Raw genomic sequence first — 72089 nt, 5'->3', positions numbered from 1 at the left:
TGGCTCTGAGGTCCCATCTGTGAATTATTGATGTTGGACTAAATGATGCCTACCAAGCTTACCAATCTGTTACCAATCTGTGATTGTCACCTAGTTACTTAAACCGGAAATCGTAGTCTTCTCATTCTTAGCCCTCACATCCAATCCATACCCCTGATAGATAAACTCTTCTACTCAAATATCACTGGACTCTGTTCACTTTTTCCAGGGCCATACTAATCTAAGCTGCTTCTCTCATTTCTGAAAAATAAAATGTCCTATTATCTCCCTCTCTTCCACTCTTCACAAGAAGTCAGACTGATGTTAAAATAAAAATTCAGTCATGCATCACTCGTATTTAAACAACTCTTTGTTGGCTTCTCACTGACTTTAGTTTAAGGATCCAAGACCTAAACATCTCCTAAGAAACCTGTCATAATTTGGCTCCTTCTTTGCCTCTTGTCTCTTATGACTCTTGCTTTTAAATTCTCCATGCTCTCACACTCTTTATTTCCTCCATACATTCCATGGACCATATTTCTTTCCTTTTCTACAAATCTTTCATAGATACTCTTTCTTCTGCCTGAAACTCTCTTGCCTTCCCTTATGTCTTTAGGTCTCATTTCTAGACACTCAAACTAGATTAGGTCTCCATAATATTTATTCATATTCATCATTATACTTCTATTTTGTCAAGGATCATTATATTTCTGTGCATTCTGAGCATTTTCCTCACAAAGTGTTAAAATGTATAGGGTCAGGAATCCTATCTATCTTGTTTATCACTGAATCCTAGATTACAGAACAGATCCTATTATTTAGTAATTACCCAGTTTTTATTGGTCAGTTGGACTCAATGTCTTCTAAATTAGTGTTTTCTTTAAGTCACTGAATAAGGTCACCAATAGTCCAACAGTGAGGTCAAAGAGAAAAGAATCACTTAACATGCCCCACTGGTTTCTTATCCAGTTACAGTCTTCTTTACTAACCAAACCCTGAATTAATACAGGGTAGCAATGTGTACCTAATTCATAGTTCATCATCTTCCGGCTTTGCTTCTAACGAAGAGTGGCTCTTAAGTTCTGGCTGTTAAGACATTCCACAGAGGGTTCCCCTTCCTAAATTAATCCTTTACCTTGCCTTTCGCTTTACTCTGCCTTTAGCACTTCCCATTTTTCGAGACTGAGTGAGAATGTAATGATTGGAAGTAAAGCTGCCATCTTACCAGGATGAAAACTACATAGTAATTATGATAGAGCAGGAAAATAGGATGAGCTAATTCATTGCTAAACATCCTCCAGGCATGGCAGCAGTCGTGAGGCACTGTCTTCTAGATTTCCTGCTACAAAAGAGTAAGCTACAACTCAGTGGCTCATTTGGGTAAGCATCTAACTCTTGATTTCAGCTCAGGTCATGATCTCAGGGTTGTGATATCAAGCTCATCAGTAGTCAGGGAGGCTGCTTAAGATTCTCTCTCTCTCTCTCTCTCTCTGGCCCTCCCTCCAAAAACAAAAAAACAAAACGAATGGATAAACAAAAATCCCAGCAGCAGCAGCTCCTTACTTATTTTCTCTGTAGAAGCTTAAACTTGCCTCTGAACACATTTCCACCTTATCGAGGCACTCACTTTGAGGAGATTACTGAGTATGTAAAAAGCAACAAACATGTTAAACTTTTCAACATTTGAGCCCAGCTCTGCCTCTTTCCAGTTGTGAGAACCTCATTAGTTTCATTAGTTTATCTGTTCAATGAGAATGATGATATCATTTTTCAGGGTAAATATGAGTATCAAAAGCCAACAGCTGTAAAGATTTTAGCTCATGGTCTGATGTAGTAGTTGCTCGGTGAAACAAGAAATTTCACTGCCTTTTGAGGGAAAAAAAAAATGTATACAAGTTTTGTAGCCAAATAGAGCTTCTACCAATTACCAACTCTGTAAGTCCATTAGATATTTTGGAGACTCATGTCGTGGTTATAAAGTGAGGAGAATATTATCTACCCTAGAGAGGTTTATGAGGATGAGAGAAAAACATTTTCAGTAATAAGAATTTAATGAGTGGCAGTTACCATTTAATACAAATAGAAATGCACAATAATACATCATCCTAGACTGTAGCAACTAGATTAAGAAATTTGAATCTATACAGCACCTTTTCTATAGCAAATTTTTAAAATTTGATAACCTATTTAGTTTTCCTCGATAGCATTAATTCTAACATGGAGGTTGGAGAGGAACCCCTTTGAAAGTTTCAAGAACTCTGTGAGCCTTACCTACAGAAAAAAAGCACATATTCAGAAACTCTTTCTTTCAGTTTTAAGGAATTATGGATTTTCTTAAGTTTCTGTGGGTCTCAAGAGTGCATTACTCACCCTAATCAAGCGTTCATGACTTCTAAGGGGCCATCTTCATATGCTAATTCCAAAACTAAAGCTGTCCTGTGAAATCAACTCTGGAACATACATCTTTATCTCAGTGCTTTATCTGCACATCTACTCCAATACTTAGTTAGCACATTATTTGAGAAGGAGCCCTTTCAGCAAATTTGCATTTAGAAATTCGCTTTGTACAGATGCATGATTGGAAGTGTTGTTTCGTTTAAACTTTATTAAAGGGAAAAAAGAACAGAAGACATCTAGACAATAAGGGGAACTAAAAATCAATAAGCTCTAATGCAGCTATCTACAACGTGATCCAGTGTTCCACTTGACAAAAGGGCGAATAAAATTCTGAGTGATAACTCCTCAAGAAAGAATTATGTTTCTGCCAAAATATTGCTGATATTACACATGGGACTGCCAGTAGTTGTAGTTTATAAAGAATCTAGTGGTACTTTGTGGTTAGGACATAAGGTAGTGCTGGAGAAAAATGTTATTTCAAATTCTGCAAGTCATAGGATTTCACTATGACCTTGACCAAGTTATACAACCTTTGCTTATTTCCTCCCTCCCCTGCCAAAAAAAAGAGAAATGTTTTTAATCTGCTCTATCCTGACCTAATACTTAATAGACAATAAATATGTGATGTGTCAGGTACATGTTAAGGATTTAGGTTTTATAAAAGTTATATTGCGGGGCATCTGGGTGGCTCAGTGGTTGAAGCCTCTGCCTTCTGCTCAGGTCATGATCCCGGAGTCCTGGGATCGAACCCCACATCCGGCTCTCTGCTCCCCGGGGAGCCTGCTTCCTCCTCTCTCTCTCTGCCTGCCTCTGCCTACTTGTGATCTCTGTCTGTCAAATAAATAAATAAAAATTAAAAAAAAAAGTTATATTGCATCAACTCACTATAGTAACAAAGTCCCAGGAAAGAGGCAAAATTCAGATGAGTCATCTGGTTTAATTCAATAGACTTGTCCTGTCTAGTTGGTGTCAAGTCCCAACCCCGCCCAACTATGTCGATCTCCCTGAGCTGTCTTTCCATCTTCTCATTATCTTTGCCTTGTGGATGGTGTTTATTATGATTTACATGGTCACCAGAACTAAGAAAAGACAAATAGCTTCTTTGTCATAGTCCTATGTGTCTCAGCCGTTCCTACCTGTTTTGACGTATTTTTGCATTTACTCAATGTGTAGGAGTCACTCAGCTAGTTTCTCTCAACAGCAATAGCAGAATTTAGTAAAGGACATCATTTTCTAAGAAAAAGCAAAACTATTCTTTTGGGATTCAGGCTTTCTAGGAAATCTTTGTTTAGTCATGAGTTAAAAGTGAGTTGAGAGTGGAGTCTTTTAGGTTTTCCATATAATGTATCATGTCATCTGCAAAGAGAGTTTGATTTCTTCTTTGCCAATTTGAATACCTTTTATTTCTTTATGTTGTCTGATTGCTGTTGCTAGGACTTCAGTACTATGTTGAACAACAGTGGTGAGAGTGGGCATCCTTGTCATGTTCCTGATCTCAAAGGGAAGGCTGTTAGCTTTTCCCCATTTGAGAATGATATTCGTTGTGGGTTTTTCATAGATGGATTTTATGAAGTTGAGGAATGTTCCCTCTATCCCTATATTTTGAAGCACTTTAATCAGGAACAGATGCTGTATTGTGTCAGATGCTTTTTCTGCACCAATTGAGAGGACCATGTAGTTCTTCTCTCTTCTCTTATTGATGTGTTCAATGACACTGATTGATTTGTGCATGTTGAACCACTATTGCTTTCCAGGGATAAATCCCACTACTAGAACTCATACAGCATTGCTATTTAGTAATGTGGCAGGATACAAAATCAGTGTACAGAAATCAGTTGCTTTCTTATACACTAACAATGAAAATGTAGAAAGGGAAATTAGAGAATCGATTCCATTTACTATAGCACCAAGAACCATAAGATACCTGGGAATAAACCTAACCAAAGAGGTAAAGGATCCGTACTTGAGGAACTACAGAACACTCATGAAAGAAATTGAAGTAGACACAAGAAGATGGAAAAGCACTCCATGCTCATGGATCGGAAGAGTAAACATTGTTAAAATGTCTATACTGCCTAGAGCAATCTGTACTTTCAATGCCATCACGATCAAAATTTCACGGGCATTTTTCAAAGAGCTGCAACAAATAATCCTAAAATTTGTATGGAACCAGAAGAGACCCCAAATTGCTAAGGAAATGTTGAAAAAGAAAAACAAAACTGGGGGCATCATGTTGCCTGATTTCAAGCTTTACTACAAAGCTGTGATCAACAAGGCAGCATGGTACTGGCACAAAAATAGACACATAGACCAGTGGAACAGAGTAGAGAGCCCAGATATGGACCCTCAACTCTATGGTCAAATAACCTTCAACAAAGCAGGAAAAAATATACAGTGGAAACAAGGCAGTCTCTTCAATAAATGGTGCTGAGAAAATTGGACAGCTATGTATTAGAAGGATGAAACTTGACCATTCTCTTACACCATACAAAGATAAACTCGAAGTGGATAAAAAAACATGAGGCAAGAATCTATCAAAATCATAGAGGAGAATATAGGCAGTAACCTCCTAGACATCAGCCACAGCAACCTCTTTCAAGACATGTCTCCAAAGGCAAAGGATATAAAAGCAAAAATGAACTTTTTGGACTTCCTCAAAATCAAAAGCTTCTGCACAGCAAAGGAAACAGTCAACAAAACAAAGAGGCGACCCACAGAATGGGAGGAGATATTCGCAAATGACACTAGAGATAGAGGGCTGATATCCAAGATCTATAAAGAATTCCTCAAACTCAACACCCAAAAAACAGATAATCACATCAAAAAATGGGCAGAATACATGAACAGACACTTTTCCAAAGAAAACATACAAATGGCTAACAGACACATGAAAAAATGTTCATCATCATTAGCCATCAGGGAGATTCAAATCAAAACCACACTGAGATACCACCTTACACCAGTTAGAATGGCTCCAATTAACAAGACAGTAAACAATGTATGCTGGAAAGGATGTGGAGAAAGGGGAACCCTCTCACACTGTTGGTGGAAATGCAAGTTGGTGCAGCCACTTTGAAAAACTGTGGAGATTCCTTAAGAAATTTAAAATAGAGCTACCCTATGACCCTGCAATTTCACTACTGGGTATTTACCCCAAATATAGAGATGTAGTGAAAAGAAGGGCCATCTGTACCCCAATGTTCATAGCAGCAATGGCTACAGTCGCCAAACTGTGGAAAGAGCCAACATGCCCTTTAGCAGACAAATGGATAAAGAAGACATGGTCCATATATACAATGGAATATTATGCCTCCATCAGAAAGGATAAATACCCAACTTTTGTATCCACATAGATGGAACTGAAAGAGATTGCGCTGAGTCAAATAAGTCAAACAGAAAGAGTCAGTTATCATATGGTTTCACTTATTTGTGGAGCATAAGGAATGACATGGAGGACATTAGAAGAAGGAGAGGAGAAGGGTGTTGGGGGAAATCGGAAGGGGAGATGAAACATGAGAGACTGTAGACTCTGAGAAACATACTGCGACTTTTGGAGAGGAGGGGGTTGAGGGGTTAGGTGAGCCTGGTGATGGGTATTATGGAGGGCGTGTATTGCATGGAGCACTGGGTGTGGTACATAAACAATGAATCTTGGAACACTGAAAACATAAAATAAAGTTTAAAAAAAATGAATTGAGAGACATAAAAGACAAAATGGAAATTCTTCCTAGATAAACCAGTGAAAATATTGAAACAAACTTAATAGGAACACAGAAGAAAAAAATAATAGAAGAAAACTCTCCTAAGCTGAAGAAAGACCTTAATTTGAAAAATATAAATTATTTTTATAAAATCCACTCTCAATTATACACTTGAGGTCACAGTGAAAGTTGAAGAATGCAAAATGGGGGGTCATCTGGGTGGCTCAGTCAGTTAAACATCTGCCTTTGGCTCAGGTCATGATCCCAGGCTCCTGGGATAGAGTCCCACATCTGGCTCCTTGCTCAGCATGGAGTCTGCTTCTCTTCTCCCTCTGCCTGTCCTTCCCCCTTCTTGTGTTTTCTCTCTCTCTCTCTCTCTCCGACAAATACATAAATAAAATCTTTAAAAAAATAAAACAAATAAAAATGGAAAATATGATGTCATGTGAAAAATGCAAAGTGAATAAAAGTGTATATAGAGAACCATTATCTAAGCAGGGTGGTGGGGAGATAGTACATACATGCACTTGCATATATACACATATACATATATGTTATACACACAGATATATATAAACACATACTGATTTTACTTTTAAAAATGGAAGAATAATAATTTTCTTAATGTTTATCTGTGATAGGAGGAAGCAGCTAATTTCTTTTTTTTTTAAGATTTTATTTATTTATTTGACAGAGATCACAAGTAGGCAGAGAGGCATGCAGAGAGAGAGTGGGGAGCAGGCTCCCTGCTGAGCAGAGAGCCCAACGGAGGGCTTGATCCCAGGACCATGGGATCATGACCTGAGCCAAAGGCAGAGGCTTTAACCCACTGAGCCATCCCAACGCCGCACAACTAATTTCAACAGGGAGAGAAACCAACCTCTTTTGTTGATCTTAGCTTACACCATTTACCATCATTTTAAAAAATTAAATATCTTTTTATTTATTTTTTTTAAAGATTTTATTTTATTTATTTGACAGAGATCACAAGTAGGCAGAGAGGCAGGAAGAGAGGGAGGTGGAAGCAGGCTCCCCCGCTGAGCAGAGAACCAGATGCAGAGCTCGATCCCAGGACCCTGAGATCATGACCCGAGCTGATGGCAGAGGCTTAACCCACTGAGCCACCCAGGCGCCTCTTAAATATCTTTTTAAATACCTAAAAATAAAATGGAATTTAAACAAATAAACCTAATTGTCTAACCATTTGGTGGCATAACTACACAGAGATGAGTAGTTCCAAATGACTAGTTCACACACTGGATTATGTATCTCTAGTAGGATATAAACAAAGGACAAAAATAATTGAGAAAAATATTCAAGTGGTCATATTCTTGGGGATGATGTTATTGTTATTCTGGGATTTTTATGTGTGTGTTTTTGGATAAATCAAGTGAATAATTATATTGTCACAAATTTTTGGCTTTGGATAAAGAAGATAGATGAGATTGTTACTAAAATTGATGAGATTAAAGAAAAACCTTCTGGTCCTGAATTTGAATAGAAAGTGTCAGTATAAACTGAAAATGATTTTTTAAGATTTCTTGACTTACTTTAAAAACATGTTAACAGCTTTATTTAGCTAGAATTGACGTACAAAGAACTGCACATATTTAATGTACAATTTGGTGAGTATAAACGTATACAAACACCCCTGTTACCATCGCACCATCAAGGGACTAGATGTATCCAATACCTCCCAAAGTTTTTTTGTGTCATTTTGGGTTTTGTTATTCTTAGTTTATTTGTTTTATGATAAGACTACTTGATGCAATCCACCCTATTGGTACAAAGTTTCCGTTATGCTAGATGAGTAAATTCTGCAGATCTGTTGTAAAACATAGTGCCTCTAGTTAGCATTATGGTATTGTATGCTTCAAGGGATTATTTTCTTTTAATGATACAAACCTATTTCCAGATCTGTTTACCAGAAAGGCCTAGAAGACATAACTGGTGTAGTAGCAATGGCATCCTAGCATCAAACTGCAATCTTTAAATGACTATTTCTCTTTAAAAGAAACCAGGGCTCCTTAGAGAAATGACTGATACCAAGTCTCATGCAAAACGTGCATATAAGAAACCTGCACTTTCTGGTCATACTACATATCAGTGATGCTGTCAGACACTACCAGGGTCAGGTCAAAAAGACAGAGGAGCCAACTTGAAGAGATTCTTGCAAGCCATATAAGGGATAATTGAGCATCAATAAGAAAATAAATTCAATCTGTTAAAAACATCAAACATGTTTAGATCTATGGATTCTTGATACCTCACACACATGTACATAAGCTCAGACTTGTCACTTTTGAAGAGTGTTAAGATACCAAGTGTGCAACTGCCTTGATGCTCCACCTCACATTCCCATGGACACACCTCTGGGTAAAGCTTCAGGAGTACTGACAGGAAGGTCCTGTGTGGGCTTATGTCTCACATTATGTTGACAGCAGCTGAAAAGCATGTGGCATTGCTTTCTTGCCTCTTGTTCATGCACAGCTCAGAAACTTGAGGGAGGTCACCTTCCTTAGGACAGCCCTCCACCAATGGGGATTGAGAACTAATAGATTAATGCAAGTACTACTGCCTTCTGTTTTTCTGACAACCCTGAAAAGTGTTCTGCATTTTCTAGTTGTCCTCAACAGTGACATGATAGGGTGCCTTGCCTGTCTGTTGTCTTTCCACCTTTTTCATACATACATGCCACTCAACACCTGCTCCAAGGATTTGATTCCAGAATAAACCACCTATACAAAAGTCTTGGCCCCAGGCTCTGCTTTCCCATGAAAGAAATCCAAAATAGCTGTCTCATTCACTAGATATTTTGAAAGCTGGTAAATAAAAGTAAATAAGTATTTACTTCATCATGTATACTCTAGACCTAAAGGTTAATCAGACAGTTGGTAAAGGAAAGTTTCTCTTTATAGAATTATTCCAATTAATAAAGGAAAGGCTAATTGAATTTTAATACCACAATTCTGCAAGTACTAATGATTAATGGATTGGAATGAGCACCGATGGCTGATAGCACCAAAAAAGGAGCAACAAAAAAAATGTTAAAATGATATTTGATGGAAGTATACACCACCACAGTAAAGAGATCTTGTCACTCAAACAACTCAGTCTGACCAGGAGCTCTAGATCTAATTACCAATTTGCAGAAAATATAAAAGACAGAAGAATATATTTAAGTGACACTGTGACACCCCAGAAATGTAATCAACAGAACCTAAAATGTAGGAAACTCTACAGAACTAATGAGCTACTTTGCTTAGTAAAAATTTGTAAGAAAAAACATAGAAACTAATAGCTCAAGAGATTTAGTAGACACATTAAACCAATAAATGCAATTTATTTGGATACTAATACAAACTGTTTTTTTAAAGGTATGAGACAGGTGAATATGATTATATATTTAATAATATTGAACAATTACTGTTTATCTTTAGATGTAATAATGATACTACATCATATTTAATAAAGAGTTAACCTTTAGAAATACATATTAAAATATTTATAGATGCTGTGATTGGATTTGCTTCAAAATAATCGGGCATGGGAGTGGATGAGCGGATGGGGATATAAGTAAAATACGATTAGTTGTGTAATGGTAATTGTTGAAACTCAGTGGAAGATAATTCAAGTTTTTTACACCTATCTCTATACTTTTATATACATTTGGAAATTTCCATACTAAACATTAAAACTGCATGAATGCATGTGTGAATGTGTGTGTATACACATACATACCAACACCTGTTTAAAATATAAGAAGAAATTTCTAGGACACAAAAGTGTTAAATTTCATATATTTTCTTAGGCTTTAACCAATTAAATAGACAACTAATGATTGATAAATGAATAATATAATTATAAATACTATGAATAATATTAACTTATCTGATATCTAACTTTGACCACATAAAGACTGTATTTTCCTTCCTAACCAAAGCATGGTAGTTATAATAATTAACCAGCCATACAATAAGCCATAAAGGTAACCTTAATTTCAGAAGCAAAATATGCAAAACACATCCTATAATCGCAAAGCAATAAAATTTAAATGTATTATGAATAGTTGCATAAAAAATTTAAAACACGATTCCGAATTATTCTTGGATCAGTCTGTTATAGGTCATTTAGAATATGTCATTAATGGATACTTCATAAAAAAAATAGTGTGGAATGTGGCCAAAGCAACAGTATTTAGAATAGAACCTATGGCCTTAAATTCATAGATTGATACAGAAGAAAAAACTAATTATGTGAACTTAACTTTCTTTTCTTCTTTTTGTGAATAATAGAATATATCCTTAATTTTAAACATTTCATTAGGAAATCTTACATATGAATAAAGGTTAAATCAGAATCTTAAAGTTAGATTTGGCAGAACAATATAATGAAAATGATAAATCAAGAAATTAATGCTAATTTAAATTTGAAAAATTTATGGATGTAATTTATTACAGAAATGGGTGAGAATCATGAGATGACTGATGTAATTTCAATAGAGACTAAAATGTCACTGTGTAAAATTGAATATCTCAAAAACAATTCAGTAATTTTATAATCCAATGATACTCCCATGAAAGAATTTTTAAAAAATTCTCTTTCAAGCAATAGACAAAACCAGACTTTAATGGTGAAGCATTTTAAATATCTTATTAAGGTTACAAATCATAGCAAAGATGCTATTAGTAATATCGTATGAATATTTACCAGTTTAATATGCAATTTAAAAAGACAATTATGTATCAATTCAAGATAGATTGTAGATCTCAGTGTGAAAGATTATACAATAATTTTTTTAAAAAAGCAGAGGAGAATATCTTCATGACTTTTAGTACATGTAGTAGTCACAGTTCTCCAGAGAAGCAGAGCCAACAGGCAATATGGATATATTTATGGATATGTTTATAGATATACATATGTATGAAAAACATAAAATCATGGTAAATGAGAAAAAACAAAAGGAAATTACATGTCTGATCTCTGTGGAGAAAAACTTTTGTTAAGCATAAAAATAAGTTCTAAAAGAACTTTGATATGTCTACACAAAAAAAGTGTCCTGTAAAACTTCAATATCAAAAGCAACATAAAAGAAAACAACAGAATCATAACTTGAGAGAAAATATTTGCAATATGTATGGGACAAATAGTTTATCTTCTAACTCCATACGGAGCTCCAACATTAAATGAGAAAATGGGCATAACATAGGAACATAATTCAAAGAAGGAGAAATGTAAACAGATGTTAAACTTGAAACCATGGTCAACTTTACTAATAATCAAAAAGCGCTAAATTTAAAACTCTGTCTAGGAAAATGTCACAAAGGCCAATGTCACAGAAACTACTGCCTGTGTTCTTTTCTAATATTTTTAGAGTTTCAGGTCTCACGTTTACATCTTTAATCCACTTTGAGTTTATCTCTGTGTATGGTGTTAGAAAGTGGTCTAGCTTCACTCTTTGACATGTGACTGTCCAATTTTTCCAGTGCCAGTTACCAAAGAGACTGTCTTTTCCCCATTGCATATTCTTGACTCCTTCGTGATAGATTAATTGACCAAGTAATTGTAGACTTCTTTCTGGAGTCTCTCTTCTGTTCCATTGTTCTCTGTGTCTACTTTTTGTGGCGGTACCATATTGTTTTGCAGTATGCTACAGCTTTGTAGTGTATCTTGATTATCTGGCTTTATACTTCTTTCTCAGGATTTCTTTGGCCTTGAGGTCTTCTGTGGTTCCTTAAAAATTTTAGGATTATTTGTTCTAGTCCTGTAAGAATGCTGTTGGTATTTTTCTAGGTATGTCTCTTCAGGCAAGAAAAAAGCAAAATTAAATTACTGGGATTACATCAAAATAAAAAGCTTTTTTTGCACAGTGAAGGAAACCATTGATAAAGCAAAAAGACAACCACTGAATGGGAGAAGGCATTTGCAAATGATGTACCCAATAAGGAGTTAATATCCAAAATATATCAAGAATTTATACAACTCAACACCAATAAAAAAACAAACAAACAATTAATTCAATTAAGCAATGCACAGAGGACATGAAAGGACATTTTTCTAAAGAAGACGTACAGAGGACCAACAGACACATAAAAGGATGCTCAACATCGCTTATCTTCTGGAAAATGTAAATCAAGACCACAGTGAAATATCGCCTTACACATGTGAAGAATGGCTAAAATCAAAATGACAAGAAATAACAAGTGTTGGTAAGGATGTAAAGAAAAAGAGACACTCATGCTTTCCTGGTGAGAATGTAAGTTGGTACAGCCACCATAGAAAACAGTATGGAGGTACCTCAAAAAGTTAAAAATAGATCCAGTAATTCCACTACTGGGTATTTACCCAAAGAAAATGAAAACATTAATTTGAAAAGATATATGAACTCCTGTGTTTACAGCAGCATTACATGCAATAGTTGGGTTATGGAAGTAGCCAAAGTGTCCATCAATAGATAAGGAAGATTTCAATGGATGGATAAGGAAGATGTGGTCGATACACCTATGGGAATATTATGCAACCATAAGAAAGGATGAGGTCCTGCCATTTAAAACAACATGGACAGACCTAGAGGGTATTACGCCAAGTGATGTAAGTCATACTGAGAAAGACAAATATCATATGATTCCACTCATAAGTGAAATCTAAAAAAAAAAAAAAAGAAAAGAAAACAAATGAATAATAAACAAAAAACAGAATGAGACCTATAAATACAGAGAACAGACAGATTATTGCTGGTAGGGTTGGGGGAAGTGAAGGGTGGGGCAAAATAGATCAAGGGGAGTGGGAGATACCTGCCTTCAGTCAGCATGAGTAAGTCATAGGCGTAAAAGTACCAGCTTAAGGAATACAGTCAATGATATTATAAAAGAGTAAAATGGTACAGATGGTAGGTACACTTACGATGAATATAGCATAATGTATAAACTTATTAAATCACAAAGTTATACACCTGAAACTCATGTAACATCCTATGTCAGTTATACTCAGATTTTAAAAAATTATAAGTAAATAGTTTTAAAAGATCAGGGTCCCTGGCTTGTTCAAGTGGTAGACTCAATCTAGGGATTGTGAGTTTGAGCCCCATGTTGGGTACAGAGATTACCTAAAAAATAATACATCTTTAAAAAAAAGATGAGATCTTCAGGAGGGTGGGTAGAATGGGCAGTTTTATGTACTTTCTGTAGAGTGTAATTTGTTAATGAGTATCAAGTATATACCAACTATGAAGATGACAGTGACTTTACTGAAATTTTATTTGTAATACCTGAGTTTTGGAAATACTATCACTTTTTAATAATAAAAAATAAGAAATTGAAATATAAAGTGTCCAAGTATGCACCCATTAAAAATAAGTTTTGAAATAATATGCAACAGTATGACGACCTATTCTCATTGTACTATGAGTGAAAAAAGAAAATTATAAATCTCTGCATATATGACCTTTTCTGTCTTTTGTAAAAAGTTAAAACAAAATCCAAAAATTATTGACACATAGAGATAGAAAAATATATTGAAAAGATATATACTAAAATGCTAAGTTTCATTGTTGGAAGTACATAATGTTAACCTTCTTTGTCTTTAATTTTATGACAGCTATTAATTTTGGAAATAGAAACAAGTTGAAAATTAGAAAAGTAAGTGAAAATTCTGGTCATTTGAAAATTAGGAAATAGAATGAAAATTTATAAAGGCAAGAATATGGAAATCATAAAGATAAAATATGAATAAATGAATATAAAAGCAGATGAAGCAAAATTTCCTCAGATTAATAAATTCAAGAACTAATTCCTAGAAATATTTAAAAAATAGGTATATATAATTGAATACAACTGAAAGAAACCCAATAAGAAGAGGAAAAGTCTAGATACAGATTCTTTTTAATAATTTTTTTAAAATATTTTATTTATTTATTTGACAGAGAGATCACAAGTAGGCAGAGAGGCAGGTAGAAGGGGAGGGGGAAGCAGGCTCTCCGCTGAGCAGAGAGTCCGATATGGGACTTGATCCCAGGACCCTGAGATCATGACCTGAGCCAAAGGCAGAGACCCAACCCACTCAGCCTCCCAGGTGCCCCTAGATACGGATATTTTAAAGTAGAATAGTACCTGAAACATAAAATCCTGTGTTTGATGAATGTGTTGAAAGAGAACTATATACAGCACATGCTTATATGCTTGAATAGCTCTATTTAAATGTACATTTTTGAAAGAAAAACATAAATGTCAAATTTGACTCACAAGGAAGTTGAAAAACAGAGGAAAATAACAATAACATAAATGGTGAAAGATTTCTAAAATTACTTCCAAAAAATACTCAGTCCAGATATTTGAATCAATTACTTCTTTCAAAAAGCAAAAACTTTTCATGATAAAATTCGTATGATACTCAAGTTCCTAGAAAGTCTTGAACGCTTCCTAATGCATTTTTATTAAGTTAGCCATAACCTTGACACCCAAACCTGACAGATAAAGCACCCTACACAGCTGTGTGAGAGAATAGCTATCTCTTTTATTTTTGTTAAGAATGTTCTCTGTCTACCTGAACCCAGGACACCAACTCCCTGCCCAATTCCACTGTGTCTTTTGGGGTCCCAGCAGGTAACAGATGGCACAGCCAAGAACTTAGAACTTAGAGGAGGCCTTCTTGCTTGCTGGCTTCTTTCTTTCTTTCTTTCTTTCTTTCTTTCTTTCTTTCTTTCTTTCTTTCTTTCTTTCCTTTCTTTCTTTTATTAACATAGAATGTATTATTAGCCCCAGGGGTACAGATCTGTGAATCGTCAGGTTCACACACTTCACAGCACTCACCATAGCACATACGCTCCCAATGTCCATAACCCAACCACCCTCTCCCTACCTCCCTCCCCCCAACCCCCCTCAGTTTGTTTTGTGAGATTAAGAGTCTCTTATGGTTTGTCTCCCTCTCAATCCCATCTTGTTTCATTTTTTTCCTTCCCTATCCCCCAAACCCCCCACTTTTCCTCTCAACTTCTTCATATCAGGGAGATTGGAGGAGGATTTCTAATGAAGGAGATGTTTGCAGAGGTGTGACAGGGATAAGGAAAGAACATGTGATTTGGGGGTTCATAGGAGCTAGTGGTATTTGGAAGCATTTATGGCTCACTGTCCTGGAAATGGACAAATGAGGGAGAGGTGTTGGAGCTCTGTTAAGAGCTGAGGTCATGGAAGAGGGGCTGATTGGCAGAAACTATAATTTCGGAGAGATGTAGTCACAGGCAGAGCCCCAGCAACTCCAAAGAGGAGATGGAGGAGGAAAACCACTACACTGATTTCTTTGCCTTCTCCTGTCTTCCAAACTTTAGTGAGTGCTTTTCATTGGCTGACTCCACAAGAAGACTGAAGGCCAAGGAGCCCAGGTGATCATGTTGGGCACAGAGCAGGGAGGATGAGGGCCAAGAATCAGTGAGGGAGTGCTGTCAAATACAGCCACGGGACATTCCCCCGACCCCTTCCACCGCTTTCTTTAAGAACGGTGGTGAGGAGAAATCATCGAGGGACCTGGCATGCTAAGTGTTTAGGATCAAAGCCTGAACATCTTCCTTGCTCTGAGACATTCTTAGAAATGTTCCCCCAACTTTTTTTCACCCAACCTTAGCCACTGTTCCCGACCTTCTTGCTTCCGGCAACTGTGCCGCCTCTGAAATACTGGTTTCAAGCATTCCACACACTCTGACTTGGGTTTATAATCTCTCTACCCAAAGATGACTCAGCCAACAATTCTCCCAACTAAGAAGCGCTGCAACACATACTCATCCCATCCCTACCCCCAACATGCTCCCTCGCAAACAGATTTACTATTCACCACTGTTTTTCTGTCCTTGCTTGCCTGTTTTTTCAGGTTAGGTTCTATGATCCCAGGGTTTTAATCCTTCTCTTAGAAACACCTTCAACTATCCGGCTTCTTGCTTCCTTTGGAGCTCACTGGCAAAAACTGTAGAGCAAATAAGTATGTTCACTACTTGCAAGTTAACAAGTTAACCTGCCATGAATTCATGGTGCTGGCCAAAGACACAGCCTCCTGGATCAGAGGGAAAGAAATTTTGTTCCTCAGCAATAGTGGTAGCCAGATTCTCAGCAATTTCCCTCCGGTTTCCTGAGCCCCAGTTCCCACAGGGTGACACCAAGAGGGGTGGAGGACACCTGCACATTCAGTGGGCTGCTCTACAGGAGAGAGCCCTAATCTTAGGGAACCCGAATCAGGTGTAGTTGGCAGGAAACAGGCCCATGATATTCAAGACATTATCTTTGTAATACTGGAGAGTAAGCATGCCAGCCAGCCTTTTACTCTGGAGGGAGAGAGTCTGTTATTTCTATTTTCTGAGCCCTTTTACTACACAAACATCCCTGGAAAGTTGTTTCCAGGGACAAATTATTCCAGGACAAATTATAGTCCGTGTTTCCACTCACAATCTGGGTAGAAATGCAATAGGGCTATGGAGGACCCCCCCCCCCTCACCAAATCATCTGTGCCTGTATCCAACCAGTCCAAGAAACTGCTAGAGAAGTCAGCCAGTTAAATTGAGGGTATCTTTCTCTTGGATGACAACTCTCTTCTTTTTTACTGGATTATGACCATCAGCCTACAAAATGTTCCATTTTTCACTTTCAAAATAAAACCCCAGCTTCCCTCTGTCTATCACTTAATCTCTCTGCTTTTATTCAGAGCAAAACTTCTTCAAACCGATTGATTCTACTCATTCTTTCTGCTTCTTTACCTTTGCTTTATTCTGTTGGTCTCTCTGCCCAATATTCCTTTTTTTTTCCCTTGAAGATCGATCGATCTATCTATCTATCTATCTATCTACCTACCTATGTATTTGTTTAAGAGACAGAGCTAGTGGGGATGGGTGCAGAGGAAGAGGGAGAGAGCATCTCAAGCAGACTCCATGCTGAGCTCAGAGCCCAACTTGGGACTCAATCCCACAACCCTGAGATGTGACCTGAATGAAGTCAAGAGTAGGATGTTTAACCAATGGAGCCACCCAGGTGTCCCTCTCTGTCCAATATTCTTAAATTATTTTTCTCAAATAAAGCATGTTGCCAAATCACAGACTTTCTCTTACTTCATCTGAACCAACCTAAACATTTTCAAAATAACCAGCACCCTTGGAGTGCCTGGGTGGTGGCTCAGTTGGTTAAGTGTCTGCCTTTGGCATCATGATCTCAGGGTCCTGGGATCGAGCCCCAGGTCAGGCTTTCTGCTCAATGGGGATCCTGCTTCTCCCGCTCCCTCTGCACCCCTCCCCCTGCTGCTCAGCTCTCTCTCACAAATAAATAAATAAAATCTTTTTTTTTTTTTTTTTAAGAGTGACCAACATCCTTTCTTCCTGAAAATTCTCCTAACCTGGCTTCTGTGAGATGAGCACTCTAAGAGACTTGCCTCTCTGAATGTTCCTTTTTATTTTTATTTTATTTTATTTATCTCATTATTTCTCTGAATGTTCCCTTTCAATGTCCTTTACTGGAACTTCCTTCTTTGTACACAGGGCTGGGGAGTCACACACAGGGTGCCTGTCCCCCTTAGAAGGGTCTCAGACTTGGTTTAAAGCTCTGTTGTCACCATCTTGAAATTTTTCATACTTTTTGAACAAAGGGGTCTCCATTTCTGCTTTGCACTGAACCCCACAAACGACAAGGCAACATTCTGAAATATCCACTCTGAAATATGGTAGGGCTTCAAGGCTGTCTTCTCCCTCCACATTCACTTCCGAGGTAATTTTATCTAGTTCGATGGTTTTAAATACCGTCTTTATGCTGGCCACCCCCATAAGTTTTATTCCAGCACAAAATTCTCCCCTGAGTTGCTCATGTATGTCACGTATCTCTCTTGGATGAGTAATGCCCATTTTTTTATGTCCAAACAAAAGTTCTTGATTTCCCCTTCTCTGCAAAACTTCCCTCTTCGGGTTGCCCTACCTGTGAATGACACTACTATTCACCAAATTACTGAAGCCCCAAACCTAGTCATCCTCCTTCAAGTGTCCCTTTTCTCAGCCCCCATAGAATCCAGAGTCAAGTCCCGTTAGTTCTACCTCTAATCTGTGTCTTGAGTCTGTTTACAACCCACGTACCCACTGCTCCCATTGTGTGGTCGATGTCATGGCCGTTTGTCCTCAGACAACTAGAATAGCTTTCTTTCTTGGATTCTTTTCTCCATTTTTCTTTCCAATTTATTCTCCCTAGAAAGGCAAGATTTTTTTTTGTTTGCTTGTTTATTTTCTTAAATCTTGTGTTTTAACACAATGCAGAATTACAGACAAATAGCAAAAGTAGTATAGAAAATTCTATATATCCAAGATGTCCCAAATGGTAACATTTGACCACATTTATTTTCCACGTTTATATCAATCTCTCTCATGAGAGAGATGCATATATACAAAATATGTATATATAAAATTCTCTGCTGTTAGTTTTTCCAAGTATCATTTGAAAGGTCACGGGTATGATACCCATTTACCCCTAAACACAGCAATATGGATTTCCTTAAAACAAGAATATGCTCTCAGTTAAAATCAAGAAATTCACTTTGATACCATACTATTATTATCTCATCTACAGGCCTAACCAAATTTGGCCAATTGTTCTAGTAATAACTTATAAAAAAACTTTCTTTTCTTATTTAGGAACTAGGCTAAAAATCATTTTGCATTCAGTTTCATGTTTCTTTATTTTCGTTACTCCAGAACACTTTGTCCTGCCAAAAAATAAGAAAGTTCTCAAAGAATAATGGAGACATGTCAAAGGACCCAGATGCCAGCTTAAAGAGGTCCTATCAGTCAAATCTGGGAAAACGAGAGCATTAAAATAACTCATTTTAATAGCAGATTATAACCAGTGAAATAAAGTAAGAATCCATGAGCCCATACTGCTAAAAACAAACAAACAAACAACAACAACAACAAAACAACAAACCAATAAATAAATTTGCACATAAGGCCCTTCTGGCCTGGTCCCCACTGGGTGTCTCCAGTCGATCTTGGGTAACACTCTCCTCAGTCTCTTGACTACTGCCATACTCAACTAATTTCAGTTTCCCTCCTGTCCTGCAGTTTCACACACCCTCCCTTTGCACACACCAGTCTCTTTAATTTCCTTCTCTGTGCTCCCTCCCATTTGCAGCTAACTACCAAATGTCATTTCTTCCAGAAACCCTTCCTCACTTTTCCCTGACTCATACTACAAATCTCCTTACAACATGACTTAAATCCTCTTCTCTGTACTATAGTACTATTTTCCCTGTGTTTTAATTCACTTTGTTATTTTTCCAAGCACTAGAATGTAAGCTTTTTTTCTGGATAGACTTTATTTTTAGATTTAAAGAAAAATTGAGCAGAAAGTATATTTTTTGTAAACTCCCTCTCTTCTCCCTCACCCTCAGTTTCATCTATACTTTAAAAAAAAAGATTTTATTTATTTATTTGAAAGAGAGCACAAGTAGGCAAAGAGGCAGGCAGAGAGAGAGAGAGAGGGAAGCAGGCCCCCTGCTGAGCAGGGAGCCTGATCTGGGGCTCGATCCCAGGACTCTGGGATCATGACCTGAGCTGAAGGCAGAGGCTTAACACACTGAGCCACCCAGGTGCCAGTCTATAATTTTTTTTTAAGATTTTTTTTTTTTTATTTATACGACAGAGAGTGAATGAGCACAAGCAGGGGGAGCAGCAGGAAGAGGCAGAGGGAGCAGCAAGGTCCCTATTCCAGGCTCCCCACTGAGCAGGGAGCCCGATGTGGGGCCCAATCCCAGGATCCTGGGATCATGACTCAAGCTAAGGGCAGATGCTTAATGACCCAGGTGCCCTGTCTCACCTATTCTAAACATTTTGCATTCATGTGGTACATTTATTACAACTGATGAACCAACATTGATACGTTATTTTTCCCAAAGTCCATGGTTCAAGTTAGGATTCATTTTTTGTGGTGTAACAGTTCTATGGCTTTCCCAGCTGGAAGAGTCTTAAAGATGATGATTCCCAGAGCCATCATAGTGCTTGGTATATTGTAGTTCATAAAAATACTTGCTGAATGAATGAATACAAACAAACCAAAATCTAGAGTAAAGGAAAATCCATATTCAATGGACGTGTGTCATTCTGGGCTTACTCAAATCTCTTTGATTACCTGCTCCACATTTTGAAAGCTCCCCCACACTGTGAATCTCTATATAATACGAACCTAATTTTCCCCCCTTACAAGCCTCTAAGGTGCAAATGTGTGATACATGTTCAACTAATAAATATGCTTGTGTAAAACTTCAGCTCAGAACTAAGCTATGGAAGACATAGATGAGGTTCTAAATATTTGCTCTGATGGTTTAAGTGGCAGGAGAGGCATTGAGGGTATGGGATGGGTTGTAGCAATAGTCCCCATAGCAAGCAGGTACTCTGGTGTCCTGAGAAGTGATCTTTAGCCTATATACTGCTCCTCCTACTGTTCCAATGACTCTGAGATTTTCTGCAGCCTTTAGTAAATCTCTTTCTCTTTCAGCCAGTTGAAGTGGATTCTGTTGTCTGCAACAGGGAAAGAACATACATCATGAAGGAGGACTATGATGTATAAAATGTTTGTTTAGATAAAGAAGACAGTACACCTGATTTTGTCCTAAATGGTGGGTAGTATTTGAGTTTGATAAAATGCAGAAAAAGCAGTCCAGGTGAAGCAAGGACACATAAGCAGGAACGTGCAAAATGCATGTGGGACCATGAGTAGTCTCATTTGGCCAGAGTAGGACAGAGGAGAAAAAGCTGGAGAAGAAAATCACAAGATGGGTTTGGACCAGATTTGTAAGGTATTGAGGTATTGAGAATAAGAACTTCAGTCTGAAATACATTAATCAATTAGCTCACCGTGTGTGACCTGGAAGCCAGCAATTTCTCAATTGCTTAGGATTACTCTTCCATATCACATAAAGGAGGATGTAAAGCTTAGCCATTCCTGGTTTTTCTGTTATAAATATCTCTCTACCTGACCATATAACAGAGAACCATAAACTCAGAATCACCAGGCCAAACTCAGCCTGCCACCATCTTTTATTAGGGAATCTGTTCAGTTTATTTCTAATTAACTTGAGTATGACTGTCCTTCAGAGGGATTTGAGCTCTCCAGTGTGGCATAGGTGCACCCTTCCCTACTGTTGTGTACCTGGCCGTGTCATATACTTAATTTGGAATTGCAATGATAGCTCCAATTCTGGAATTACTTGCCTTAATTAATGTCATTTAAACATTTGTGACAGAATAAATCCTGCATGTCAGTTTACCTTTGCTCAGGCAAAAATTATATGCACAAAATCTAGCACAGAGCAGTCACCCCACACATACTTTTTGAAAGAATGAATTGATTTGACTTTTGAATAGTCTTTGGGTCTGGATGAACTTCTTTAGAGGTGGTCAGATTTGCATAGGAGCTATCAGAGCCTGGTCTGCTGATGGTTGAGATGTTTCTAATATGGTTGGTGGATATCCCATCCAGACATCCCGATCTTTGAAACTTACACCATTACCTTTTGTATTGAAGAGTCCTCCCATGAAGTGAGGAAGATAATGTGTAATGTGCCCAAATGTTCCCTCTTTGCCTGAAAAGTGGTATTACATATTATCTTACTGAATTTTAGCAAGAACCCTATTTAGTATGTACTAATGCATCCATTTTATACTGGATGAAACTGAAGTTCAGAGATACTGAGGGGTTTTCTCAACTCACACAATCACTAAGCAGACATATCAGACTTTAAACACCAATCTTTTGTTTTATCCCCAAGGATAGTTTGGCTCCTCTTGTTTTCTGATAATTAGGAATAGATGTATTCAGCTGTTTACAAGAGGATGCATACAAAGTGTTACCTGACCTGTTGAGATGGACTCAAGCGTGAGAGGAAGAGTAGATCCATCCAGCCATTCACCCTCTGTCTCCCCCTTCTGTGTGTCTGTCACACAGACAAGGGAGCTGAGAATCTGTCTCTCAACTTCTACTTCTCTCAGCCTTCATGTCTGCCAACTTCTTTCCTATTTTCAGATTCCATAGGTATTTCTAAGCACTTGCTTCTGTCCTACAGAAATTTAGATACCGAATATTATGTGGAGGGTCAAGAGAGAGAGCCCAGAAGTAGTTTCTTCCAGACTTTATCCCTTCTAGAACTCTCTCTGGGCCTCTCATAGAAGAGAGCTGATGTAAAAAGAAAATATGGAAAAAACACAGAAATGTCTTCACTACTTGGTTTTGAATAACCTATGGGGATTAGTATTCAACCATATTCTAGAATAAGCCAGTGTTGCAATAGTTAATGGAAAGCCTGAATCACATACACATGTAAAATGTGAATTCAGTCTCACAGTTGTCCCCATCACTCGGGTTTTCTTTTTAGAACAATGATGTGTCCCATTAAGAAAATCCCTTTCATCCACAGGAAAGCAGGAACTCAGAATATGTCTGTTTAAAAAATATCCTGGACCAATATTACTATGTTAATGCATATGTCTTGATTATAGTAATATACATTAACTTAAACTCAGTCAGCATTTCTGCTCTCAAAGAATTGACTTGAATCCATCAGCCTGTTTTAATCTTTTAACCATATAATTTCTCCTAAATTGGGTCACAGGTGGCTGCCTAAATACATCTTCAGGTCAAATGAATGTTCTTTTAGGCTATTCTTAAATGCAATATATTCTTAAAATATATTGCATTAAAATAAATATATTCTTAGATATATTGTTTCCACATCTTTAAACTACTACTTCAAGATACAGAATAAAAACAGTAAACGCTGGGAACTGGATTCTTTTTTTTTTTTTCAAAGATTTCATTTATTTGACACAGAGAGAGATCACAAGTAGGCAGAGAGGCAGGCAGAGAGAGAGGGGGAAGCAGGCTCCCCGCTGAGCAGAGAGCCCGAAGTGGGGCTCAATCCCAGGACCCTGAGATCATGACCTGGGCCAAAGGCAGAGGCTTAACCCACTGGGGAACTGGATTCTTAAAAGAACTTGAAAGTCCATGCTGGGTTACTTTAGATAACCTGCTGGGACTAGAGAAGAGGATGCAGAGACCTGCTGGCCACATAGCCTCGTTCATGACTAGTCACGTTAAGGTGATGGGCTTATAGATGGGGCCATTTCAGAAATCTTGTCTGTGAAATTGGGCAGAGTATTTACCAGAATCTCATAGAATATTCTTGAAGAGGAGCTAAAGACTGAATCTGAAGGAAAAAATACATGGTTGATAGAACAACTGTGCTCCAGAAGGGAACACTGGAGACTTTTTTTTTTTTTCTATCTCTCAACTCACCTGCGTCTCACATAGACCGTGTTTTACCAGCAAAATTTCCTACTAAATCCTAAAGGGCAGATTTACACCTCATCATCATTGTTTTACTTCATCGTACATGAAGAAACAAAATTTGATCCTTCAGAAACTAAATGTCTATGAAGCAGGCTGATCTGTCAAAATATCTCTGGTTTATTTTGTTTTTTCACCAGAACAGTCTGTGTGGGCCATGCGTATATCAACAGGACCTTGCTTCTGCCCTGCTACAGACGGGTGCTCTTGAACACACACCTCAAGCGCACAGAATGAACCCTGCTTTACGTCTCCCCAGAGCTTCACAAAAAGAATCATCCTTCAAACAGGCTGATCCATCTCGCAAAGACCACTTTTTTATCTTTTGTTTAGAAATTAAGTAAACTCTGTGCCCAGCGTGGGGCTTGAACTGCTCACCCTGAGGTTAAGAGTCCCATGCCCCTCTGAGGGGCCCCAAAGACAACTTTTTAAACCGCCCTTTCCCGAGTGCCTCCTGCAGACCAGGCACTGGGGTCAGTACTGCACAAACAGGCTTTCGTTTTATCTTCCCACCGTCCAGGGAGTTACGTATTATGTCTTCTAAAATGTTGAAAGCGTGGCACAGGCAGATTTCAATTGTATGAACCGAGGGGCAGAGTTGAGTAGCTGGACACGGTGAGTGACCCACCGTGTACGTTTAAGCATGAAACTGCTGCAGCCCGGGAAGCCGTGGGACGCCTCGAAGATTCCCCTGGGGCAAGTCAAGAACAGCCGCTGACAGGGCAGCACCACAGGCAGGTGCGTTAGAGAGCCTTCCAGATGAGTCACCCCGTGTTAGATCAGACTCTTTTTGGGATTTGTGATGTTGGTCAAGCTCCAAAGGCCATGAGCAGCCGGCTCCAGATCATCTGTGCAGAACCGGCCCAGAAACTCTGACTCCAGTTTTTTGATGCTCGGGCCATCGCTTGTCTCCAGGCTACGCGGGCAAGACGAGTGTGAGGCAGCGGGTATGAAGCCCAACGGGGATGATTCTTTAGAGGACAGCTGCGAGCTTGTTGCCAGACTTTGCCGCCACTGCCTTGTTCAAGCCCTGCCAAGCTGACTTCAAAGGAACCAGTTCAAAATCTTGTCATAGTTGTCGGAAAAATCAAAGCCTAAAGGTAAGACGCTGGCCAGGGACACCCAGCCTACAGAAGTGAAGTGGGCTTTCTGGAGCTGTCTGCACTCTCCCAACAGTGGGACTGCTCTGGATTTGAACTCCTGGAGCTCCTGAGGAGTGTGCTGATGCCAGCTAAGGCACAGAGCCAACAATCTCTGAAGCAATTGCCCACATCGAGGGGACTGCTGGGGGGGATCTCTAGAGCAGGGAGGAGACCACCTCCAGATACCCCCCAAAACACCAATCAATAAAGCATGGTGAGGTGTTGGGGTGCCTGGGGGGCTCAGTCGACTAAGCATCCAACTCTTGGTTTCAGCTCAGGTATGATCTCAGGGTCCTGAGATCTAGCCCCTGCTCTGTGGTCAGTGGGGTTTCTGCTTCCCCTCTCCCTCTTCCCCTCCCCCCTCCTCCACTCTTGCATGCTTGCACCCTCTCTCTAAAATAAATAAATAAATCTTAAAAAAAAAAAAAAGAAAGAAAGAATGGTTAGGTGTCTGACATCCCAGAGGGCAAAAAGATGAGTGAAAATGTACCCATCAAACACTCTGTCCCTTCCTCCCTCCAACCCCATGTCACAGCCCTTCTGCTTCCCCTCTAGCCTCTCATGCAGATTTATAAATGGGGAGAAAAAGCAGCCAGGCAGTTTTGGGGAAAGGAGGAGAAGCAGCTAACCGTGCCCTCTCCTCCATCGCAGGTTGCTAGCCTGGGTTGAGCCCAAGGAGTGGGTTGGAGTACAGAAGTTTTGAATTGAAGGAGGGCTTAGGGTTCTAACATTAGGTTCGATCGAGAGTCTATTGTCTTAAAAATTAAGACTTTTCGGGTTACTATCTAGAATGTGCACAGAAGCTATGGAATCTAGGTAAAACTTCATTCAAGAACAGGGTAGAAACAAGCCAACAGAGTGGATGGGCAGTTGGAGTAGTGTGGAAAAGGAAATAACGATAAAATGCACCCCTAAGAATTATACCTTATTTTAGGAACTGGCTAGAATTGGAACAAATCCCTGATCAGTTCTTCATACACCAGGAGCCCAGCTCTGCTCTTAGTTACCTGGTCAGTGCCCGTATCCACTAGATTTGGTTCTTAACTCTGCCTTACTCCGTGCCTCGTATTTTATATTCTCTTACATTTCCTTGTTTTCCACCTTTGGTCTTCTGGCTCTTTCTCTGTCCCTGCTACTTCAGTTACCTGATTCTCTTCATCTCAAGGTCATGAGATGACCCAAACCCATTATTCTCATTATGACCCACACCTAGGGGTGAGTCTACTTCCTGGTCTTAACTGCTTCAATTTTCGTCTGTCCCAAAAAATTCGTTAACTGGATTATTCTCAGACATGATCAGAGAAATGGCATTCAAGTGAATAAAATATAAAACGGCCAAACCACCAGGGATGTAAATACTTCCTGAAGAATCATTTTCTAATATATTTTCCCGCTTGTTTTTTTTTTCACTAATGTGTTAGTGCATTTTTACCATGAAAAGAGTTCTCTCTGCACCTTCAAATAAACACATGTTTACCATTTACTAACTTCTGTAATGGGCTAACACTTTCATATAATCCTTTCTAACTCTCACAATACAATCTTGCTCAGGCAGGCATTATTTTGCTTGTCATACCGATAAGGAAGTGGACTCAGAGAGTTTTTTTTGTTTTGTTTTGTTTTAAAGATTTTATTTATTTATTTGACAGAGATCACAAGCAGGCAGAGAGGCAGACAGAGAGAGAGGAGGAAGCAGGCTCCCTGCCAAGCAGAGAGCCCAATGCGGGGCTCGATCCCAGGATCCTGGGATCATGACCTGAGCTGAAGGCAGAGGCTTTAACCCACTGAACCACCCAGGCGCCTTGACTCAGAGAGTTTTTATGACCGGACTAGTTCATGACAGAACTAGAATTCAATTCCATATTTTCCTGACCCAGAAGGAACTAGAATTTGGCAAAATGTTGATTTAGAAGTAATACGTAACAGATGTTGGGCGAATTGTGGTGAGATTTCAAAAGGCATGTTTTGGGATTCATGAAGAATACTTCAAAATATTAACTGAGAAATGAGTTGGATAAAGACAGGCAAAGGGAGAGAACTTGTCTTTGGCTAGGATCCCAGTGGTAGAAACTGCCAGACACTATAAATCAAAGCCAGCACTTGGACTCGTAGCTGGGTATAGACAAATATCCGTTGTGGAGCACCACCAGAGGGATGGACCCCGCTGAAGTTATGCGTGTGTTTCTATGGTTGGCACCAGTTGGAATTTCAGGATTCATTCTCTGACTAAACATGGCAGGGTACACAGTCAAAGGCTTCCACTCCAATCTCAAACTGAGTACTGTGGCTGATAAGCAAAGGGAGCTTTGAAAGCAGATAAGCAGCAGGGTTTTGCTTGCTTGTCCCACAGGGCTTTCTGCTTCAGCCATATGATCGCACTTCACACCTCCGGGCCTGGCTGGGGAAAGCCAGAGCGGCCATTTGTGTGGACAGAGAATTTCATGGAATACACGAGCCTTCTCAATGTCACATGTGATGTTTCTCTGTGATACCCATAGTGGGAGTTTACTTAAGAGTGGCATTTTCTGCTCCGGCTGTGATTATGGTATCGTGTGATGTATGTGGGAAAGGATATTCAGGAGTCCAGCGATAAATTTGCAAGTTGTTTCCATGGCTACCAAACTTCTGTGATCCTGGATATAAATCCTACAGCAATAATTCTGTTTACCCATGATCTTTATAATAAGTGACACTTTTAACTCAATACTATATTTCCAATATCAAATCAGAAGGTATTTACAGGGGTGCCTGGGTGGCTCAGTGGTTTAAAGCCTCTGCCTTCAGCTCAGATCATGATCTCAGGGACCTGGGATCGAGCCCCACATCAGAATCCCTGCTTGGGGAGGGGGCCTGCTTCCCCCCACCCCTGCCTGCCTCTCTGCCTACTTGTGATCTCTGTCAAATAAATAAATAAGATAATTAAAAAAAAAAAAAGAAGGTATTTACAAGGCACAAAACATGAACCAAGAACCAGGCTCTGAGAGTCCAGAACTGAGCAGAACAGACACAAGTCCTGAACCTCCCAGTCACCTTTCTGATGCTCAGATAGAATTTAGCAGAATACTAGTCCACTATGGATTCTGCCTGGTAATACTATGAATAGTAAAATTAAATAATTACATTTGAACAACAAAATAAAATAGTACTGGATCATAGCCCAAAGTATAAAATAAATACCCATAGTCCATATGGACATGAATAAATGATTCAATAACTAAACAGGTGGGGAGAATTGGCAAATATCCCATGAAGAAGAATTCCAGATAAATTATGTAGATACTCCACCTCCAGGGAGATGGAACATAACACCCCCTCTACTAAGTATAGACTGCTCATAGTGACTTCCTTCCAAAGAATGTAGTATGGAAAGGGGGTTTTTTTAAAAAGTTACTTTACTACATGAGCCAGGTGATCAAGATTCACGTCAGCAAGGATAATTCACATTGATGGTGTGTACCTTTGATATGATGTGATGAACACGGTACTTTATCTCTGTGGTCTTCCTCCCCCAAACACAGAACTCCAATCTAATCACAACACATTCCCAAATTTCAATGGAGAAACAGTTTACAAAATGCTCAGTACTTCCTAAAACTGTCAAGGTCATCAAAAACAAGCAAAGTCTGAGAAATTGTCACTGTCAGAAGGAACTTGAAGACTCATGATGGCTAAATGTTATGTGGAACTATGGATGAGATCCTAGCAAGGAACAAGAAAAAGGGCGTTACCTAAAAACTAAGAAAAGATGAAACAAGTATGGACTTTATAAAGTTAATTATAATGTATTGATATTGGTTCGTTAATTGTTAACAAATGTACCATACTGACGTAAAATGTTAATAATAGGAGAAACTGGGAACTGCATGTATTACCTTCACAATTTTTAGAACTAAAACTGTTCTAAAATAAAATGTTTATTTTTTTTATTTTTTTTAAATATTATTTATTTATTTGACAGACAGAGATCACAAGGAGGCAGAGAGGCAGGCAGAGAGAGAGGAGGAAGCAGGCTGTCCGCAGAGCAGAGAGCCCTATGTGGGGCTCGATCCCAGAACCCTGAGATCATGACCTGAGCTGAAAGCAGAGGCTTTAACCTACTGAGCCACCCAGGCGCCCCAAATGTTTATTTTTTTAAGAAAAATAATTAGTTCAGTTCCTCTTACAGTTTCCAAGTTAATTTCATATCCATAAGCATATTTTAACTTCATCAATTCAATAAAGAACAGACCCCTCTATTGTGCTACGTACTCTTCATGACACACAGAAATTGTCCTTAATCCTAAGAGTGTATAATCTAGCACTGAACATAGATAGGAGTATTGGCCTGGCTTGTATTATTATGCTCATTTTATAGGGAGGTGTGCGGTAGCCTAGAGAGATTGAGATTTACCAAATCTATGTAATTTTTGAGAGTCAGAGAAAGAACTCAATAGTAGGTTTCTAACAAGAGATTTATTTCTCTTTCCATTAAATTAAATTTATAACTGAAAGTAATACTATTTTACCTAAGAGACTCCATCATAACATGGATTCCCAAGACCATGCTAACATGGGTGCCAGTATATAAAGATAAGAAAATGTCCTTTATTTCGTGTCATTGTCCCCTGAGGAATTGAGCACGCTCTATCAGCTTCAGACCTCCTGGAGTTTCCTATCCCCCAAACTCCTTAATTGATATAAAATAAAAAGATTGATTTTAGTACTATACTCTTTGGGCTGTATAGCCCAGTCCTTTAGTCAAATGACATTGTACCTCATTGAATTCAGATAGCATAATATATGTTCTGGAATTCCTTCTTTTCAGAAGTGCATATGCTTCAATTCCAAGTGCTTACTTACAATGATAGCAAAGCAGAGTTACACAGTGGAAATATCACTGGTTCAAACTTAGAAGAGATAGATTCAAATCCTAGCTTGGACACTGTCTAGTTTCAGTATTTTGATCGAGTTATATATATAGCCTTTCTGAGTAATAATTTCTTCATCTGTAAAATGAGAATAATATCACTTACTTAGAGGTGTTTGAAGTATTGAATAAATGTATATGTGTGACCACTGAGTATAAAACCTGATGCAAAGAAGAGGTTCAATAAACATTATTGTTAGAAACTTGCTAGGGGTGAGATACATGAGGGGAGAGCAGAGAAAGAACAGCAATGACATAAAGATGAGATAGTTTGTATTATAGAATTGTCCCGAGAAATGGTCATCAGACATATAGAATTTAAACAATTATCCAAAAAAGGGAATAATAGGGTAATTTCAATCAACATAGATCTCTTGACCCATTGGGTCAAGAGGTATTGAGATTCTCTGAACATTTGAGGCCTGGAAGATAATCCTAAATGCTTGAGCATATTTCTGTCAAAACAACAGCAAATAATTTCTTCTTTATGTCTGACAACTTGGCAAATCACATAATCCAATGTGCTAATCTAGAGGATGAGCCTTTTTATTAATAGCTCTTGGTCCCATGCCAGCTCAATATTCACAACTATGCCCAACAGTCGTGCCAGAAGGTTGTACAAGCTCTTTCATTACATTAAATGTAATTAAACCCAGGCTTTTTACATTATAAATGGTGCCTCCATATGTCCTTTAAAACTAAAATGTACAGAGAGGATTAAATCCCACGTATCTGGTCCATAGTGAAGTTCCTCCAAACACTGGCTTTGCAGCCACCAGTTCCTCACTCTGGATCCTGTGTGTGAGGGAGATGGTCAGCCGTGGCACGGGACTCGTAGGGCACCACTCTCCTTGCAGAGGATGGAAGAGAAACCTCCCAAAGGCTGTTGCCTCGCCTCTGCGTCCCCGGTACTTTTTCCTCTGAAACCTTCTTCTGACCTTCAGCATTTGCAGCATAACGTTTGGACTGAAATTCTACCACCTAGTTTTCTGTTTGGAAGTAGCTGCTTTTCATTTAAATGTTGAATTTGTTTTCTGTAGGCAAGTTTTAAAGCCCTGGGCCGTGAACATTTTCAAAATAAATCAGCTCAATAATAAACATGCATCATTCCCATTATAGGTAATGATCTGTGTGACTCCGGGCTGCCAAGTTGGGTCCCAGACCAATCCCCAGAACTGTTCTGAAGGCCTAATATGTATAGAGGCATTACTGGTGCTGATTCTAGCCATATGAGGTCACTGTTTCAATCTCCCTGACAGCAGTTTCATTGGCAGGACAAAGTGTACAAGGGTTGCCAAAGCTAACATATCAGGTAGCTGGGCCTCCAAACAGATGTGTTCCCATTTCCTGTTATTCTCCCTTTGTCTTTCATTGGCAATTTCTGTATGTATACCAAGCCAAACTGTGATGCTGAGTTGGGTGTGCTCAAAGCCCATTATAGTCCTTGGCCATCCATGACGGAACGTGAGAGTGGAATCTGACCCAAACGAGAGAGTTTGCAGTAGTTGGAAACATTCAAGGTCTTTATTCCATGGCTGAATTATCGGTTTAATCTTGTGTAGTGTTGCCAGGGGAGCTGAGAGTTGGGGGAGAGGGAAGTAGTGGAAAAGAACATTACCTGTCATTTGCCTCTCCTTAATTTTTGCCAAGTCCTAGACTGAGATTTTAGTCAGTTCATGTACCAGCTAAATGGCTACATCAAAATTACCTGATACATATTAACAATACTGATTTCCTGACCCTACAGCAAGCCTATAAAATCAGACTTTCCAGTAGTGGGACTCAGGAATCTACATATTTTTTTTTGTATTTTAAAATTTTTTTTATTTATTTCTTATTTTTTTATAAACATACAATGTATTTTTATCCCCAGGGGTACAGGTCTGTGAATCGCTAGGTTTACGCACTTCACAGCACTATCCATAGTACATACCCTCCCCAATGTCCATAGCCCCCCTCCCCCCTCCCAACCCCCCCTCCCCCCAGCAACCCTCAGTTTGTTTTGTGAGATTAAGAGTCACTTATGGTTTATCTCTTGTTTCTTGTTAGGGGGATAGGAGAAGAATAAATGAAAAGGAATTTACATATTTTTAACCTTCGGATCAAGTCAGGTTTGGGGGTTCACCAAGAAGGTTCTCTTTCACCCAACACCTTCTTAGGGTGTCTGAACTTGGATCAGGTTATCACTGATCTGGATCTTTTTTATCCACAGCAGAGTAACAGTACCACAGTAGTTTAAATCTTTCCAGTTTGTACCAGAAATGATATCAACTGCAGGAGAAGGCACAGGGCTAGATGGGAAATGGAGGAACCCAGCATCGAGCACCTGTTATGCAGTAATTACATGGTATGTCAAGTGTTCTCCGTGTGTAGCACGGAAAAAAATTATTTGTAATATAAAATTCTTTTCTACCTTCTAAAGAAGATATACCACAGGAGAGCCTCCTATGGACTGAAAAGAATGCTGTGTGGGGAATGATATTTGGAGGGAATGGATAAAAGTTAAACTAAACTGCACGAGAAAGGGAGCAAGAGGGAGTGAATGGAGGCATTTGGGTTTAGGAAGGGGAGACTAGCATGGAAAAGCAGACCCTGGGGAATAAGGAGGAAAGAGATCTGAAACTGAGAACTGGTCTGTGTGTGGTGAGAGTGCAGACCATGATAACAAAAAAACATCTCCATGTAGTGGCTTAAATGAGATTACTTATTTTGCTAGCATTTAATAGTTCAAGGATGAATAATTGGGAACCCTAAGTTTCTAATGTTATTCATCAGGATTCTTTAGACCAGAGGTAGTGGAAAAGAGTACAAGATGAGCAGTTTTAACTCTGCAAAGATGATGGGGCAGTTGCACCCATCATTGTTCATATCCCATAGACCTGACTTGGTTCCTTGGTCACACCTGAATGCAAAAAAGCTAGAATATGTCATCTCTACTGGGCAGCCATGTTCTCAGCTAAAATTCGGAGATTTCTGTTGCTAAAGGAAAAGAAGAGCTGTGTATATAAATAGATATAGTGACACACTTCGCAGTCTCTGCCCACTCGACAAGAGATAGCTAATTGCCAGTTTGGGTGGGAAATGCTACATCCTGTGCTGTGAATGCCCGCCTCTAGCTTCCCCCTAATGTATTTAGTAAAATACACATTGTTCACCGTTTGGAGTGGTTTCTTTCTAGTAAATGTAAGCAGCCAAGTTCTGCTTCAAAGTTGGCAAGCTAGTGAACACAAAAGCCCTGCCCAGGGATAGCAACAAGTGCGTTGCATTATATGTTGTCTATGTTGTCTTGTTTTATCTTCACAACAGCTCCATTAAGGAGCTATCACCATCTCCTTATTAAAAGAGAAAATGGAGGCCCAAAATGCAAACAACAACTGGTAGCCACATGTCTAGGAAGTGAAAAAGTTGGGATTCTAGCCAGAGTGCCTGATTCCAAAGCCCTTGCCCTGTAGCCTGGTGCCCATTTCATGTGCTCCCTACTCTATTTCCTGTCTTCAGGAAAGGCACCTCACTGGGCCCAAGGATGTGGCTTATTTCCCTCTAATATGTTGTACATCTATTCTCCCCTTCTCTTCTCGGGTGACCAAACATTCTACAAAGCAAACCCAAAACCACCTTAAGTGAATGGTTTTAGATAGGATAAAGACTCATTATTTAGTTGGGAAACTCAACCTTTTGAAAGTTCCTCCCACCCAGAGATTTGACAGTTAACCTTTAAAACATTTTAATTTAACAAAGTTATAGGGAAAATTGGTAGAAATTTTTCCAGTATCTTTTCAGAGACATTCAAATGTGATGAATCATGACACAGTTATGTGTTGAATTTGTTTCCATAGATAATTAACAGATACACAGATCATGTCATGGAGGTAAGAAAAATCTAAGGTTTCCATGACCTTCTGCTCCCATTAGTTAAAGAACTACTTTAAAAATAATGAGCATGCTTTCTAGCATGAATAACTTTGTTTCCGGGTTAACATCCTACCCGAAAGGGCATAACATTTCTCTTGACAAATCCAGGGTTCTCCTGCCCATTAAAAACTAGCCATTCCATAAGAAGACAGACTTGTCTTTCCACTGATGTACAAGAATCTTCCATGCACTATTTCTAGTGGAGAAATGTGGGTATTTAATCAAAAGCTGGACACCAAAAGGCATAGACTAGGACCGTAAGGATTTAGGAATATACTCAGTGCCCTGATTCTCAACACAGAATTCTGAAAGAAATCTACTCTCACAATGCCTTGCTAAAAAACAGGAAACAGTCTCACTAGGGTCGGGAATTAAGGTTGCAGAAGAAATTATGAGGCGCTCTGCTAGAAAGCTTCCCTCTTGGCTCTGTTTGGAAGTGTTTGTTTCTCAAAAGACAGATGATTTATTTAGGTGGTGTCAGCATGAGAAACACCCTGTGTGAGGTCTGTGAACACTGATCTCCAAAGGGGGTCCATAAAAGCAATGTTTTTGTGGTCAGAGTTGGGAGTTCCATATTCCATCAGATCGAGATACACAAAGTACATCAACATATTAAGGCTCTACCAAAAAACAAACAAACAAACAACAACAACAACAACAAAACACTCAATAATCACCTTTGTTTAATATAGTGTTTCCAAAACTTGTTTGACCATAGAATCCTAAGGGAAAAAATGCTATAATATCCTACCTCCCCTCCCAACTTGCCATACACTTTTCCACTCAGCAATCAAAATTATCTTTTATAAAGCACAGATCAAATATGCCACACTCCCTTTGCTCAACAATGTCCAATGGCTTCACATCAACTCAACATGGAAATCACAGCTCTGACCAAGGTCTATAAAGTCTTACACGATCTGGCCTCTCACTTCTATCAACATCTGGGCCACATTGACTGCTTTGCCATGTCAAGCACTCTTTTGCCTTCTAGGGATCTCCCCACTGCTATTCTTTTGCCTGGACCATTCTTCCCTAGATATCCCTATGCTTTTCTCACCAACCCTACTCCGATCTCCATTCAGATATCATACCAACAGAAGGTTTTTCCCATTTTACATAAACACATCATCTCTAAAATAATAATCTCCTCTATTCTTTAACCCTTTACCTTATCTTATTTTTTTCAGAGTACTATTTATTACATGATATTACATGCTATTATTACCTTATTTCTCACACATGTAAACTGTGTGAGCAGACATCTTTTCTGTTTTATTTTCCTCTTTATCCCCAACAACTATCTCTGACATATAGCAAGTACTCAATAAATAAGCACTGAACGAATGAATGAATGAATGAATGAATATCTCACAGGATCAGCATCATCCCATGAAATACATTCAGGAATTCTTGGTTCTCATAATACCAAAAAAAAAAAAAAGATAGATTTGATAGATTTGATTAATTCAAGCAATCAACTAAATTCAAACAAACAGGAAAAGAAAAAATGTAAAACCAGGTATTGGCTGATAAAACCAATCCAGAAAAAAATGATCGGGCTTTTTTTACTACATGATGTTCCAGAGCCATTCCACAAAAATAACTTTTAATCTCCTTTTGCTGAAATATATGAGGTTCTAATTCCTTAGAGGAGCTTTCTTACTGTTTTATAGATGGGAATTTTTCTGCTCACAAAACTGACCCAAAGTTGTGTGAATTATAACCTGGCTTGATTTCCACTGGAGAATATTTAAAAATTCCATGACCTTCAGTGAGAAAAACTGCAAAGTACTTTTCTGGCACCCGAATTCCACTAAGTAGGGAAAATACTGAATGTGGTTACTTTGCAGTTCCAGAGGTCTTACATCAAGAAATCAAGAAATCTTATATCAAGTGACCCAGTTTCACATTATTTGAATTATGATTCTAATAATCTTATTGTGAACTTAGAGTTCAACTATTATAACCCTTGGAAAAAATCAGAAAAGCAATTAAATAGAGGTGTGTTTCCTCGAATATGTCACAAATTGAGAATGGGACATTATTTCCAACCGTCATTAACATCATAAAAAATTATTGCCTTCACTTCTTTAAAAAAGTCGCTCACTCTTCCTGAAGAATGGTCTGCTTGAAAGACAAAATAAAGACACCAGCATTAAAGTTACTACTAAATTCCCCCCACAGAAAGCTCTAATTTCTAGCTGCCGCTAAAAAAGAAAAATGATTACTATACTCCCGTCCTTGCTTGGTAATAGCTTAGACGTTGCTTTTTCAAAAACAAGCTTAGGAAAATTTGATGAAGTGTCTCATTTTTCATAATTATGTAAACGATACATAGTAAACAGGAAAGAGGAAGAAACTCTTATGTGGGAGAATATCATCACCAGCAGAAGCCTAGGTATGAATGAGTGCCTTGGATGGACTTGCATGCCTCGCAGTCTAAGGACAGAAAAGTAAAAGAAGTGAAAAGGAAACGGAATAAAGCAACAGGGTGCTGATTCGAAGTTTCAACTGAGGCACAGAGAAAGGCTACAAAAAAAAGAAACGGCTGACAGTGGCCCAAGCCTTAATCTAAGAACTTTTCACACTTTAACTCTCTTGATAAAGACATGAGGCAGGAACTTCTCTAAACCTCATTCTACAAATGAGGACACTGAGGCACAGAGAGGTTAAGTAACTTGTCCAATGTCTCATGGCTATTGTCACGGGTCTTGGATTCCAACATAAACCCCGGTATTCTGATGGAGAGCACAAGCTGAAAACACCGCATTCAAGACACAGGGAGTTCGAAGGACTGACCACACCCAGAATGTGATTTTATAACACTGAGAAAAAGATCTCATCCACAAAAGAGTGATGAAAGAGAGTGCCAGTGATGAGGAGAACAAAGGCAAGAGAAATATAGATAAAATTAAATTTCCTTACAACTTGCAGCCCACAGTAAATACCTGAGACATGCAGAATGTCCTCAAGGAACTCAGAGCTGCCTTAATGCTTTGTTAGAGACTAAAAGCAACCTTAGCTTGACAACAGGCAGACCTCCAGGCTCCTGTAAGTCATCTTTAACTACAGAAATCGCTATAGAGATTTCCGTTGTCTCTATCCCTCCGCTCCCTCCCCCACCTACTAATTTATAAATATATATAATCAGTCACACCTCACAATAACAAGTGCAGTTCTTTCTGCCCAGGGGTCCTGTCCCCATACTGTAATCAACATCTCAAGAATTCTTTCTTGACCACTGTCCTCAGTGACCCTGCATCGCCAAAAGAGCGCAGGTGAGGAAGAGGATTCTGGGAGGAGGTTTCTTTTTTTTTTTTTTTTTTTTAAGATTTATTTATTTGACAGATAGAGATTACAAGTAGGCAGAGAGGCAGGCAGAGAGAGAGAGAGGAGGAAGCAGGCTCCCAGCCAAGCAGAGAGCCCGACGCGGGGCTCGATCCCAGAACCCTGGGATCATGACCTGAGCTGAAGGCAGAGGCTTTAACCCGCTGAGCCACTCAGGCGCCCCAGGGAGGAGGTTTCTTTGGCAAAATCTTTCCTTTGTGTCCCAAGCCCTCTTCCCTTCGAGAAAGGGTGACAGGTGACTCCAGTTCCCTCAAAACAAGTCTAATGATTGAGAGGGTTGGGCGGCGGGGGGAGGTTCAGCAAGTCTACTCAGAGAAACTTTGTTATTAGAGACACAGCAGACTGAGGTCTGACCTCTTTGTCCCCGAAAATCTGGAAGGCAGACAGGAGCGCAGGAGCTGCTCTGATGCTGGGGCTAAGGCAAGTTTCCACAGCTTGCCCAAAGTGACTACACTTCCCTCGTGAGGCAAGTCAAAGAATAGGTGTTTTTTTTTTCTTCTTCTGTGAAACAGGTTCGAGAGAGAATTGATTTGGAAAACACAGTTACTTGTGTCTCTTTTACTCATGCTGTTTTCCTAGTACTTAAATCACTGTTTCTTCTAGTGGCTAGAACAGATGTTTGATGAATATTTAGCCATATTTTGTAAATTATTATTATGTTATTATAAAATATTTATTCAAAATATGGTTTTATAAGTCATTAATATTTCATATAAATTAAATAAATGAAACATTTACAATTTCATTAATATTTAATAAACATGTGTTGCTTATTAATATATCAATACTAATTAATACACTAATACATAGTTAACTAATGGAAAAACACTGCGGAAGGAGTGATCAGCCAAAGGAGAGCCACTGCCAAATCACAGGAGATCCTGCTGGAGATCCAGCAAGAGCCTTCCAAAATACCCACTCCATTTCTTGTACAGAGAAAACCCTAGCATTTTAAAATAATTTACCTCTAAGTTTCCTTGTGGATGAAGACATTTGTGGGTGTCATGTGATCCACGAATTCCACTCCCTGTCCTCGCATTTTATCCTGGACAAGTTATTCCACGCCCACCATTGCCGTTGCATAAAAGAGGTCTGAGGAGGGAGGCGGAGATGTACTGCTCATTTTCCCCAGTGCACATGGCAGGCTGGGAGAGGAGTGTGTGGAGGAATTTGACCTCAGATCGTCATCTAGGGCTTGATTACCTCTAGAGCCCCTGACTCCCAATTTCTTAGGCATCAAGACTGCTTTTGCACTTAGAGGGATTGCAGGGCAAAAGCAGAAATTATGGATCATGCTGGAGCCTTGGGAGAGCCATATCCAGCCTTGTTCAGTGATATCACACTGACATCATAGCTTGAAATCAGTCATGGTGGGAGAGTTTACACCAAGGAAATTGTCAAGCACTACAGATTAGCCACTCTGCCTCTCCCCGAAGCCAAAAACTGAAAGCTAAATATTAAACATTGAGCAGCATTCTCCCTGTACCACTAGGTGCATGTAGTTTCACAGGGAAGTACAATTTTTTTAAGGTGCTGATCAACCCAATCTGCTTCAAACACTTTAGAGAATAGAAAGAGGAAGTATTCCTAAATTAATTCTGTGAAGACAGCAACCCAGAGAGCAAAGCCAAAGGAGGGAAAGCAAGCCCATTTCTCTCCCAATCATCAGTGCAAACTATCCTAAACCAAGTACTAATAGTTTTAATTCACTAATACATAAAAGTGGTAATAGTCAATGGATAATTTGGGTATATCCCAAGGATGTACAGCTGGTTCAGTGTTATAAAATCTGCCAATGTAATTTACCATGTTAACAGATTAAGAGAGAAAAGCCATACGACCTGTTTCATAGACCCAGAAAAAAAGTTAATGAAACCCTCAGTAAATTACAATAATAAAGGGTAGCTGAAGAACCACAACAGATGGTGCAGTGAACACCACACTAAACTGGGAAAAATAGAAAACAGATGAAGATGCCCGTGATCACCACTTCTACTATCAAATTAAGACAAGAAATAGAAACTAAGACTAAGAATTGAGAATAAAAAATATTATTGGAAGGCAAGATTATCATGAACACAGAAAGCCCAAAAGAATCTACAGACAATTTATTAGAAATAATGAAGGAAGTTACCAAGGAGGATACTCATTCTTCCACACGAGGAACAGCTTAGAAAATTTAATGAGAAGGAAGCTTCTTTTTAAAATAGCAATAACAGGGTCGCCTGGGTGGCTCAGTTGGTTGAGTGGCTGCCTTTGGCTCAGGTCATGATCCTAGCGTCCTGGGATCGAGTCCCATATCGGGCTCCTTGCTTGGCAGGGAGCCTGCTTCTCCCTCTGCCTCTGCCTGCCTCTCTGCCTACTTGTGATCTTTCTCTCTCTCTGACAAATAAATAAATAAAATCTTAAAAAAAATAAAAAATATAAAAGGGGCACCTGGGTGGCTCAGTGGGTTAAAGCCTCTGCCTTTGGCTCAGGTCATGATCCCAGGGTCCTGGGATCGAGCCCCGCATCAGGCTCTCTGCTCTGCGGGGAGCCTGCTTCCTCCTCTCTCTCTGCCTGCCTCTCTGCCTAGTTGTGATTTCTCTCTGTCAAATAAATAAAATATAAAAAAATAAATAAAATAAAAAATAAAATAACAATAGCAATATTATTAATAATAATAAAATAGCAATAACACCCTGTGTAGCTCAGTTGTTAGGCGTCTGCCTTTGGCTCAGGTCATGATCCCAGGGTTCTGGGATCGAGCCCCGCATCAGGCTCCCTGCTCGGCTGGAAGCCTACTTCTCCCTCTCCCTTTGCGGCTCCCCTGCTTGTGTTCCCTCTCTCGCTGTGCCTCTCTCTGTCAAATAAGTAAATAAAATCTAAAAAAAAAAAATAGCAACAATAAAAAAATCAAAGATACAAAATTAAACCAGACAAAAAATGTGGGAAACATCTTGGGAAATCTATAGACATCCCTGAAAGGCATTAAAGAGATAGAGAAAGAGATACAGATGTTCATGAGAGGAAGAACAGATTCTAAAATTATTATGGAAGGCCAAAGGGTCCAAGATATCTCAGACACTACCACATATCCAGGCTTGCTTTAAAGCTATAGCAATTATATCTTGGTGGAGGGACAGAAAAATCGATCGATGAAATACAGATTGCAAGAAACACCCACACACGTGGAGCTTTGATATATAGAAGAGGTAGTGCACCTGAGAATGTGGGGGGAAAGGCTCTTAAACAAATGGGTTTAGACAAAGGCTGTACATAAGGAAACAGACGGAAAACTGAATACTTCCTTATACCGTACCAAAAATCAACTGCAAATGCCTCCATATTTTGGAAATCAGTGTGGTTTTATCTTGTAGAGTGGAACATATGGCAGAGGCTACCATGCAGCAATTCCTCTGGGCACGTGCCTAAGAGAACGTCCTGTATACCTCCACCTGGAAACCTGGACGAAGATGTTTATCGCTGCCCTGTGGCATAGTAGCAGAAACTTGGAAATAACAAAATTGAAAGAAGAAATGGAAAATAAGTTGTGTTATTTTGGTATGCTCTTATGATAAATTACTCTGCATCAGTCAAAACAAACAAAGGACACCTAGACACAAAGATATGGGTGAATCTCAGAAATATAATTTTAGGTGAAAAAAACAAGTTGCAGAAGTTTATGTACAGTCTGACATTTTCATTTTATGAATTTAAAAATGACTAAAACTCTTTGGTGAAGAGATATAATGGAAATGTGCTGCCGGGATGAGGCACTGCATCTGGGCTAATGGTTGCCCTAGACAAGAGAGAAAGAAAGGGGTAGGATATAGAATCAGCTATTGTCAGTGTCCTAGTTTTGTATTTCTGGGGATGGCTTCATAAGAGTCACCCCAGAGAGATGGTTTAAAAAATCACCTTGAATGGGGCAATAATGAAAGTTGATCATAAATGAACAACCATATTCCTCCAGGTCTATGAGTCTGAGACCCAGTTAGAGTAAGAAACCTATTAAAATAATGAACCCATCAAATTTGTTAGAGAAGGGGGCCATTGAGGCAAAGAGGGGTCTCATAGCTTGATAACAAGGAGTGGAGCCAAAATTTTTAATCCAGGGGCGCCTGGATGGCTCAGTCATTAAGCGTCTGCTTTCAGCCCAGGTCGTGATCCCAGAGTCCTGGGATGGATCCACATTGGCCTCCCTGCTCAGCGGGAAGCCTGCTTCTCCCTCTCCCACTCCCCCTGCTTTTGTTCCCTCTCTCTCTGTGTTTCTCTATCAACTAAATGAATAAAATCTTTAAAAAAAAAAAAAAAGATTTTTAATCCGGATGGTGTGACCCAAGAGCCCCCATGGTCTCAGTCATATGCTTCAAAATGGGTGGAACTAGTCACAATAGTGACTAGTCACAATACCATTGGCATCATGTGGAGTGTGCAGCTAGAAAAGAGAAATTTAAAGGTAGAAAATAGAATGGGAATAGTCACAGCATAGATTTTCTTTCCATTGACTTAGCCCTTGTACCATAATTAGTGGACTCCAGGTAAACACAGACAGAGGGCAACAAAGAGCCTCTGCAACTTACAAGAAAGAGGGAGACTTGAGATTTGAGCCACACAAGATTTGGGATGAAAAGAATGACACAGGAGGAGACACTGGGAACCAGGAACAGGACCGAAACACGGTTAGCCACTCCTGATACCCGAGACGTTAACAATCCTTCGAAAGAAAGAACTCGTGATTTATATAAAAGCTACAACTGCATAATATAAATTACCCACCTGGCCCATATATATGACTCAAATGTCAGCTGGAGCCACGCTGTACTCTGATATTTAATTAAATTTTTACAAATGCTAGATTCCCCCTCCCACCATACACGCGAAATTCAGAGGGATTCTTAACCACTCACACTGCCTGTGGTGCCCACGTTCTGCATTTCCGCATGCGTGAGTTCGCACACACTCACATCCCACTTCCCACGACTATTCTCTTCTCTCCCGTCTGCACTGACCCACAGGCAGAACATACCTCCTTTCCTATTATTTCTTCCCAAATTACTCTCATAAGGCATTTCTTGACACTTTAGAGCAACAACCAATTTAAATTTTAATATTAAACGTTATCATTTGAAAGTCTTTTAGGGGTCATGCCGCCGGGCATCCCTCCGTGAGCGTCCTTCTCTGCGGAGCCCAGCCAGCAGCTGTGTGTGTCCTCCCATCGCTGCTTCTTCCCGCACTCACCTGCTTCTTCCTTGGCACAGATTCAACTTCTTGTTAACTTCTCACAAACTGTTTTAGCTTTCTCGTCTCCATTATTTCATAGCAGCGCCCAAACTCTGTCAAAACACCCCATTAATGGATTTCCTAAACAAAGACAATCACTTTCTTAAGGTTTATCCTTGTGCCATCTAATACTTATATACTGAGCAATAAACAGCTACTAACGAGGGCCCTGTCGGATCCTCCCCTGGCACCACAGACCTCCTGCCCACGGTCCAGCCACTGAATAGTAACATGCAACACAGAAGAGAACCAGACTTATCAACATTAAAATTTATATTTTTTTAGTATCATCCTATTAAGTGTGTATGTAAAAAAACAATAATGAACACATCAACTGATGACTAAGAGATAGAGAGAATGGTCCATTTAACATCCTAACATTCCTCACCTTTTCCTGTGGTTGAAGACCCCAGTTTTCTTTTAGAAGTCACTCTCTCTTCCATGACTTTCAGTGTTCCTAGATGATTCATTCAGGGGACTGAGGATAGACATGTGACCCAAATTAAGGAACTCAGACTCTCACTTCTAGTAATTAGAATTGCTAACATAGGGGCGCCTCGGTGGTTCAGTGGGTTAAAGCCTCTGCCTTCGGCTCAGGTCATGATCCCAGGGTCCTCGGATCCAGCCCCACATCGGGCTCTCTGCTCCATGGGGAGCCTGCTTCCTCCTCTCTCTCTGCCTGCCTCTCTGCCTGCCTCTCTGCCTAGTTGTGATTTCTCTCTGTCAAATAAATAAAATATTTTTAAAAAAAGATAAATGTACTCTTAATTCCCTTTAAAAAAAAAAAAGAATTGCTAACATAGAAGTTCGCATGGGACATACTTATGCTAAAAAATTATTGGTTGTTTATCTGAATTTCAAATTTCACGGTGTGTCCAGTATTGTTATTTGCTACGTCTGGCAACCACACCGGCGATGGAAGTCATCACTGCTTGACACAGACGAAGTCTGTGAGAGTCCCGCTACTCTGTCCATGGCTTCTGGTCTCCAAGATTCGCTGTCACTACCCAGGCTCTGTCCTGCTTCAAACCTGGTTGTTCAGCTATGCTTCCAATTCCTCGACTATCCCTAGTCCTATATCCTTCCACTATGTTTCTTTCTTTTTCTTTTCTTCTGTCTGCTGTGTTCTTGTTCTGTCTCTGATACCTAGAGTTGTTGTTTGTAGTTTGTAGAGAAAAAAAAATCCCTTACCGAAATACCACCGCAGAGACACGACCAGCGAACCCCTGCTGGAGACAGCCGGGTTTTCTTGGCCCGAAGAGAATCTTTAAAACTGAATGTGTTGCCACTAAGGTCTAAGACAGAAATATTTATTTAAAATATTGAACCCTTTTGACTTCTCCAAAACCTCAGATCTGGCAGTATGGGGCTGCAGTCCCATTGGTAACAACCATCTGGGTTAGAGTAGCTGTTTTCCTTACGTGGAATGTGCCATTGTTTATTGATACTATCTGTCAGGCCTGGCGGGTGTTTGACAATGTGATCTATGGTACATAGAGTGCCTTATGCTCCCTGGTTCTTTATCGCTTGCCTGATTCAGTTCAGTTTAACTCAATACATCTCTTCTCAGCACCTAAAGTAGCTGGCACAGAGGAGAAGGAAGTAAGGCACAGTCCACACCATCAAAGAACCTCTTAGTCTAATGAGTGTGGCAGACACTTCAAAGGAGAATTTCATATGAAATATGAGGAAAGAAATAATGGAGGTAGGAACAGGGTAGTATGAGAAACAATAAAGATCATTTCATTCAACCTAGGTTACAGGGGAAGTTTCTAGAGAAGACGAAGTCTCACTGAGTTTAGAAGGATAAGGGAGAGAAAACTGCTGACAGCAGGTTGAATAAAGGGAAGAAGATATGAAACAGTAGACGGAGGGGTGCCTGGGTGGCTCAGTGGGTTAAAGCCTCTGCCTTTGGCTCAGGTCATGGTCTCGGGGTCCTGGGATTGAGCCCCACATCAAGCTGTCTCTGCTTGCCTCTCTGCCTACTTGTGATCTCTCTTTCTGTCAAATAAATAAATAAAATCTTTAAAAAAAAAAAAAGAAAAGAAACAGTAGATGAAGTATGACTAAATACGAGGTTGTTTTTTGTTTGCTTGTTTGTTTTTGTTTTTAACAACTAGGCAATTTCTGATGCCATGCTATGGCAATCTCCAACTCCTGACTAGATTTTAGCTCCAAGTTCTGTTTTCACTCTGTTTTACAGGTTTTTCCTCAGTCTTGGCCCATTCCAGGACATACCTGTTTGTCCAGGGATAATTTTCCATTCTCTGTCTCTCTTGTCACCCTCCACAGAAGTGGGAGCCCTCCAATTAAAGAAAAACTTAATAATAGTGCCATCTCCAGGCCAATGGCATCTCGGGGATCCATGCCCACAGTGAGTCAAATTCATCTTCTTTTTGATCTACCTGCCCCTGGAGCTTCAAATTCAGATGAGGATTTTATGATTTCTAGGCAGGTAACAAATCTCTTAAAAGATATCATACACTTTCAGCAGTAAGTCTCACAAATCAGAATCAATAAGATAATGTTACTACAAATTTGTTCCATGTTTCTCAACTCCTAGACCCCTCTGCTATGATTTAGCTGTTCTTAAAAAGTATCAAAAGGCGGGGGGGGGGGGGGGGGGGGCGGGGGGGCGGGGCACCTGAGTGGCTCAGTGGGTTAAAGCCTCTGCCTTCAGCTCAGGTCATGATCTCAGGGTCTTGGGATCCAGCCCCCTGTCGGGCTCTCTGCTCAAGCGGGGAGCCTGCTTCTTCCTCTCTCTCTCTGCCTGCCTCTCTGCCTACTTGTGATCTCTGTCTGTCAAATAAATAAATAAAAATCTAAAAAAAAAAAGTATCAAAAGGGAAGAGTTTTGTCTTGTTCAGTGCTACTATATCCACAGTCCTGCAAACAGTATTTGACACATAGACATTGCTCAGCAAATACCTACTTGGTTTAATTAATGATATACGATTGTCATGAATTAAAAATATTTTTTATAGTTCCACTTGCATGCTTTTTAAAATGCAACCAATTCCAATAATCCTTATCAAGCAAATTAAATTAGTGTGCCTGGGTAGTTTGAATACAAACCATAAGCATTCCTTCTTTTTGATATTTAAATGAAAATTTGACATTTAAACCACAGGCTTACCTTAGAAAGGACAGTAGGTTGGTTGCAGCCAAAATTATTTTAATCTTTTTGTATGGTATAGGGAGCCAAATGACTAATAGAACTAAATATTTCTATATTTCTTTATTTCTATATTTCTTTTTTACTTTTTATTTATTTATTTTGCCTCACACTACTTTTTATTTGCAACATAATTCACTCAATTCTTCTAAACAATGACATAAAAGAGATTTCCTTGTGTATAAATAACTTACATACCTTCCGTAAAGGAAACGCTCAAAGATACTAGAACAGATCGCCTGCTGCTACAGCGTTCTCATAACCCACAGAGTTGACGCACGATCTATAAATACTGAAGGCCAACGTTAAAAACTCGAGTACTTGAAGTTTCCCAAACTATACCAATATATTTAAAGTGCCTGTATATATTTTATTTATTTATTTATTTATTTATTTATTTATTTATTTTCAGCGCCACAGTATTCATTGTTTTTGCACCACACCCAGTGCTCCATGAAATACGTGCCCTCCCTATTACCCACCACCTGGTTCCTCAACCTCCCACCCCCCCCCCCACCGCCCCTTCAAAACCCTCTGGTTGTTTTTCAGAGTCCATCGTCTCTCATGGTTCATCTCCCCTTCCATTTTCCCTCAACTCCCTTCTCCTCTCCATCTCCCCATGTCCTCCACGTTATTTGTTATGCTCCACAAATAAGTGAAACCATATGATACTTGACTCTCTCTGCTTGACTTATTTCGCTCAGCATAATCTCTTCCAGTCCCGTCCATGTTGCTACAAAAGTTGGGTATTCATCCTTTCTGATGGAGGCATAATACTCCATTGTGTATATATATTTTTAAGAACAATGATTGTCAATAACTTCTCTATAAAAATAAGTGCGATGGTTTGGTCCATCTAACTTTACCACTATGAAATAAGAACATTTAGCTTTTAATATGTGGTCAGGCTTGTTCTACCTTCTCTCAACACTGACACCAACAGAGAAGCAAAAGGACTAGCGGAGTGCTAAGATGTGAGGGTCAACCTGGTGATTCCCGTCACAGTACATTCTGGGAGGAGGTAACTGGATTTGGGTGATGGGGTTTATTCTTCCTTCCCTGGTCTGGATAAACAGATAGACTAGGAGGAGGGTAGTGATGCTGATGGCCATTCCCTGGACACGTTCCTGGCTTCTTTCTGGGCAAAGGGCGCCATCTTGGAGGAGGTGGGATTCTCACTTTGGAAATCTGGTACACAGGGCTTGGGGCTGCTGTTCCCCAGTTGGGTTTCCCTTCTACTTCCTTATCTGTTTCTTCGTCTGAAGAAGAGGATCCTGAATAAAAATCAGAAGCAACGCTGTCAAGGGCCCTGGTAGCTTTCATAGAGATGTCCTCCTTATTCTCATCCTCATTTTCTTTTCTTTTTTCTTTCTTTTTTTCTTTTTAGGATTTTATTTATTTATCTGACAGAGAGAGAGATACAGAGACAGAGAGTGGGAGCAGCAGAGGGAGAGGGAGAAGCAGGCTCCCCGCTGAACAAGGAGCCCGCTGCAGGATTCGATCCCCAGACTGTGGGATCATGACATGAGCCAAAGGCGGATGCTTAACCAACTGAGCCACCCAGGTGCCCCTCTCATCATCATTTTCAAAGCTGGCACCAACGAACGCATTGTTTTTCTCTCCGTCCCCACCTGACATCACGCCTCCTCCCAAGGGGCCCTGAACCGAGTGAGCTCCTTCCGCAAACCCGGGTCCATGGACCAGGTGCCCCTGTTCACACAGACCTCCAGAGCCTCAGGATCTGCTCTGGAACATCAACAAGAATGCCTCTGTAGACCTGTCCTTTTGTTGGTTTTTCTGGGTACCACTGTTTGTTTTTGTTTTTCTGGAAGTATAACAGTCAATTTCTCAGCAAATCTCTCAACTGCCTTTTTTTTCCCCCCAAAGTTACTGTTTTCGAACTCGCCTGGTGAGAAAGAAAATGGCAGCAATTTCGTTCTTCACCTTTCCCTCTGGCTCAGAGGCTCTGGGGGCGCTCCAGCTGCCGATGTGGCCGCCGCTGCACAATCCTGGATGGGAACCAGGGTGTCGCCTCTGCGCAGTGAGCCTGGTCCCAGCCTATGGCTCCCGCATCGTCTACATATTTCTCTTTAAATTATAAGATTTATCAACTGTTAAGCTGGGAGTTATTTTTTTGTGTTATTTATAAGGTATTTCAAGGAGAGAACCAAAAGACATATTAGTATTTTACTGGAAATTACCTATCCACTTCCCTATTGCCTATCTATTTATATCCAATCTTATTCCAGAAAAGATTGAATGTGGCTTGCAAAATTACATAAAATACTTAGATAGCATAAATAAAAGCAGAGGAAAGGGAAGAAACAAAGGACATAAAACATAACTAGGAATGATGGTAAAATGTACATCATAAAAATCCACGTGGTTGCTACAGCTGAGGGACAGATTGGGCCCCCAGCATTCCACCACGTTCACCGGCAAGGGGAAGCCTGATCAATTCCTCAACCGCAGGGTGTATAACACAGAAGAGCAATTTATCAGGATGAATATGATTATTGTCCTAAGATCAGACAGGATGTGCTGACTAATGTTCTTATCTTTTACCTCAGTATAGGCTGGTGATCACAGTAGAGAGTAATTTAATAAAAGCAGTTCTGCAAGGAGGAAATAGCTGCTGGTGACTTGCCTCTCCTTATTTACCTACTTGCTGTAATCAGCGTGACTAGGTAAGAATTACAATACACACAGCATGCTAGTGCCGAACAGTCCCTTATGAAGAATACCCCTGTGTTTTTCCAAATTATCATTTTAGTTTCCATGCAATGTATTTCTAAAAAAATACTGAAGAAAAAAAAATAATGTATCTTTTACAATATCATTCAAGAAAAAACAGCCAATGATCTTGACTTCTATTATAGGCTTTTTTGTTTGCTGCTGTATAAAGAAAATTATGATTTTTACCATTTAAAAACTCAGAAATATTCTCTCTCATTTCTATTTGCATAAAGTCAGTGGAGTTCAGCACTGCATCAACCACATTATTACAAATCTCTGGTTATTTTAATAATTTATCACAAAGATGGGTTAAGATTATATCGTTTGGCAGAGTCATGATGACAAGCAAATAGCAGTGTTTTTAAAAAAGGAAAATGTGAAATATTACTTTTTGACACACGTGTTTCACCTTATAAATATAAGGTTAAAAAGAAAATGGTTTTAAATCAACCATTGGGTGTAGGTGGGAATTTTAGATTCCAACTGAACAAGAATTACTTGCACAATGGCTATATGCTAAACAACTTACCAAATGTTTTCACACAAATATCCCAAAGTAAGTGTCCTGGCAACAGCTCTGGGAAGTGGGGGCTATCATTCCTGCTTCACAGATAAAAAAGCTGGGGCAGTAATGCTACAGTCAGTAAACTTTTTCTGTAAAGGGACAGAGAGTGATGATTTTAGACATTGTGGAGCAGCAAGTCTTGTCACAACCACTCAGCTCTGCGGCTGTCATGGGGAAGGTAGAGACCGTCCTTAAAGGAATGGGTGTGCCTCTGCTCCCGTGAAACCACAGCCACAAGAGAGATAGCGGACCCACTAAACAGATCCTTGAGCCATAATCGGCACGCCTCTGAAGCTCAGTATTTTTCCCAGTCCCTCGCACTTTCTTTAGTACCTAGACTCCCATTTTAAAATAAAGAGTTATTATTGATGGACAACTTTGGGCTAGTTGTGTTTACCCTAGCCAAAATAATATCCCAGCAAACCTGTTAGGAAAATGTTTTAAAACATTCAATCAATTATCTACTAATGGTTTTATGTGCGTGCTGGCAAATACACTTCAACGATGTCTTTGCTGACTTCACAGGTACCATCTTCTTTTAGTTACTGAGAAGAATGGTCTACAGTCAATGATTTATTTCTACATTAAAAAAATAGAAAAAGAAGAGCAAATCAAACCCAAATCACATATAAGGAAGGAGACTATAAAGATAAGAGTAGGGGTACCTGGGTGGCTCAGTCGGTTAAGTGTCTTGACTTCAGCGCATGTCATGATCTCAGGGTGCAGAGATTGAGTCCAATAGGGGTGTGCTTCTCCCTCTGCCCCATCCCTGCTCATGCTCTCTCTCTCTCAAATAAATAAAATCTTTAAAAGGGGGGGGAAGATAGGACTAGAAATCAATGAAATAGAAAACAGAAAAACCAATGCAGAATATCAGTAAAACCAAATCTGATTGTAGATAATCATAAAGTGGGCAAACCTATATTTTTTCTAAGATTTTATTTATTTATTTGAGAGAGAGAGTGAGAGAGAGAGCATGAGAGGGGGGAGGGTCAGAGGGAGAAGCAGACTCCCTGTTGAGCAGGGAGCCTGATGTGGGACTTGATCCTGGGACTGCAGGATCATGACCTGAGCTGAAGGCAGTCACTTAACCAACTGAGCCACCCAGGCACCCCTGTGGATAGACCTCTAGAGGGCAAATCAGAGAGCTAGTATTTTTATCCTGGGATCACAGATGACACTGAGACTCAGAGCAAAGAATCTGTGTTCTTGTGGTTTTCTACCCATGAAGTGACAGGATCTTAAACCCAAGTCTGTTGTGTCTAAGTTCCATTTGATTTTCTCTATGCCAGCAGTGAGAAGACTGCACTGTGGACTGCGGGGTGTTTCGGACAGACATATTTTCCCATCTCTTTTCTCTCAGTCTTAAATGAATGACCAAGCACTAGAAGTGGAAGTGGAATCCTTTTAGACCTGAAGTTAGACACACTACCACATTACCATTCATCAGACAGTGACATGATAGTGTATTTCCAGAGTCACAGCATAGGACTGTACAGCAGAGAACTCATGTCAACACTAGGCACAAGACGACCTGGGTGAGTGGTACCTCATGGGCCACTTTCACTACCATAACTGCTGGTTGCTCTGGCTCATTCATTCGTTAAACAGACATTTACTGAGTGTCTGCTATGCGCTAAGCTCTGGGATAGACTCTGAGGATGCAAAGCTTAGGAGGGATCTTAGAAGTTAGTGGGGAAAATGAGTAAAAGGACAAATGATTGTAATAGATTATAGTGAGAGCCGAATGCCCTGGTAACTCTTATGAGAGACTTCTAACTTAGAGAACAAATGAATATCGGGATTTGCCTCTATTCTCTTACCATTTGAGCTTTTTACTCCTTGGCCACTAGGATTCCTCGGATTCCTGCTCCACAGAGGTAGTGCTGCCCTGAAGGTCAAAGAAGGAATGGCCTTGTTCTTGGCTCCTTGATGGGAAGATTATGGTGGACTCTTGGAGGTGTTGGTCATTAGAGATCTCTTAGGTAAATTAACCTATAGAGTAAATAAACCTGTGTCTGTGACAATTGACTGTCTTTCTTTTTAATGTCAAAGTGATTAGGCTAACAGACTCTTCCCATCTGTGACAAAGCTGAGAAGAAACACAGGAAGGGAATGGGATGGAGAAATCTCCTTCTGCCAGAGCTCCAAACCCCTCCAGCAGAGAAGCCATGAGTGTCTTGCTCATGATGAAATCCTTCTCCCACACTTACCCTGAACCTGAACTAGTGTTGGATTGCACTTGACATCAAATGTATAAATGGATGAATGATAGACGCATGAAAGTACTAGCCAGGGAATGTGGCTGCTTCAGTGGATAGGAAAGAATGTTCTAAGCAGAGTGAACAGCATATGGAAAAAAAAAAAATCAGGGACAATATCAGAAGTTCCAGCAACTGAAAATAGACCAGACTAGCAAGAGTTGAGTATAAAGGGATTTATAAAATGTGAAACCTGGAAATGTAATTCTGAGTCCAGTCCCTGCTCAGTTCAATCATTGGCATCATGACCTTGTTCAATAAATTCTTACCCTGTCTATAGACTGGGTAAAAATTCACTAGCATATCATAATATCTAGTTAATAAAACATCAAACCACCTTTTCTTTATCAATTTGCATTTATCAGAGTATCAATAAACAATCTATCATTGTGAGTATAAGCACATGTAAGATTTAAAACACATAATGTATTTATAATTTTCCCCAATTTTGGTAATTTTATCTGAGTTTTCATGGTTAGGAAATCATTCTATAATTTAAAAATACTGTTAATCAGTCTGAAAATTAACATTTTCTTTATTGTGTTTGCAGCAATAACTTCTGAGAACTTTACTTCAATTAGAAATGTCCAATTATAATAAATGCCTCTAATGAAGATGTAAAAGGACAAGAATAAAAGTGAAGAAATGGGAACATTGGAGAGATGGGTTCTAAAGGGCAACCATTACTCAGTTTCTTGTAATTGCCTTCAGAATTCACTACCTCCCTTAGAAGGAGGAGATCTGAATTATATATAACGTATTAGTAACAATTGTACTTTGGGAGTTTTTCCAGGTGGTTCACATAAATGGGAAAACAAGTGCATGTGAGGTCCTGCATATCCATCTGAATACTTCAGGATAACTATCAATTTTGAAGTATACTAGGAGGGCGCCTGGGTGGCTCAGTGGGTTAAGCCTCTGCCTTTGGCTCAGTCATGATCTTGGGGTCTTGGGATTGAGCCCCACATTGGGCTCTCTGCTCAGCAGGGAGCCTGCTAACCCCCCCCCCCCCCCGCCTGCCTCTCTGCCTACTTGTGATCTCTCTCTCTTTCTGTCAAATAAATAATAAAATCTTTAAAAAAATAAATAAAGTACACTAGGAAATAAAGGGCTTTTCCTTCCCTATTGTTCATAGATCCCCATTATCTTGTTCAGATACACTTGTGAAAAGTGTAGAACATAAATTGTCAAGTGCCAACATCTACTCATTTTAACCTATGAGCTCATATTGAAACTGTAAGAAATTTTTAAATGTGTCAGCCTGAATTCTTAATTACTAAGATGTTAATTCTGCCAGCTCTGGGTTCGGGTGGCACACATGAGCCTGACCAGCTCATAAGAAGTGATTAAAATTCAAGGGTTCTGGGGGCGCCTGGGTGGCTCAGGGGGTTAAGCCTCTGCCTTCAGCTCAGGTCATGATCTCAGGGTCCTGGGATCGAGCCCCACATTGGGCTCTCTCCTCGGTGGGGAGCCTGCTCCTCCCTGCTCTCTGCCTGCCTCTCTGCCTACTTGTGATCTCTCTCTCTGTCAGATCAATAAAATCTTTAAAAAAAAAAAAAAGAGTTACCTAATGAATATGACTACTATTTAAAAAAAGAAAATTCAAGGGTTCTGGCTAGACTTGCAGTCACACAAGTAGCATAAACACCAAACCTATTTGAATGGAATCTCTAAGCACAATGTTTTCTTTCAGCAAAGCAACATCTAGCGAAGGGTGGAACAACACGTGCAAATCGATGCCTGTGTAAGCTGATAGATTTAAGTCCAGACGCAGGAGAAACTCTGACAAACTTGTCCCTACTACTAATAATCCATTTTTGCTCAATTTTGCCCATAAGGAAGCCTAAGGCTTTTAGGAAATGCCACAGGAGGTCTAAGTCATAAATATATGTCTACTGTATGTCTACTGTCTATTAAGGTTTTCGTTCCATGATGTAGTTTAATTCTCACATTCCTATGAGTGAGAGAGGTTGGTCTTAGCACCTCTGTTTCCTGATATGGAAAGTGAAGATAACAAACTCGACCCATGACACAGCTAAGAGAAACATGCAGGATTTGATTCAAAGTCTAACCCCAAAGCCTCTGCTTTTTCTTCTCTACCCACAAAGAGCCAATCCTACATAAGCCCTTTGAAACATGCAGAAAGGGACTTGGGACATGTAGCAACTTTATTCCTCGTGCTTAAGCATCAGTACTTGTCTTTCTTTCAGAATAAAGGGGATGCTTCATTGTCGTGGGGGAAAGTCTGGAATAACCTAGCCTGTAGAAAAGCTTGTGTAAAGTGCTCTGACCAGAAGAGACCCAAAGTAAATGTATTCAGTTTACTATGGTTTCACATTTAAATATTGTTCTACATACAAAAACCTCACATCTGTGGCTGCTAATATAATCACAGAGGCAGAGACATCCTCTCACCTCCACCTTGAATGTGAAACATTTCTACAAGAAACGTTCTCGAAGAATATTTCTATTGCAATAAAAAAATTAACTATAATCCCCTCCCAGATTCCAATTATGGAAAGTCTGCCTCAACAAAATTCTATTTAAAAAAGAAATAAGGGCGTGCCCTGGGTGGCTCAGTGGGTTAAGCCTCTGCCTTCGGTTCAGATCATGATCTCAGGGTCCTGGGGTTGAGCCCCGAATCAGGCTCTCTGCTCGGCAGGGAGCCTGCTTCCCCCTCGTTCTCTCTCTGTGTGCTGCTCTGCCTACTTGTGATCTCTCTCTCTCTCTGTGTCAAATAAATAAATAAAATCTTTTAAAAAATAAATAAAAATAAAAACGAAATAAGACACAAACCAAACTGGGGGTTGCCGGGGGAAGGGGGGAGGGGGACGGTGGTGGGGTTATGGACATTGGGGAAGGTATGTGCTATGAAGTGTGTAAACCTGGCAATTCACAGATCTGCACCCCTGGGGCTGATAATACATTATATGTTAATTTAAAAGAAAAGAAAAGAAAAAAATAAGGTACAGAATGAACCACAGATTTCCTCAGGGAAACTGGGGTAAGGGCAGGACTGGTGAAGAAATTCCTTCATGGATTTCCTTTTCTGCTGGTCTTCCTTAAGTATTCAAACAACATAAGAGCCAAGGACGCTTAGAGATGGTCACTGAAGGGACGTCTGCTTGATGAGAACAGGAAGAGAAGGGGAGAATGAGGCCTCCAAGACTCCTGTTCATAATACGTCTGTCGGTAATTCTACCCAGCTACACCCCTAATTCTCCAATAGCTCGTCCTCCTTATGGCTCTTCCTGGATACTTTACCTCCCACGCATTTGGAAATGATTTCAAAGTGAGAGCGATAAGGAAACAGAAGTACCTCTTCCTGTCATGCCTTAACTAGATGCAGCATAGACGTTAGAAACATGGACTCCGGGGCCATTTTGGTTGGATTTGTATCATAGCTTTGCCATAGACTTGGGTACGTTGAATATGCTTTGCTTCTCCATATCTGTAATAGGCAATAGCAGCGTCCCCTTCTCAGAGTCGTGGTGAGGATTAACTGTGGAACGCCAGTGCCTGGAACAGAGTAGGTTTTCAGTAAATGTTAGCTATTTTAAATATTTTGAAGAAGTAGTTAGTTGAATTCTCCCCTTCCATACCCTTATACAGTTGATCCCTAAAACAACACGGATTTGAACTGCATGGGTGCACCTACACACAGATTTTTTTTTATGGTAGTTCTATATATGGATTTTCCTTATGGCTTTCTTATTAACATTTTCTTTTCTCCGGCTTACTTTATGGTAAGAATACAGTGTATAATACATATGACATACAAAATATGTATTAACTGCCTGTTTATGTTATTAGCAAGGCTTCTGGTCAACAGTACACTGTTAGTAGTTAAGTTTGGGGGGAGTCAAAAGTTATGGACTTTTCCAGGGCAAGTGCACAGGGGTCGGTGCCCTTAACTCCCAACTTGTTCAAGAGTCAACTCTACTTGTAAAAATTCCATTGGCAAGTTCAGTTTAATTGTGAAAAACAGGATCTTTGCTCCAACCTTCATCAGATTCTCATAAATTGCTCAGAGAAAAATATCCCATCTGTCCATAAACAATATTTCAAACATCACTGATCACTAACTTCCCTCCACTCGAAGCTTTTCCGTGCTCCTACACTTTTACATTACATGTTTGTAATGAGTTGAAAGAGGAGCATTCACACTTTGCCTTGTTTATTTTCTTCAGCTTTTAATGTGAGTAATAAATGTTTTCATTTATTTTTTAATTCAGTCTTGGTGACAACCCACCCAATGGCATGCTAATCTTTTCACGTGTTTTTCCCCCCAATATAAACACATGGCCATTAAAACCAACAACTGTTGTTTTGCTTTCTTTTAAATCCTATAAACAATTAGATTTACAGATGGAAACACACTAGTGCCAGTTTTCTGGGGACTTTCTAGATTTAAACACTGAAAGTCCAATGTCCAGAGAACTCCTTTGATCCTGGACAAACCAGGACACTTGACTCATATTGGACAAATACATTCCAGTTGTCTTTAAAATATCCCAAACCATGGGGCGCCTGGGTGGCTGAGTCAATTAAGTGTCTGACTCTTGATTTCAGCTCAGGTCCTGATCTCAGCATCCTGGGATTGAGGCCCATGTCAAGCTTCATGCTCAGTAGGGAGTCTGCTTGAGGATTTTCTCCCTCTCCTTCTGCCCCCCACCCCACACTCACGCTCTCTCTTTCTCTCTCTAAAATAAAAATAAAGAAATCTTATTAAAAATTATCCAAAATCATTAAATAACAAAGCATAGTGAAAATAGCATTGGACTTGGGACTCAGAATTGCTGGTTTCAAGAATGTACGGGTCTTGCCTTCCACTCTCTCTGTGACTTCAGCAAGTCAGTCCCAACATTCAAGGTTCTCATTAATAAAACAAAATTGGAATATTGGTCTTTGTTACACTAGGACTGTTGTCAAGGCTATCCTAATAATGGTCATGCACACAGAGTCTTGATGAAGAGTTGCACATGTTTTCTCATCTGATCTTAAAATTTAGTACAGAAGTTGCTAAATGGTATGAGGTAGCCTGTCTGTCCATGGTAGTTACTAAAATTTAGAAGTTAAAGTGAGGTATTATACATGAAGTTTTAGTTCTTTTGTGTAGATATTTCATGTCTAAACATATCCATAAACAACTCCATTTTATGTCTAATCAATAATAAAAATTCACGTCTCTTCTAGTATTCCAATATTTTCTGCTGTGGGAGTTTCCAAACCCTCCCTTTAACTTTTGTAGTTCAAATGTCTTCTTAGTTCAAAAAAATTCAGAAGAAAAGAGCATTTTAAGTGCTTCTTTCATCAGTGAGCATTTTCACATATAGTTCTACAGATAGTGTTTTTCTGGGATAACCCATTTCTTCATTAACTACACAATATGCTTTTATACACCCAGCTTCAGAAAATAGACTTCTGCTCATCCCTTTACAAGCTTTCTGACCTTGAGCCAGTTGTATGGTCTCGCGGTGCTATATCTTTGCATTTGTAGAATGCAAATAATAATAGCACCTACCACATTGGATTCTTGTTGTTGTTGTTGTTTTAAAGATTTATTTATTTATTTATTTATTTGAGAGAGAGAGAGAAAATGTGGGTGAGTGGGGGGTGGGGGGAGGGGCAGAGGGAGAGGGAGAATCTTAAGCAGACTCTGCACTGAGGGCAACCATGTTTATTTTCTTTTTTTTTTTTTTAAAGATTTTATTTATTTATTTGACAGAGAGAGAGATCACAAGTAGGCAGAGAGGAAGGCAGAGAGAGAGGAGGAAGCAGGCTCCCCGCGGAGCAGAGAGCCCGACACGGGGCTTGATCCCAGGACCCTGAGATCATGACCTGAGCCGAAGGCAGCGGCTTAATCCACTGAGCCACCCAGGCGCCCCAACCATGTTTATTTTCTTAAGGAGCATTTCAAGTGCTTTGGGGGAAGAGATCCTGGGTCATGGGTCAAGCAAGGCTATCCTAGAGAACATTGTGTTTATTCTTTGCCTTTAATTTAGGAAAGGGGCCTGACCTTTCTATGCATTCATTTCCTTATAAGCTTCACCTATGATCTGCTGTTGAAAACCTTAATCCCAAATCATTTCCAGATTTCAGATATGTTTAATCTTTAATAACTTCTCTTTGCAAATAGGACATCAGGACTTTTAACATTTCAGGCACACACCAGGGTCAACAAAAATAGCTTCTGTCTCCATCTCAGTGCCTTCTATTTTGAATATTTGTGTTAATAACGTGCTTCTTCAGTGCTCTAAACCAAAAGATTGTTTTTATCCTAATCTTTTCATAGGTCGTCTTCAAAGAAATGTTGCCAAAACATCACTATTTTCTCCACTAGAAAACTGAAGAATTGTTTTCCATGTGATTCAGTAAAAATGTGGGTATATATATTTTTTTAAGATTTTATTTGTTCATTTGAGACAGAGAAAATGAGAGAGAGAGCATGAGAGCAGGGAAGGTCAGAGGGAGAAGGACACTCCCCGCTGAGTGGGGAGCCTGATGTGGGACTCGATCCTGGTACTCCAGGATTATGACCTGAGCTAAAGGCAGTCGCTTAAGCAACTGAGCCACCCAGATGCCCACATGTGGGTATAATTGAGGATGTCTCAACCAGCTACACTGTGGTCAGGTGAGATCATGGTGACCATTTAGCACAACATCCCCCACACACACACCTTCAAGTCCTGTCTCCCTGTCCCTGCTCTCCCACCCTCTCCTTAGTTCCTCCCAAACTCTGCAGTGTGAGTCACCTTTCACCCACAGAGGAGATGATTAGTAATGTACTGCTGGGTACAATCATTAAAACTGCAATTATTATTTACACTACGTGTGCTGAAACGAAGCCCATCATATCTCACTTGGCTTTATTAGTTGCCAAACTTTTCCTTTAACACTTTCAACAACATGGTACCTACTATTCAGTGTTCTTCACTGGAGAAACAAAAGTGTCTTAAAGAAGGTAATGAGATCTTTTCACTTTCTCCTACCTCGTGTATTTAATCATTAAGGGCAGATGGGGGTGGCATCTAAAGAGTGAGCAGTGACTGCAGGGAAGTGTGCATGGCATTTGCCAAGCTTGGAGCCCATCCCCAGAGCCATGCGGATGTGCCATTAGCCACAGTGACCCATGATTCAGCTGAGTCCCACCACAACCCAGGCTATCTTTCTGATCTTCATAGTCCAGTCCAGGTACCTGCAAAAGCATCATCCCAGAATCAGAAGATCATGGATTTATACAGGCCTAGAGTTGGGTCCTCCAAACAAAAGTCACTCAGACTGTCAATTTTCACCTGTTTAAATATCCCGTTGGTGCCCTTCAGAGGTTCAAGTTCAGCAGTGTACCCTGGGTTTTGCCTTATGGATGGCTCATGTTCTTCCTCAAGTTCGTTTCCACATCTCTCTGCCACATTCCAGACTGCTTTATCTTGTTTGATTCTCCTACTTAATGAAGTTTTTCTTTTATTATATTACTAATATGGAGAACCATTTCTTTATTTTCTTTAAGTTCTTTGCATTCTGGAGGTTAGAATTCATATCTCATTAATGCGCCCTCTCTTAAGTAACAAGCATAATCAGTTACTGAGTTCTGATTCCTCTTCATGGGTTTTTATCACATCTTCTCTCTCCCTTTTTTTTTTTTTTTTTTAAAGATTTATCCACTTGACAGACAGAGATCACAAGTAGGCAGAGAGGCAGGCAGAGAGAGAGAGGAGGAAGCAGGCTCCCCGCTAAGCAGAGAGCCCGATGCGGGGCTCGATCCCAGGACCCTGGGATCACGACCTGAGCTGAAGGCAGAGGCTTTAACCCGCTGAGCCACCCAGGCGCCCCCTCTCTCCCTTTTTTAATCCCTTTGGCGCAGTCCTAACAAAAACAATAAAACCCCAGTTTACAGAAGGACTATTCTGGGTCAGGCACTTGGCCTACATTTTCTCCAAATCCTTGCCATTACCATGCAATGAAGGGAGTTACTGTCTCTATGTGGCTCTTCTCTATTCCACTTATTATGATCTGATATATACATATTTGTTTTATTGATATGTCTATTGGTTTGCTCAGCCAACTGGAATGTAAGCTCCATGAGGACAGGGATATTTGCCTTGTTCATTGCTATATCACCAGTACCTAGAACTGGTACCAGGTTGGCAAGGAGCCATCATTTTAATTTAGAACATTGTACAGTGTCTGACATTTATGTATCACCCAATAAATATTTGTTGAATTAATTAACAAATCAGGAATGAAATACAAGATTCCTTTTATACTTCTGCTTATATTTTATTTTTGACTTTTCAGTACAAACTGGCCCATTCTGCATTTATTTATTTATTTATATACTTACTTACTTATTGAAAGAGAGAGAGAATAGGGAGGTGCAGAGGAAAGGGAGAGAGAGAATCTAAAGTAGGCTCCACACCCAGTGTAGAGCCTGATGTGGGGCTTGATCTCACAACCCTGAGATCATGACCTGAGCCAAAATCAAGGTTTGGATGCTTACCCAACTAAGCCACCCATGCACCTCAAGGTCTATGCATTAGACCTTCTACAATAGTGGCAGCTGGTTAAGTGGTCTCTGCAGGGTTTTTGTCTTTGCATCTTTTGTTAGAGCTTAAAGTCCTGTCATTAGGCAGCCATTCCCAGGGAGGGAAAATGGAGATAAAGTAGGGGAAACAAGAAAAAGTTGGAATCCATGAATATCATCTAGAATCCACAAGGAAAGACTGAAACCTGTGTCATTTCCTATTGCATCTAACCTTGATGGTGTAGGTATCTGCAGAAACTAGGGCCTTTTTTCATGGAGTTAAATACACACACATGGCCCAAGATTCAGAGATGCTGAAGAAGGATCCAGAGGAAGGTGGAGTGTGTGCAGGCCTGACAGCTACCTCACATGAATGATTCAGACGTGTAAGTTACAAAGTGGCCCTCCGTGTGTGTAGCTGACAAGGATGTCCCTTATGGCCCACCCCATCTGGAAACATACAGAAAAAGGAATTCTAAGAAATGTAGTTCAGTCTAGCAACATTGATATATTACAAAGCTGCTTTTCATCTCTTCCAATTAATTGCTCTGACAGTTTTGAGTTGCATTTCCTATTTTGCCAGTGATCAACAACCCACCCTAATAAAGACTAGAAGCTTTTCTTGTTCTTTTATAAAGATCTTAAGGCATTCCTGAATTCCTATGTCTTGCCTCTACTATGCCACTTAAAATTTAATTGGATACTCTCATTTAAATTAACTTACCTACTGGTTAGATTTGCATTTGTCTACAAATAACATTAAACCAAAACAAACAAAAAATAATGCCTTAAACAAAATAAAAAAGTATTTCTTTTTCACATAAAAGACATAGGAATTCTAGAGTTGTTTGTCTATGAGCATCAGAAACTCAGGATTTCTCCATCAATAAGATAAGGTGTAGCATCTTTAATGTTTCTTTACAGTCCATGAAGCTGCTAGGTCTCCAGCCATTGCACCTACTTTCCAGGAAGAGATAAAAATGGAAAGATCTTACCACCCAGCTCCCTTCCCGATTTCTTAAAGGTTTCCTGGAAATCCTGAAGCACAACTTCCACTTGCATCTCAGAGCTTCAAGAGGAACTGAAAATTATAGCCCAGAGCTGTGTACATTGCTCAGGGAGAAATTAATATTGGGAAGGAAATAGCAACATCTGCCACAATTTCTAAGAAGAAACACCCCCCCAACAAGTCATACTTGCCTAGATGAGATATTGCTTCCTTCCCTAAGAATGAGAAGAATATTGAATATGATGTGGGCTTTAAAACAGTTAATTTTGTGGCAGGAGACTTTATTCAGCATTGTCCACAAACACTTTTGAAGCTCTGCACTTACAATATGGGTCTTTCAGAGAAAGTTCTGCAAACTCTTAAGCTGAAGCAGTGGAAATAATACAGAAACCCAAATTTTGCCATCAAAGACATGAAATGTGAATTACTGTAAAAGGTGTGCAGAGTGTTAGGAGGCCTCGTGGGACACTGGGTGCACGTCAGAGGTCTGTGATCGTCAGAGGAGCGGGAGGCTGATGCAGACAGGAGTGTGGGTGGGGCCCAGGGTACACTTTGACATCTCCATGAAACCAACGTGGTTTAAACCAGCTTGTGGAGACTGCAAGGGTCAATCAGACGGGTTCATTAGTTTACTGGAAGGCCCTTTCCCAGTTGAGGGGAGGAGGGGGCCCTGAAAAGAAAAACTTGATAAGGATCCAGAGAACCTGCAGAAGTGGAGGAAGCAATGCAGAATTTACTCTGGACACAGAATTAAAGTCTGTTTGATATCATAGCATGTGAGCAGAAGCTACCCACAATCCCTTGCAGGTATCACTTTAAAGGTAGTGCCTCATTCACGTGATCGTACTATTGCACAAACACTTTCCTGTCGTTGTCATTAAGAGTGTTATGCCAGGCAAACAAACTATCTTTGGTCGTTACTGCCTTCCCCCTTAGCATTAAAAAAAAAAAAAAAAAAAAAAGTAGTTGGCTTGTCAAAATTTGCTTGTCATTAGTCATGTTGATTTTATATAAGAAATCTGACCGCGCTCTAATGAGACTAATACCTTACAAATACAGTAGCATTTATGCGTCCTCGTGAACGCCATTTACTTCAAAGAGTCATGGGGAGAGAGAGCACAGTTACAGATGCTGCTATAGTTGACAACGCTTTGGGAGCCCCCGTTCTAGAATTCAACAGACAGTGTGGCATTTCGGGGGTGAGGGGGCACTCTCATGTATGCTTCTTGCTTTCCATCCTGCTTGGGTCTAGGAGACCCAAGGAATGGGTCTGTTCAAATGGGAGGCAATACAGAGTCCCAGAGCATACGGTTAAGAGCACGGGCTCCAAGGACAGAGTGCCCAAGTTCAAATCCTAACCTTGCTCCACATGAGCTGGGCCCCCTCGGGTGAGTTTCTTACCTGCAGAGTGGGGATACTAAAACTAGTTCTACCTCAAAGGGTCTGGAGCAGACCTAAGGCTGCAGGTCAGGTTCAAGTTATTTTACCTGCGAGGATAAGGTCCCTGGGAACAACCAGAAGAGGAGTATGGTTCTGCTGAACAAAGAAGTATGAACATTAAACTTCTATTTTTTGCTCAACCAAATATTCTTAAGCAATTAAGTTAAATATAAACAACCAAGTACCTGCTTTTTTTTTTTTAAACAAAAATGGAGAATTTCTTGTAATTAATGTCTTAAATCATTTAAAAATAACAGATTCTCACTAATGTAAAGAAAGAGCGGAACAGGGTGTTTCTAAATTCGCATTCCTGATTGGAAGACAAATTGAAAGTTGCTGAGAAATGAAAGGGCAGTCTCTAGTTCCTCATTTAGCTTGCCTTCAGGAATGTGGAGTCTGAGCTCTAGGCTCTGGAATGATTTTACCGCCTCCCCTCAGTTACCTAGGTACCTGGAGTTAGGTCAGCCTGACAAGTCAAATTTAGTTTGAGGGAACAAACTGGAAAAGTAGAAACAGTTACTGGTTAGTTTTAAAGATCTTCAATTGCTTAATTACAGTCTTCACTGAATTTATCAAATCTATTTTTATTCCTCATTAAGAACTGAGTGGTTATCACCGCACACAGAAACAGGACCGCCATCTGTGTAGTTAGAAGGCCCTAGCGCAGATGGATCCATTGGGCTCCATGACTCAGAGAACAGGACAGCAGACCAATCCAGCGTACCAGCCAGCACTGAGTGGGTCTTGCCGTGAAACTGTTCATATGGTCTAGAAATCTTCATGTGCATTTGGGATTTGCATGAATATTTAAGTTCAGATGTGTGGATGACTATGGAAACAATAGTTTTAGCCAAAAGTGTGTTTCTTTTTTCCCCGATAGACCCAGATTTGAAGAAGTCACAGGGGTCCTTGATTGTGTGTTTGAGCGCTTTGCAACTCATGGTCCCCAGTAGAATATTCTAGTTCTTGGCTGTTTCCTTCATTCATTTTCAAAAGGATACATTTGTTTTCAGGCAGTGTATCCCTATTTATGCAACATGCATTCTCTGGTTGTGAGTATTGTACAAGCAGTACCTGGAAGTAATTGGTACAATGAGCTTGAATCAGATGGAGAGGAAACCTTTATTAATGCACAAAACAGAATTCTTTCAAATCGAGATGAAAGACTATTTTCAGAGTACACATTTGTAATGAATTTCAACTATCACTCTTCCTCTTTTCCTATTGTTTGCTTCCCCCCACCCCATTTCGAAATGTTAATCTGATGCTTCGAGAAAGTTTCCTTTAAAAACATTTTAAGATGCTCTTATGAACTCACTGTAAGCAGTTCAAAGAAAAATCTCTAGGACTCCTGTAAGTTTCTGGAGATGTGAAGAACACCATTATGTCTGGCATGATATTATATTTTGACCTTCAGAACACCAGCAGGAATGTCTGTGGGAGGTAGCAGACATATATGTGTTACATGGGTGTATAAAAAGATAAAGCATAGTTTTCCAAAATGAGTTTTGCTGGACTTGGGCATGAAATACACACACACACACACACACACACACACACACACACACACACGGGGCAGGGAGTGGGAAGAAGAGGGAATTCCATGGTCAAATACATTGGGGAAATGCTATATACTCTATCCCTTCATAGAGACATCCAATACACTTTATTATCTTAAATGGTATGAAATGTTCTGTAGAGAAGAAATCTGTTTAACCTAGAATTTGTCTACATGTTTGAATCACATAATCCTTTTCATTTGGAATTATCAGGACTTGAGTTTTTGGAAAACACTTTGGGAACCATTCTCTTAATAATCACCAGTTAAGGCCTGGATTAATGATCAGCCAATGCATTCATTTTTAAATTCATTTTCATTTAAACAATTCATTAAGCAATTAAATTCATTTTCATTTTAAACAATTCTCCTGGAAATATTTTTCCTGTGAGCTAAATATTTTACCTCTACAACAGTCATTTGTGTTGTTTGAATCTCTATACATTTAGAACACCAGAATATTGAAGTTTTTTCTGTAGAAGCTAGGAAGTAAGGCCTTATTTAAATCAAGAGATAATTCCTTTTCGAACCTGCCTACTAGTTTGGCAATGGTCGTGGCCTCCTCCACTCCCCGCTAATAATTATGGTAGTTTCCACATGCCTCCCATGTGCCCACTGGGGAGTGAAATAATATTTCCCAGGAAGCAGACAGGTAAGTAAGATCAGCCCTGAATCATGAAGAAGAAAATGGAGGGTCTCAGATGCTGAGGAACTTCACTAGGAAAAGCAAGGAGAAAGCCCAAAGCCAGCTCTGTTCAGCTTCATTAGTCCCCTCCAGAGCGCTGAGCCTCCCTCCACTGTGAGCTTACCTGCCCGCCTGTGCGCTGCTGCCTTAAACTAAACACGGCCGTCTGAGCACACCTCTGTCTCACCATGGTCACACCACTGGTTGATTCATTCCCTTCTTTACCAGTCTGTGGAGTCTGCCATGTTGCCTCTTAGTAACAGCATCTCTCATCTCAAAATACCCAGAATTTATCACAGGACCTTGGCAAATTACAAATACAATAATAGTTAACACTGAGTAAGTGCTTACTCTGTGTCAGGACTTGATTTAGAGGCTTTAAATGTATTAACTCTTTTTCTCAAGCGCTGTTACGATCTTTGTGTTACAGACGAGAAGGCTGAGGCTCAGAGAGGGAAAGCAATGTGCCCAAGGCAACACAGCTGGCAAAAGGAAGGCACCCAGGTCTGAGCACAGGAGGGACAGACGAACTCCCCTCTGAATAGTAAATGAATAAAAAACAAGCTATAGCATCTTTTGAATTCTTACTCTGAGCTAGGTACCATTCTAAAGACTTTATATGAATTTATATATATTCATATGAATATGGCTTTTATTCCTTACAATTCTGTGTTTCTTTGACAAGATGGGTGATTCTTCGACCCCCCTATTTTTTTTTTTCACAGAGAAGGAAATTGAGCAGAGAGAGCTTAAATAACTTATTCAAAGCCACAAAGCCTAGTAAGTGATGAGACAGGAATTAGAACTGACTCCAGAGCCAAGGTTTTATGAATGAATAATTAAGTTTTTAAACGCCGCACTAATTACAACATAAGTCAGTAGAGAATCACACGCCTAAAAATTCCTCATTTTTAAGAAGCAATAAAAAGTGTTGTCAGTGGCCTCCATTATGAAATTCTTCAAAATGACGCCTGGCTTTCCCCAAGCGAGAGAGTATTTTAGCCCAACATTCCTTCTTGTAGCCTGTGTGTTTACAACAAAATTAATTAAGATTCCGATTGGGACTCTCTTAGGAGAAGCATTTGAAATCTTTGAAACCAATTATTGAAAAAGAAAGCAAACCGTCAGGAGGATAGCCTCTAGATATTTCCAAAATTCATCCGCATAAACATGCCTGCACTATTCTATATACTTTATGCTCCCCCTCAAAACAAATATTCCTCAGCTTAAGCTGCCCTAAAGGAGCAGGAACCAGAAATAAATGGAAACAGTTAAATGAGGAGAGAAAACAACAAGCATCATAAGAAAAACTTTGTATTTTCATATACAACTGTGGGAGGGCAGTTGTCGGCTGCCTGACAGCTGTGTAATGTTCAGCAAAAATTTGCCTCTCTGGATTTCTGAAGTATAACGAAACAGGCCTCATAAGATGTGAAAATGATGAGCCCAGTCCTGAAATCACCGTGTCCACATTTGGAAAGTGCAGTGAGAGGGAAGTAAAAATGATCAAATTATGAGTGACAGAAGGTGCCGGCTCGCCGCATGCAAACAGCCTTTTCCAGCGGGAAACAGTCTTCGTAAGTGGGCTGGAGGGGGCCAGGAGATGGTGGCCAGGGGCAGGCGCCCAGGGCAGGTGGACGAAAGGAGTCCTCTACGACTTTGGCCACTGCTGAAGAAAGGCAGGACGGTCCTATTCTCTTTCTACATCACCTGGTTCTTAGGTGACATCAGATGTGGTTACTTCAGTCTGGTCCCAATGATGACGGAGCCACAGCCACAATGTCCTGAGCCCCCCTGCGAGGTGATAATGACTCCTGTTCGTGAGCATTTCTTCTGCTAAAAGCACACTTTATCTGTCCTTTTCCTGATATTTGTTGTTATTTATTTATTTATTTGGCTTAAGCACTCTTTCTTGTCTCATGGATCTGGTGGCCGCAGGGGTGAAATCAAGGTGTTGGCAGGTTGATTTCTTCCGGTTTGTTTCTTTCCTTTATGGAAATCTTAAAGAACTCTGTGAGTAGGTACCATCACTGACTTTGCCGAACACATGAGTAAACCAGATCATGGAGAAATTAATTGCCCAAGGTAAAACAGGTAAAAAGTAAGAGACTAGAATTCAAAGTGAGAACATCTCTCCCAAGATTCTGTCTTCTTAACATGCGATGCCAGAGTTCAGCCAACAGCAAGCAGCCTGCTGGCCACACAGGCCCCTGCCCGTTACTTCAGTGGCCCATGAGCTAAGAAGAGTTCTTGCATTTTTAAACGGCTGGGTAAAAAAAAAAAAATCTAAAGAAGAACAGTACTGTTGAAAATCACAAGAGACTAAAATGTCATTGTTCATCGACAAAGCTGGTTGGAACACAGGCTCAGCGTTCATTTCCCCATCATCTATGCCCGCTTCTGTTAAAATGGCAGAGCTGAGCAGCTACAGCAGGCATGGTGTGAACGGCAAAGCCAAAAATATTTCTTCTCTGGCCCAGTACAGAAAAGGAAAAAGTCTCCCACCCAAAAACAGAAAAAACAACAACAACGAATGTTTGAAGAAGGTTCCCGGTGCCCGGTCCATGCTATGCTGAGCACGGGCTGAGAAGGATTCTCCAGCTTTGCTGTTCCCAAGGGATGATCGGCCCCAAGGCTATCCTGGCTGACCTTCCGGTCCACCTACCTCCCCAAATGTTCATGCTCAGATCATTGCCGTGTGTGTGAACGTGACGACACAGCGCCAAGTTTCTGACCTACCACCAACAGGCTACCTTATTGTGTCTTGGAATGGGCAGATGGAAAGACAAGCCTAGCCCACCAGCAACATGGGATGAGGGCTTTCTAGAAAACGGAACTAGACACAAAACCAAGTGTCCAGTGTACAGTTATTGTGACTTTAAAAAATACTGGGGCCAGTGTTCAAATGAGTGGGGAAAGAAACATTTATGATCTCTTTTTAAGCAGAATCAGACCTAGAAATATAAAGAACAGACTGGGGGTTGCCAGAGGGCAGGGGTGTGGGGAGATGGATGAAATGGGTGAAGCGGAGTGGGAGGTACAGGCTTCCGGTTCTGGAGTAAGTCCCAGGGATGGAAGGTCCCGCACTGGGAATAGAGTCGATGTTACTGTCACAGCTGCATGGTGACGGGGGCAGCTTTGGTTGTGGGGAGCCCAGCATAACCTGTAGAATTGCCTAATTACTATGTTGTACCCCTGAAACACAAGTGACGTTGTGTGTCGACTGTACACAATTAAAAAAATAAAATCATAAAATAAAGGCTTTTTTAAACTAGAATGTTCCCATCAAAGAATAGGTTAGACTGTTGCCCATCCTCAGCCGTCTTCACTGGGGCTCAGTGGTTCTCGCCTGAGACCAGGAGAACGCCGGCCAGCACTGGCTCTGGCCGAAGATAGCTCTGTGCAGAAAGCAGCAGTTGGAGAGGAAGTGGCAAAGGTCATCGGGAAAGTAGTGCTTCAGCCTCCCTGATCGCTGGATTTCAAATATTTTAATAAGTAAAACCCACGTTTAATTTAAACATGAGTTGGATAAAAATTTCACCTGAATACTTCATGCTTGACTTTTCTTTCTCAGGAATCGCTATGGCAACAGCCAGGAGCGGGGCTTGGCATTTCCTTCACCACAGTTACAGGAGTCACGGATAAAGGAGATGAACCTACAACAAAACAACCATAAAATATGCATCATTAGACCAGCAGAGCTCTGGTCGACTCTTGCATTAATATGCATTCCATAAGAACAAAAAACAGGAACATAACATTATTATCTCCAAAGAGGCCATCTCACCCTCTCTCTTCTTCAGGGGACTTATCTGCATATGTACAGAGGGTTTAAAGTTTCCCGAGAGCCTGATTCTGTGACATCATGTGGGTTTTTCTGCTCTGTTCCCTTATGCAGCTCTCGACCTCCACAGACGCTGTAAGCCAATGGCATTAAGTCTATGATGCAGAAGAGCTTTGGGCCTTTTCCACCCTGGAGGGAAACCAACACGGGAGAGCCAAACAGAGCAGCGTGTCTGCTGCCAGGAGAAGCAGGCAATGCAGTGTTAGAGATGGGATGAAATTCCAGAGGCACAACCAGAGGGTTCCGCTTCCCCGGCTCGGTTCAGAAGGCAGCTTTGTTCAACTTCAGGGAGGAAGCTGAACTTCTTCCATTTTGGCTCCTTTGAGATGATGGGGGTAAGGGAGATGCGATAGCGGGACTCTGAGCCGCCTGAACTTGAAGCATCTCTTGGTTCTCACATAGCCTAGTATACTCTCAAAATCAGACTTTTAAAACTAGAACATGTCAGTTATTTCCACACCTTTAATTTTTCTTAATTTCATTCATTATTTATTTATTTATTTGAGAGAGAGAGCAGGAGGGAGAAGGAGAGAGAATCCAAAGCAGATTCCCCACTGAGCGTAGAGCCCGACTCGGGGCTTGATCCCACCACCTCGAGATCATGATCTGAGCCAAAACCGAGAGTCAGAGGCTTAATTGACTGAGCCACCCAGGTGTCCCCCCAAAACTCTTATTTTATTGACCAGGAAATTGAGGCTCAGAGAGCTGAAGCAAATTGCTGAAGGTCATCCAGCTGATTTATGGGGTACTCAAATCCTTTAAGGGACACTCCAGGCTTTCATTTCCACAGCACAAACCACCCTGCCTCCTTGTTTGTCCAAGCACAGACTGATTCTTTTTAAAAATGATGCTGAATGACTATACTGTACACTGAACTCTGGTTTGCCAAAAGCTCATGTTCCTTGTTGAAACATGTTGTAAAAAGCGTGTGTCTAGAATGAGGAGAAAATATTCTCATGGCTTGTGCCCTGGAGAGGTGGTGAACACTTGCCATCATCTAACTGACACAAGCAAGAAAACTTTAAAGTCGCTGCAGGCAGCATCTCCCTTGAAAGGAGGACAATCAATCACCAGAAATTGTTTTGATCTCTGAAGTACACTCAGCCCTTAGGTAAGCCAATTCAACCAGGATTTATCAGGGACAGGAATAATATTGTAGAAACTAGCTGCACTCAGCTACACAACTCAACAGAACCGGGAGAATGCCGCTATCTTGGCAAGGTCTGGCATTTCTTCAATGATTAGAAAAATACAAAATATTTATCCCCAAAGACATTCTCATGATGGTGAGGCAGATGAAACCACCCCTCATTCTATAGAAATGCTCCAGCCTTCACACCTCTGCTTTATTACACACCTTCTCCCCGAAGCCCAAAAGACCCTCCTCTTTCTACTCTCAAGAATCAAGACAGAGATTAGTTCCTCCTGGAGCCTTTTTTTTTTTAAGATTTTATTTATTTATTTGACAGAGAGAAAGAGATCACAAGTAGGCAGAGGCAGGCAGAGAGAGATGGGGGAAGCAGGCTCCCCGCTGAGCAGGGAGCCTGACGTGGGGCTCGATCCCAGGACTCTGGGATCATGGCCTAAGATGAAGGCAGAGGCTTAACCCACTGAGCCACCCAGGTGCCCCCCTCCTGGAGCCTTTTGAATCCCCTAGGTCAGGTTGGTGACCACTCTTACGTACAACTGAAGAGCTCACTGCATTTCTTCACATTCTCTTGTTGAACTTACAAGGTAGTATTGTAGCTCATATCTTATGTTTGTTTGTCTCTCCCATTCGACTGTAAGCCGCTTGAGAACAAAGGACCTTGTTTTATTTATCTTTGCTCCCCATGGTGCTTGGAATAGGTTGGTGCACAATAAACATGCATTTTCTGAAATACTGTTTCGCGAATGATACTAACTGAATTTTTTAGGACCTGCACATTCTACTAGTTCACCATTTTCTCTCTCTGAAAGCATGCCCTTGAAGACTTGGATATCTTATTCGTTTGCATACACTTTCGTTCCTCTTTCATTCTTAAGTTGATTAAACCATCCAGCTAAAACTCAGAAGACACAGGAGCATTAGAGTGACTTTCAAGCCAGTGGAAGTTATGCAAAGGCAGGACACTTCCCTAGGGATCCTGGGAGGGAGCAGCTACACATGTCTTTGTCATAATGGCTTCAAAAACCACAGTAAGATGTACATTTTCTATTATACTCATGTACCTCATAGCTTCTAGAGCCGGACTTCCAGGTCCGCACTCCAGGCTCTGAAATATACCAACTTTGTCCTTATAAAGTTGGTTAGCCGCTTGGTTTCCTCATCTGCAAAAGGGAGTTGATAATAAGATCTGATAGGACGTATGCAAATTAACCGAGTAGACATCAAATTCTTACTGTCATATATATAGTGTTCTCTGTTAGTGTCAGCCATGATGTTACTACCTATATGAATAAGAAGTTTATGAAATACCCATATTATTTGCAACCTAAAAATTTTTTTCATGAAACTTTAAATTGATTTCACAACCAAATATTGGTCTCAACTGCAGTTTGAAAATAAAAATGCTAAATGTAAAAAAAAATAAAAATAAAAAAAATAAAAATGCTTGGCAATTTCATTTTCTTTTTAGAAATTCATTTGCTGGAGTTTGGTAAACTCCAATTGCTTTATAAAAAAAATCCCTTGAGGGTGCCTGGGCGGCTCAGTCAGTTAAGCTGCTGTCTTCAGCTCAGGTCATGATCCCAGGCTCCTGAGATCGAGCCCTGCATCTGGTTCCGTGCTCAGTGAGGAGTCTGCTTCTCCCTCTCCCTCTGCCTGCTGATCCCCCTGCTTATGTAGGTATGCTCTCTTTCCCTCTATCAAATACATAAATAAAATCTTTAAAATATAAATAAATAAAATAAATAAAAATAATAATAATCCCTTGAGAACAGGCAGAAGAACCATAAGGCTTCTGTCAGGAGTCATAAGAACGGACACTCTAGCCTCCTTGACTTATTTCAAAAATTTGTTCAGCACAAAAGACCTACACTATCCATTCCTTTCACCGTTAAATAGACTTGAGTCCTATGTTTTCTCTGGCATTACCCTGCAGTATAGATAAGCATTCAACTTCATAGCTGGCCCTGCCTCTTCTTGAAAACAATAAGTGTTAGCAGGGTACAACTTCAAAAGCCCATGCCTCAAAAACCAGCGGAATTAGAAGACAATCTTTTTCTTCTATTTTAAGGATGGATCTATTAACGTTTACTCAGTACACTCTTTGTGTGGGCATAGTTCTAATAATTTTAACTCATATTATTTCATGTAATCCTTACAAAGAACACAGAACCCTGTGAGAGAGTTACTATTGATATCCCTACTTGACAAAGGAAAATATTGAGATGAGAAAAGTTCAAGGATTTTCCAAAGTCACACAGAGAGCAAGTAAGCTCAGACTGAAGACAGTCGGACTGAGTAGAGAACCCTGGGCTTAGCGGATGCCTTTGCTATAGGGCTCCACGTTCAAGGGCGAGGCAGTCAGGCCCTGCGTGCTACAGAGTAGCATTCACTGTGGGACATCATCAGAGAGACAACCGGTATCTGCCGGTCTCCAACTGAGAATATTCTAGACTCCCTACCTTCTGTATTCCCCAGGCTTTGGGCCAGAGGCTTCCCCCCCCCCCCCCCGCCTTCTCCTGGCCCTGAGTCCTCTGTTGATCTTCTTGGTCTTTGAAATTGCTCCATACCTTTTCACATGGAATTAGTCTCTCCTAACACTGTACGTCTTTAAAAATGTGTACACATCTCAATTATAGCAGCTAACAGACTGCAATATAATTAGCAGTTTATGGAAGTCACCCTGCCAGGCTGGGAGCTGCTCTGTGCCTTTCCTATTTACGTTCCTATCTATAGCATCTGGCCCAGAGCCTGCCCAACAGGCGGCACATACTAAGTACGCACTTAACAAGCGTGAATGGAGAACAGGCAGGAAAGTTCAAGAAAAAAAAATATAATAAAATATTTCAGAAACATCTTGCCATAGGAGAGACAACGATGATGATTTCACAAACTGAAAATTCATTCCGCATTAGTGCCTCTTTTTTTTGTTTTGTTTTGTTTTTTAATCCTTTCCAATATTAGAGTGGACTTTGAGTCTCAAAGATGCTATACTTCTGATTTTGGCAGATCTTTCTTAACTCCTTCAAACAAACCTCCATTCCTATCCTATCCTATCCTATCCTATCCTATGCTATTCTATTCTATCCTATTCTATTCTATTTCTATTCTAACTCCACCATGGCTTGGAGTCACCATGGGACT

General features: G+C 40.1%; 1 pseudogene; it reads right to left on the bottom strand.

The window, feature by feature from the left end:
* Positions 1-46132: 46132 nt before the first annotated feature.
* Positions 46133-64144, bottom strand: LOC123942138 (annotated as a pseudogene).
* Positions 64145-72089: the final 7945 nt, after the last annotated feature.

Source organism: Meles meles, chromosome 1, assembly GCF_922984935.1.
Source record: "Meles meles chromosome 1, mMelMel3.1 paternal haplotype, whole genome shotgun sequence".
Taxonomy (NCBI): domain Eukaryota; kingdom Metazoa; phylum Chordata; class Mammalia; order Carnivora; family Mustelidae; genus Meles; species Meles meles.
Note: the sequence above shows the minus strand (reverse complement) of the source record. Positions and strands in the feature narration are given on the sequence as shown.